At 41.0% G+C, this 65,000-nt stretch overlaps 3 protein-coding genes across 10 annotated transcripts in view; 2 read left to right on the top strand and 1 right to left on the bottom strand.

Moving 5' to 3' along the window:
• Positions 1-23,451: 23,451 nt before the first annotated feature.
• Positions 23,452-35,393, bottom strand: nfkbiz (nuclear factor of kappa light polypeptide gene enhancer in B-cells inhibitor, zeta). 2 transcript variants are annotated; one of them, XM_042080502.1, is made up of 12 exons: positions 34,848-35,393; positions 34,270-34,352; positions 34,013-34,049; positions 33,811-33,908; positions 32,832-33,211; positions 30,628-30,733; positions 29,998-30,144; positions 28,082-28,145; positions 27,792-27,961; positions 27,511-27,621; positions 26,991-27,158; positions 23,452-25,912 (listed from the first exon to the last, which is right to left on the bottom strand). In XM_042080502.1, the coding sequence occupies exons 1-12, from the start codon at positions 35,116-35,118 to the stop codon at positions 25,859-25,861; spliced, it is 1,689 nt and encodes a 562-aa protein (XP_041936436.1). In that variant the 5' UTR covers positions 35,119-35,393; the 3' UTR covers positions 23,452-25,858. The 2 variants fall into 2 exon arrangements, with proteins under 2 accessions (XP_041936436.1, XP_041936435.1); XM_042080501.1 differs by having other exon boundaries at positions 34,270-34,376; positions 34,848-35,389.
• A 433-nt stretch (positions 35,394-35,826) lies between these two features.
• LOC121698417 (coiled-coil domain-containing protein 81-like) lies at positions 35,827-50,602 on the top strand. 4 transcript variants are annotated; one of them, XM_042080496.1, is made up of 15 exons: positions 35,827-36,057; positions 36,152-36,213; positions 36,293-36,446; positions 36,904-37,163; positions 38,000-38,168; positions 38,840-38,963; positions 39,308-39,413; positions 39,594-39,740; positions 39,853-39,960; positions 41,758-41,927; positions 43,079-43,157; positions 47,891-47,989; positions 48,165-48,394; positions 49,624-49,749; positions 50,382-50,602. In XM_042080496.1, the coding sequence occupies exons 1-15, from the start codon at positions 35,982-35,984 to the stop codon at positions 50,518-50,520; spliced, it is 2,049 nt and encodes a 682-aa protein (XP_041936430.1). In that variant the 5' UTR covers positions 35,827-35,981; the 3' UTR covers positions 50,521-50,602. The 4 variants fall into 4 exon arrangements, with proteins under 4 accessions (XP_041936430.1, XP_041936432.1, XP_041936433.1 ...); XM_042080498.1 differs by having other exon boundaries at positions 47,897-47,989; XM_042080499.1 differs by having other exon boundaries at positions 36,904-37,088.
• A 4,606-nt stretch (positions 50,603-55,208) lies between these two features.
• Positions 55,209-65,000, top strand: part of ppp1r9alb (protein phosphatase 1 regulatory subunit 9A-like B) — a 28,789-nt gene continuing 18,997 nt past the window's right edge. For 2 of the 4 annotated variants that reach the window (XM_042080320.1, XM_042080321.1), the window contains exons 1-2: positions 55,214-56,364; positions 56,631-58,692. In XM_042080320.1, the coding sequence (XP_041936254.1) occupies positions 56,800-58,692 (1,893 nt within the window). In that variant the 5' untranslated portion in view covers positions 55,214-56,364; positions 56,631-56,799. Of the gene's footprint in view, positions 56,365-56,630; positions 58,693-65,000 lie in introns of all 4 variants that reach the window. The other 2 variants (XR_006026743.1, XM_042080322.1) reach the window with 2 other exon arrangements.

Below are 65,000 nucleotides of genomic sequence, written 5' to 3' on the forward strand. Positions count from 1 at the left end.
AGAGTGATGAGAGACTGGGACCAGGAGCTGCCATGCGGAGATTCCTGCTAATGACAGGCAGAGGAATTCCAGTCTATCCCTCAAAGCCATTTCCCCCTGACCGATGTTTGTTGAGCTCTCTTACAAATCATTATGAACTGTAATTGTTTTGGGGTTTTTTTTTGTTGTTTTTTTTTACACTCCATGTTTCAGCAGAGCTGACTAGAAACAAAGTCTGAGAAATCATAATTGTAGAACAGATTCACGATATATATCTTTCAGGTTTAAGGTCATATAAGTACCAGAGCTGAAATTCATTCATGAGAAGTTACAGTCATTATATGTTTCTATATGAAGGTTTCTACAATCAATTTTAGCATGAGGTAGGTAGCCTACATATAAGCATCAGAGCCACATATCCATCTAAGGCTATTATAATCATGAGGTAAGACTGCCCCCTACTGGTAGACTGCACCCAGTGACAGAGTCGATAATAAACAAATAAACACAGCTCAGGGCAATAGGAGAGAGATTTATTTTAAAAGTGTGGTGAAAACACAAACAAAACATTTGCTATATAATAATTTACACAAATGTGCAATGATTAATACAAACTTATGCTACACCTGCTAATACACAGAAAATACATTTTTATTAAATACCAAACATGTACCCTGTGTTTCCTTGTGGTACATATGATGCAATATGACTTTGTAAATGTTCATTTGACATGTAATATGTATGTATAGTCTGTATTCAGGATCAAGAACCCTCCAAAACATATACAATCCTTCATGTATTTTTGCAATGCACTTTTGAGATTCTTCAGGGATTCTACACATGCATAGCTCTCAACCCATGTAGCGTCACGGTTTATTTGGCAAAAAATAAAAATAGCAAGAAGGGAAATACATTCATCAAGGTACAATATGTGATTCTAATCCCACACACTTGTCAAATTCATCTAGGTCATGATCACTGAGTGTTTGCGTTAAAAAAAACAAACCTCCATGGCTCATACACAGTCCCTTTGTAAATAAACAGACCCTGTTGCTGGAACTACGCCATAGACGAACCCAGCCGATAAGCTGGCGCTGCAGGGGCACAAGGAAGAAGGAATGTGATCTGACTGGCTGTTTCACTCAATGATCAACAACATGTTGTGAAACTAAAAGTGACTTTTAAGCCTTATGCACTCTCTGTCAAGTCATCACCTGATTAATGTAATGTTTGGAAGTCCTAAGCCTCATATTTTGTTTATGTGTCAGAAAGAGGCACAGCACAAAGCCAAAAATCAGTCTTAATTACAAAACCATCTGTGGTCTAAAATCTAGCATTTTATTTGATTACAACCCTATGAGCTTTGGCAATAAATTAACTTATTATGAATTATATAAGCCATCATCTCTGCACATAAAACTGAAGTCCACAAGGACCCATTCCCAGGTCTGGAGCTTGTACAAGTCTTGGACTATTTTATTTCCTCATCACATCACCCCACAGGTGCCATACAGGACCCATTTAAAGGGAACACCTAGGCAGCAGCCTAGTGTGCTGGATGGATATGGCAGTTCTCAGGTGTGTGTACTGAGCGGGGCCAGTCTCATTCTGTATAGTGATGCAAAATGTGTGTTTTAACAAAGCACTTCATTAGAACCCTAATTTCCGACTACACACTAAAAATAAACACGAAAGAGCTAATTATGAATTATAATGAAGGAATATCAATGGACATGAAAGGATTATGTAAATACCTTGTTTTTATTATACCACAGTAATGTATGCCACCCTGAGAATAACCTGATGAAATAGGTAATCTTCTGAAACAACATACTAAAGAAATGAAATATACAGAACATTTTCATAACATACATTTTCAACAGAAAATATGGAAAGGTTTTGTTTACATAATAAAGCTCCTCATTAACTTCCCTGCTATGTCTAGTCTGTGCTAAGGCTTTGATTGCTGCCACAAATGTCAATCCCTTTTATTTACGATTCTTCTGTGACTTGCAGTAATCCAACTCTGTCATTCTAGTTCAACAGTTATGGTTATAACATTTGGTACATGCTTTTGTCATTCTAGTTATTATTAACCTCATACATACAGACACCAAAAGGGTGCTGAGAGCGATGGGAAAGGAAAGAATGAGAAAATGAAAAAGTCAAGTGGACAGTGAAAGTCATAAAATATCACAGAGCTCCCTCCTCCCTCTCACACTTCCCAAATGTCCAGTGGGTTGCTCCTCCCTTCTCCTGTTCAGAACCTACCTAGTGGCACGTTGCCCCTCTGCCAGTTGTGTGTGAGACTGTGCTTTACAAGAAAAGGAAAATGTCCATCATTCTTCGGAAAGCTGAGGATTCATTTTCCTGTTCGGTGTGTTTGGATCCTCTGAGGGACCCGGTCACTATTCCCTGTGGACACAGCTTCTGCATGAGCTGCATTGAGGTCGTCTGTAATAAGGAGGAGCAGAAAGGGGAGTTTAACTGTCCACAATGCAGGGAGACGTTTACCCCAAGGCCCCTTCTAAAGAAAAGCACCATACTGGCTGAGCTGGTGAAGAGAATGGAAATGACTGAGATGATCGGGACAGCTTCTTCTGTACCCTCTTCCTCACAGGATGTGATGTGCGACTTGTGCTCCGAGAGGAAACTCAAGGCTGTCCAGTCCTGCCTGGTGTGTCTGGTCTCTCTCTGTGAAATCCACGTCCAGTCTCATTGTGTCCCTGCCTTGAAGCGAGGTTCTGCTCTCGACATGTTCTCGAGGTGTTCTGCCGCAGTGACCAGAAGTGTATCTGTGTGCTGTGTGCGATGGCTGAGCACAAGGCCCATGATACAGTCCCAGCTGAAGAGGAAAGGACCGAGAAAGAGGTACGACCTCAAGCTGCGTACAATTATATACTGTACATGAGCATTTATTTCTACATTTCTGCAGGAGCTCTTAGGGATGCAAAGGAAACTGAAAGTATGTTTACGTTTATGGTTCTTAGCAGACACTTTTGTCAAAAACCACTTACAATGACATCAATAAACATAAAATTCACATTAAAATTAGAAGACACTTTTTTAAGATCCCAGAACTATTGTTAGAATGAAGAGCATTAAATAATTACACCAACGAGGAATCACAGAGGAAAGGAGTCCTAACAGTGACCTCATAGTGTTGATGGAAGGCAGACGCTAATCAGAGGACCACATCAGGCCACAGCGGACGTAGAGGTCATGGAATTAGCATAGCAAGTTAGTGTCCTACAGTATGTGGCCAGAGCGAAGAATGTGAATTTAATTCTGGCTGCTATAGAAGGCCAATGAAGAGTAACAAAGGAGTTGTACAGTATGTTCTTTGATTAAAGACCAGATGTGCCGCTGCATTCTTAATCATCTGTAATGGTATCACTACAAAAGCAGGAAGGCCAGCTAATAATGCTTTGGCAATAAGTTGGTTAGTGAAGATAAGCCAAGCTGGATGTGGATCTGTTGGTGAATAGCTGTATTACATTAATACACAGGATTAGATGTTAAAATCCCTTGTGCCAAAATAATTTTTTAAGATATTGAGCTGAAGGTGTCAATCTTTAATTCAGACTGAAATATCCCTGAGGCATGCAGAAATTCAAGCAGAAAATGGGTGGGACAGTGATAGGCAAGCTGACAGCATAACCAAAGATCCTTGATTACTAGCAAGATAGAGCAACGTAATTCGTTACTATGGGAGCAAAACGGGACAGTTCCGGTCTGCATAAGTGGGAGTGTCACCTTACGTCACTAAATAAACTTTCTCTCTTAAAGGTCTCATCTCATCGTTTTTTCATTAATTTTGCAGTGGTCTGTAGTATTGATGAATGCCCTGTGAGCCAGTTTTGGTGAAAAAAATGCTGTCCTGCGTCTGTTTCATGCTGTTCTAGTTTGGTGGGGAAGGTGGGCGGGGAGGAACGACTGGATTTCGCCTCTAGTCATGAATATTAATGACATGCTAATGAATTCACCTCTGATTGGCTAACAGTACTGTGACGCTTCCTCCAGTGCATCTTCATCCGATTCTGCCTGTGCTATGCTCCATATTCAACTTTACAGTGCTAAAACCTGGCTAAAACTCGAGTCAAAACTGTTGCACAAAATGTCTTTGGAGATACAACTTCATGTGTTTGATCCTAATATTCGAGTAGGAAGAAGAACCGCTTCCTGATCGTTTGTCGGTGAACGTTGGTTTAATAGAATGGTAACAATTGCCTGTCAGCTTAAAATTTCTCCTAAAAGAGGTAAACGTTTGTGACAATCGTCATCTTGCTTTCAAGTAATAAACAGTTGGAAACGTTTTAAAATAAAGACCTATTTCTTTACACAGTCAAAAGTCTTTGCAATCTTCCTAGTAGATATTTTACTTCACAACACAGGTAAGCACCCTAAATGCAGTTCAGCCACTGACCTAGCCTGCTAATGCTATCAGAATAGCTAGATAGTTATGGTTTGAATTCCATGATACTGTCATTGAAAGACCACTTGGTCATAGCCCAATATATATATAGATCTAAATGCAAACACGCCTACCTAGCTATATTTTGCTGGAATTGTACCAGAATGCCTACAGAAGCAGAGAATGTGTGCTGCAAGACTTCTCCGGTAATGAGAACTATGATAGCCTGACATTGGCAGAGGTTAGCCTACTCAAGTTGTTTTCTGTCACGTATGACAGAAAAAGTAGCCTACTATAGGAATCTTATAGTATTTTGGGACTAAATATTACAGTAATCTTATAGGAATACTATAGTATTTGGACATACTATAGGTACTATAAGACTACTATAGAAAAACTATAGCGGTTACAGGATATTATAGTTATTAGTAGTACTACTACAGTATGTCCCAATTATTCCTATAAGATTACTATAATATTTTGCCCCAAATACTATAAGATTCCTATACTACTTTTTCGTAAGGGGATTGCTCATGTGGTTAGAAAAATGGGCAACACCAGTACCCCTGTTTGTATGACCCTGTACCCAGGATTAGAACCAGTCTGCCTTAGCATAATGTACTCCCTTCAAAATGCACTAAACATTCGACTATGATGACTATGGCCCTCTGTGAGACAGAAGATATGAAAGGTAAGATAAACCTTTAGCTTAAAAGGGACAAAAACTGATGAAACTTCTAAAACAAATATACAAAACAGGTCAATTTTCTATAAACAACTTTATTATATTTACATACAGCAGTGGTACTCAAAGTGTGGTCCACAAGCTATCTCAAGTGTTCCACAAGTAGATGTGGTAAAATATAATAGACGAGTTGTTTGCAATATTGAACCAACTTGTATGTAAATCCAAACAGTTCTGCAACACTGATGTAACCTATGCCAGTTTAAATCATATGAATCCTCTGACACCATAAGCAAGGTGCAAAGACAATAAGCAAGGTGGTTCAGTAAGAAGGCCTGTAATATACTGTTGAAGTAGGTCTACTGTTTTTTTTGCTAGGTGGTCCGTGAAACACTGACAAATAGTAATATTGCAGTCTATTAAAATAATGCAAACACAAAACAAGAACATCCAAACTATGCACAGAATTAACAATGTCCTCTTTTTGCCAGACGATGCAGACATCTGGCCTACAGATCCTTTGTAAGATGGTGCTGGGATTATTTAGGGAAAAGTTTGTCTGAGTTGGTCTGAGTTGTTGTTTCGGCTTGTATTGTCCTGGGGATCCGAAGGGACAACACACAAAACACATTCGTTGGCTGTGATGATTTTATTACATTGCTCTTTAATTGCGCTGGGCCATAGGTGGAGCCATCAGGTGTTATTGTGGAGATGTCGCTTTCATCCTCCTCCTCTTGATCAACCCGAGGTCTTCTAGCTGGCCTTGGATGAACAGGCTTGATGGCAGTAGAGGTAGCAGGCCCCCATGCCCATGGTGTATCCGAAGTGCTTGTATCAATACTCATACTTTTCATGAAGTATTCTGTTTGGGTACCTAAAGTAAATAAATGTGTATTACTGTCAAGTTACAAGATACTAATAGTACACAGGACATTCACTATCTCACAAAACTTTACTGGCACAATGGAAACAAAAATATTTTAGTGACTGTGGTAAGGTGTATGATGTACTAAGTAGCATACCCACAAGAAGACATTCGGTAATATCAATTCTATCTGTTATGCAATTCATGGGTTTCATCAGGTCCATTTACACAGGTGTATTAATCAAGCATCATGCAGTCTGCATTCATAATCGAGGTGCTTGATTTTATACACGGGTAGATGACAAATAGCAGAATTCAGACTGTCCATGTGTCACACACTTATAAAAAATGGCAATTGTTAAGAATTGATATGGAAATGTTGTAGGTCTGGTAGGTTCAAGTTCTGTCATATTAAATTTATTGGATTTGTATTTCACTTTTGACTTAAAATAATCATCCAAACATTAAAAAATGTCATATGGTGTGACTGTCCACCATGTGTGCGAACTTCCTAAAAAGAGTGTATATCCATAAAAAGTATAATTACTTTAAAGTTTTACCATGCATATAAAATAATTGGATGTTTTTTACAACCACAGAAAGTTTTGATGTTTATGCATGCTGTCCAACTAAGTTATAATCAAATATATTTTGTCCATAAAATGGTTGTCATATGGCGTGACACTATATTGTATATTTTGACCGGGCATTCATTTGGACATTATTATTGGGAAGAGGACCCTGCTTAATCAGGAAGTAACAATAGAATGTCAGGAGTAATTGGCATGGTCAAGAGGTGAGTTCTGCTTTTTGGATTTTTATATAAAAAGCTTTGAATTGGACATCATCAATCGTGGCCAAATTTTAGTGTCTTATGGTGTGACATCATTTGCCTAAAAAGTAGCTATTTTCCACAAATATTCTTCATGAATTCTTAAAAAGCACTGCTGCCATGTGGTCAGTTGCATGCTAAATAATAGTTAGCTGTATTTAACTGTCTAGAAAATTAGCTTAACTGTCAAAATGTCATATAGTGTGACGCTGCATCATATGGTGTGACAGCTTTTTTCAAGTCACACTATATGACATTTCTGTCACACCCTATGACCAAATTGCATTTTTACATAAAAGTTCTTGTAAAAACATGTTTTAAATTCAGATATTATATGTTTTTTGTTAAATCATTGGGGAAAAAATGTATCTGTACAATTCATATTTCTCATACTTTTTTCTTTTATGTTACCATGCCATGTAAGTTTAAAAAATAAATACTAAACTTTCATCTATTTTGCTGTTACACGCATACACCATTCATACAGTGACTTCAAAATTCATTGTTAATGATTTTATTGTCATTAAAAACCCTGTTTTGTTCTGACACATGGTGGAGTGGTGCAGTTCATCATATGGCGTGACACCATGTCATTTGGTGTGACATTAAATAATGTCACAAAAAAGACTTTATAATTGAAAAATCATTAAAACATCAATAGCACACAAAGGAAATGGTATCTGCAAGAACCTCAAGAATTTTGAGTGAGTTCTTACAAGAAATATTAGAATTAAGCTAAAATATCTGGTTACACTTAGGAGCATTCTCCACCTTGACAAAATAACTTGTTAAATTTTAGGTTTTTCTTCTAAATATTCACAAGGAAATGTTGCATATCAAAGCAAACGTGATTAAAATGTACAGTGACATAAATTAAAGTAGAAAAAAGTATCTAATTTTAATTTTATTTCAAATTATTTTCACGTCACACCATATGCCAATTTTAGGCACTAACATGACAAATTGACATATAAATATATATTTCACTTTTTTTTTTTTATATTAGTCAAGTTTAGAGATACAGCAACACATATAAACACTTTTTAGGGATGATATTTGAAGTTTTTTTAAATTCCTTTTTTCAGGCTTATTTGTCATCCACCCACACCTGTGGAAAGTGACCTGAAGAAACCCATGAATTGACTTTCCAAAACATTGACGAGCACATAAGAACCTGTATTAGCCTACTAGAAAAAGACTTCTAGAAACTAACTAGCACAACAATAAAAGTTAGATCACAAACCTTTGCTTCTAACGTGATGACCTAATGTAGGCTAGAAAGCTGTGTAGCCTGACATGAGGATGTGCTCTGGAAGACATACAAAACACTAAGTAAACAGCAAGTAATCAAACAAAACATCATTGTATGTCAATGTAATAATGGCAAGAAGACATAAATTAGACTGAAGTGTAAATACCTGAGCTCTAGTGATAGCAACTTAGCCTAATAGTGCAGGGGTATTGTGTTTTTGATTTTCCCTGTTTAGACTAGAACAATACCCGTACTTAGTTGAGCATAAAATATTGTTGCTAATATTATTATTTGTGGTTTAACGCTTAGGTTAGAAGATTATAGGTTCAACAAGCTAAATCTCTGGGTAGTGTGGTCAGTTTCTTATGAGTGTAGCTACACCAGGCACGTAACTGAAGCATTCCGTTCGCGTTATGTACTGCAACAATTAGCTTCCAATAGGCCTAATCAATGGAAGTAGCTACACCTGGAGTGTTAGTGGCCTGTAGGCTACGTTCGGGAAAATAGACCATTCCTCTAATGGATTTTACCAGAGCCCTTCCTATTAGGCATTCTCTGATTTTACACGTCGCGAACAGAACACTTCAGTTACGTGCCTGGTGTAGCTTCCTGTAATATAGGCTAGCCTAAGCATAGCTTGTACCCTTTTCATGCATGTTAACGTGAATAATATGAACATGCTATTTTGTAACAGACGTTAGGTGGAAAAGTTTGTTTGTACTTACAGCCTGTGAGCTGGTGGTCGATCGTCATGACGGTACAGAACCAGGTTTTCAGAACATCGATGCAAAACCACTTTCTAAGGCAGTGAGTGTTGTCGAAATGATTGGAACACAGAACTAATGTTGAACTACTTCGGTGGTGGTGTTCCAACGATAAATCCAAACCATTTCTTCCTCAACTCATGTTTCTAAGGCAAGACATGCAACATTGATGTGTTATTGCCAGAAATAAAACAGGCACGATTTTTTTTCTGCCATGTTGGCAACTTGCTGTTAGCTCCTATTAGCTGCAGAGAGACAATCCCCTAGCCGCAAAATCTTCCAGTCTTCCTGTAGGGGGTCACAAGCCAAGGTGGGCGAGGCCATGAATAGTCAGTTTCCCTTCGGCGTCATTGGGAAGGGCTCTTTCTGATTCGCTTGTTTTTCCGTGTATTTTCTTTCATTGGCTAATGCGGCCAATGGGGGTAGAAGATCATTTTCACGTGCAGCATGCATATGCAACTTGGAGTGAGCTATAGTATTTCGAAAGTAACAAGTATTAAACGGTTTCTCAGTGAATGTGACCTTTAATAAGCAATAAGAACAGATAAACATAATTGTGTTCACAGTATTATTGTATATAATCATGTATGATACCAATGACTCATTATTTAGGACATGATAGGAATAATTTAATTAGTCATGTGAACCGAGCTAGCTAGCTAACTAACGCTAGCTTAAAATGCTATACAAGTGGATGGGAGTAGCTATGGCAATACAGCTATGCGCTAACAAGTGACTAGTAGTTAAAGGACTTCGCTTAAACTTAATATACTGTTGCAAATTCACTTGAGTATAAACTATCCACTTTAACTAATGTCAGTAATGTTATTCAGCTAGTTGTCATTTCAAAGAAATTACACTTCTCCGTTTAAAATGTTACCTTAGCTAAGAGGCTAGCTAGCATGCTAACAACCGGACAGTAACTGGCAGCAGCATGGTCTGATATTAAGTTATTTTATTACAAATCCGAACACTAAAAAATTACACTTTTAGGCTTGAAATGATCCCAAACACTTACAGATTATGACAAAATTTTCCAAAAAAAACTCAACAAATCCAGAAAGACATAATGACCAATTTATTGGTAAAATTCCACAAGTCTCCGTTGACATTAGTGCAGCGAGGGTTTACTCTGGTCTGCATAAAGGGGGATTTCCCCCCCTCCCCTTTGCAATAATCGAACGCGGAAATTGTCGAACGTTTGCGCCTCTCGCTCCGCTTTAACCCTCTCTTACGGTGGCCGACAGGTGCAAACGACGTGCAACTTATGGCAACAGATGCAAATCTACAAAACATGTGCAAATAGACAAAACACGTGCAAAAAGACAAAACACAAACAACTTAAGAAAACATTTCATCTTCATTTGACAACACGTGCACATCATTTAGAAAACGCGCTGCAAATTCAGACAACATTTACATTTCAATAACGCACAACGAAATCCACAACACAACGGAAGTGTTACCGGGGGACACTTACAAGTGATGAACACCTCTGAAAGGTGGCGAACGGGTGTGACCATAGACATAATATACATAGACGCCGCATTGGCTGCTGGAAACAAGAAATGCGGCCGCCATCTTGGACCTGTCATACTCCTCATTGCGTTGCAGCAGAAAACACAAGATGACAGCACTGTGCAGCATGTTCCTGCTCAAATCGGCGGACCATACTCGGGGGATTTACTTTTCACAAGTAAGATTTAACATTACCGTACTATTGGTTGTATTTTGTATTTTCGAACAATGTGGCCTGTATCATAGCTACATGTATGACCTTTGCAGCAAAAAAAACCGCGTGAAAATCTGTTCGGTATTCAGTGAGATATGATTAATTAAGTGTGCTGACAGCTCATTGCACCGGCCAAACAGATTACACTGAGTGGAGTGGATGACCGGTCCAAGATGGCGGCTCCAAATCTCGTCAGCGCTAGTAGGGAGCAGCGGTCGATGCGGCGTCTATGTATATTATAGACATAATATACATAGACGCCGCATTGGCTGCTGGAAACGAGAAATGCGGCCGCCATCTTGGACCGGTCATACTCCTCGTTGCGTTGCAGCAGAAGACACAAGATGCCAGTACTGTGCAGCATGTTCCTGCTCAAATCGACGAACCATCGCAAACAGGGCTCGGGGGATTTACTTTTCTCAAGTAAGATTTAACATTACCGTACTAATGGTTGTATTTTGTGAATAGAATATTACCAGAGAGTTGAGAAGGAGCAAGGATCTTTGATATTACTGTATGAGAATCGTAGCCAGCTAGCTAGGCTGTTTACTCGGTGTTCACCTGGCTATGAACTGAGACTTAATAAGTCATATTCCATAACACTGACTTAGATTACAACTGACACAAAAAGGCTATTGTAGAAATAAATCATACTAGATTTGGCTGGCGAATTTTACACAAGTAGCACAGACTGTAGCCTATATTATTGGGCAATCGCTAGCTGCTACTTGTAGCCTAAGCGTGTTGGTAGCTTCACTATTTTCTGAATAAAGTAACTTTTCAATAGCTTAACTTCTTTATTTATCAAGTGGCTTAGCCACACAAGCTACACTTTTCTTGTCATGTGTAATTGGCACAATTTAAAGTAGCTTCCTATGTAGAGAACTAGCCTACTGCTGTGTTTGTGTTAATAATACATTTGACTGGGTGGTAGTATTGTGTAGTGTTTTATTCATAGCAGAGTAACTGATAGTTTAGCTCACTACAATGTCTAAGTAGCTTGCCCAACACTGTATTATTCACATGTCATTTACCCTAACAAGAATAAGATGCCTCTCAAATTCCTTTATTCATTTTATTAATTTATTTATTTTATATCTCCCCAGAACAACTGCCTTGCTCAAGGAGACTGTGAATGAACTGAATAGTCTCCTCACATCCCTGGAACTGAGGAAGGTGCAGCTCTTCATTGCAGTATTGGAGGGCATCTGCTACACTGTGACTGAATATTTGATTTATGAGCTCCACCTTCATCACCTGCATTCACCACTCTGTGTCCCATTTCCCCATCGTCTGGTTGACTCGGTCCTCTTTTAGGGAGTTTATCCAGTTTCACTATGTACTGCTATCTTATTTGCCCACCTGCTGTCTGAAGCACTTTTTTCTTAGCCAAAGTGTACCCAAGCAATTTTAGCAAGGTGGGAACATACAAAATTACATGCACCAGTTATCGAAATCATAGAACCAACTGCATGACAGTAACCTCTGTCTCACTGAGCCTGTGAAGACACTCCCCAATTCTTTACTGATTGCAATGAACGGGGCTGATCTTAGCAGTTTCTAAAATGTTTCTTAATTCTTATTTATTTAATCTCTTCATTGGGGCTGAAAGCTTTCTGTGAACTGTAAATAACAGATGCTGTTGATGAACCCATTGACACTGTACAAGTGACAAGTCACCTTTTTGTCTTGAATTGATGAAGTTACACTTACTATGCCAAACCAATGTCTGTTTTTTAAGGATCAGAAACAAACCTACAAACTTGCACTTTACAATATTTATGGAACTTGTCTAACAAATGCTGTTGATATTGAACCCAGTTACTCCATTTCCTTTACTTATGCCACACCAATGTCTGTTCATCAAACTTTATTTTTGATGGCACTGAACTGAAAATGTTAATGGATTTTTTTCTGTCAATTTAACCCATTAAAACTTGTATCAAACCAGTTTCTGTCTATGCTGTCAAACATGGATTAGTTATGTTCCCAGTGTTTATATTGGATGTCATCACTTTATAATATATCATATATGAGAATATTCTATTACTATTAAGCCCACTATGAATATTAAAATACACACAACCATGTTTCCTGTATACAGCTTTTCTACTGGAAGGTTTACAACTTATTCTGTCAATTTACCCAAGTTTGTCACTAAACCACATAGGCCTACTTGGAATACCCCTCAGATGTCTGAATGGCACTGATCTCACTTAAATGTTTATAGAACCTTTCTGTGAATAATGCTGTTGATGGAACTTTTCTGTCAACTGTGAACTATATTTAACTCATTAAACTTGTATCAAACTAGTTTTGTCTGTGCTGTCAAACATGGATTATGTTCCCAGTTTTGATATCGGACGTCAGGTCACTTTATATCATATATCAGAATATTATATTACTGTTAAACCCACTATGAATATTAAAATACGCTAAATCATGTGTCCTGTATCATAGCTACATGTATGAATTTTGCAGCAAAAAAAACCGAGTGAGAATCTGTTCGGTATTCAGTGAGATATGATTAATTAAGTGCGCTGACAGCTCATCTCACAGGCCAAACAGATTACACTGAGTGGAGTGGATGACCGGTCCAAGATGGCGGCTCCAAATCTCGTCAGCGCTAGTAAGGAGTAGCGGTCGATGCGGCGTCTATGTATATTATGTCTATGGGTGTGACAACAACAGCTCCTGTTTAAAGAAATCTGGCTTGAAATGTAAGTATTTGGGTTTATCTTAACATTTTAATGGCACTTAAAAGTGATGAACACCTCTCCTTTACCAAAGACTTTCTAATGTGGAGACACAGCACTCAAAAGATACTCCATAGAAATGCATGGGGCTAGTTTGTCACGCCAATATGGCCGTTGTCTACACATATCCCACCCCTTCCTCGGCAAAACGTCGACATGTGAATACATTGAGCCAATCATGTGGTGTGATGTGAATACATTGAGCCAATCATATGGTGTGTTGTGAAGACATCGTGCCAATCATGTGTTGTGATCTCGCCGCTGGAGCAAGATTGGTGTCGTGTTCTGCTGAAATGGATGCCCGACGAGTGCCCAAAAAGCGTTTATCAAATGGCCGCCGAGTGGAGGGACTTGCCTAAAAGGACTTTGCCCTTTTAAGAATGTCTAATAAGGGGAGAACTGCCACTCTCGGAAAACTTCCGGTTTCTGAACTGGTTGCAGTTCCTTCTGTGGTTCCACATGAGGGCGCTCGTCCACGAGTGCAGAATGCATGGAGGTCTATGGAGCTGTACCCCTCAAAATCCACTTTTCTTGGGATATAATTTTTTTTCAAGTAATTTGAGTATTGCATTTGAAAGGGGAGGCAAAGAAAATACACTTGGTTGAGTATTATATTTTTTAAAGTCACTTAATTGTTCTAAAAAGCCTTTCAAATTTGTCAATGACGTCATTCATTAGCACAATGCTAGCTTATTATGTGCAACAACGACCCAACCTGTAAGAAATCAAAAGGACATTAGTACTCGTTCATTCAACTTTTGACCTATAACCCATGTTGAAGTTATACAAACTACAATCAAATCTGAGATTTGTCAACGACAATCAGGTGAAAGAGACCAATTTAGCCGTCTAGCTCCATTGACTCCCATTCATTCTGCACTCATGGCGATCGCCCCCAGTGGAACTCTGGTGGAACTGCATCCAAAATTCGGTACAGTGAGACGGGCTCTGCCCTTACTGTCTGTACCATAGACAGTAAAAGAAACACTTCCGTTGTGTTTCTGAATTGCGTTCAGCTCGTTTCTGAAATGTAGATGTTTTCTGAATTTGCAGCGCATTTTCTAAATGATGTGCACGTGTTGTCAAATGAAGATGAAATGTTTTCTTAAGTTGTTTGTGTTTTGTCTTTTTGCACGTGTTTTGTCTATTTGCACATGTTTTGTTGATTTGCATCTGTTGTCATAAATTGCACGTCGTTTGCACCTGTCGGCCACCGTACTCTCTGGCATAACAGTGATAGGCAAGTCCATGGAAGCGAATGATGTCACCTTAGGCAGCAATTAAAATGATTTTGAATATTATATATCACAAACAATACTCTGGCATTACCCAGCATATGAAACCAGATTTTATTTTTATTTTTCTTACTGTAAGTGAAATCCACTTTGATTTAGACTTCATGATGCTATTAAAGTGTCATTAAAACATGTTTTGCTCCTGATTTATGGACACACAGAAACCAAGCAGTTTCAATCACATAAAACATTATCAGTCATACAGAAACTATCTGGACTTTGAGACCTTTTGCTACTGATAGTTAGCCTGGCCCTGCCCACCTAGATCTTCTTTCAGGCAGATCTAGTCTGGAACACCAGAGTTCATAACCATTTCCCTCAGGCAAGAAAAATGTCATATCAGGCCAATCAGCGACGAGAAGGGAAGACGAAACCAAAACAGCTACACCTGCAAACGTTAAAAAATGCAGTTGGAAAAATGCAGAAATTTATTTACAGCAAAGGTTGTCCCCCATATTGTACATTGTTTCCTGACTGTTGATGCCATTTATTGTCAGTTTGTAAAGTTTAGGCGAAGTAGGAATTAACGTTAGGAATCTCTGATCAATGTAATTGGTAAGGCTGGACCAATGATTTCAAAGTTAGTACCCGTTGCGATGCAAGTGTTGGAAACGTTTCCCAATCGAGAGTCACCAGACGCTATTCAATTTGTGAATGATTTTGGATTTTTCCAGGCTAACTCATAGTAGACCTAATCCTTAAGTATAATCGAATAATGTTATCTATCACAGAAACAACTGGGGGCTACAAAGAGAACATTCCAGCAACGGATCCAGGAGAAACATAATGAGCTGCTGAAGCTGAAAGGAGCGATGGCAGTTAACATGGTGAGTAGTGAGTAGTTATAGTGCTGACGTCCACATTTGAAAACAATTCGCACAGTTTCACACAGGAGGATCCCACTTCATATGAAGTGTTCTTATCACATACAGGACAGTGCACCCTTATGATGTAACCCCATACCCAACTTTAGGTATAACCCAATGTGCTTGTTACAACATGTAAAAGTGTGTTATCCATCAAGAATTGATGTATTGAATATACATACCTTGACACTAATAACACAGAATGGGGCCACCATGATTGACCACTTGTAACTCTTAGGTTACGATCGTGTGATAGTTTTGAGTCCCATGATGAGGACCAATGGGTTTGTATGGCCCCAGGGTGACCATGATTTCCTCAAGTAAGAGTTGTTCCTGGATTAACATTCTAATGTTGTTCCTGGAACAACTCTTCAAGCTTCTGGATCAACTTCAGTATGATGGCCCTGAACCAACTTCCGTATGATGGCCCTGGATCGATTTTCGTTAATCTGAGTACCTAGAAGTTTGCATCATGCTGAAGGAACTTCTGGGCCAAAACCTGCACAACCGGAAAACAGCTACTTTCAGAGACGCCCACTGATGTCACTTCCATTGTGTTTATGGGGAAAAGGTCCACTGAAACCAGTGCGAAATGGCTGCAGATACAAACATAATTGAAGCGTGTTTAGAGTCGATTTTTGAAGAAATTGAAGTTGTAACGTAACAACAGTTGCAAAGGCAAACTAAACGCCATTGTTTTGGTTGTTAGTCTAGTCGTTATTTCATGAACCCAGAAATGTTGAGTACCCTAAAGTTTCATTGCAAAAATGTCATCTATAGGCCTAGTGGGTGGAATTCAACTTGGTTGCCTAAAGTTGCACTTTGGGCAATTTGCATAATTAGCATAAATAGGCAATTAAGGCGAGGCAGTACACTGCCCTACAAAGCCAAAAGGCAGTAACTGACCAGAGTGTCAAACTGAGAAAAATGACTTTAAAGTTGTTTGATTTGTCTACACAAATGTATTATAGGTAGAGCAAGGACTAAAAAGCAAGGCTCCTTATTTTAGTACATAATACAAAGGCAGAGTACAGTATCTGACAAATAAGGGTTAAAGGTCAACTTTAAGCAGAAGATTTTTTATATACACACATTTCTTCATCAGGGCAACAAGTCACCAGATTTTCATTGCTCTACCTATAATACATTTGTGTAGACAAAACAAAAAACTTTGAAGTAATTTTTCTCAGTTTGACACTCTGGTCAGTTACTGCCTTTTGCCTTTGTAGGGCAGTATGGTTTTGGGAGTTACTGTGAACACAACCCTCTATTTTTTTGAAAAAACAGTCATTTTGAGTATAGATATTTATCCACATGATAAAGGAAGTCTTTAATATCCCAGAAATGACAATAACTCATTTTTGACCAAAAATGCAGTTACTGCCTTTTGCCTTTGTAGGGCAGTACAGGTGAATAGGGTAAACAATTTAAATAATAGATATCACCATGCAACCTTCTGAGTTGATTACTTATGTTAAGATGAAAAAAAAAAATGTATTGCATATTTTTTATATTTTAATGTTTACATATGCAAATGAGGCCCTATCTCATTAAAAATGCTCTAATTTGCATACACACAAAAGCAGATAGTGTGATAAAGCCAGGCTCAAAATTGTTTTTCCAAGGTAAACACGTATACTTGGGGGGGGGGGGGGGGGGGGGTGAGTTGGTGAAAACCTTTAAGAAACTTGGTAAGGAGGCAGTGTTGACCTATGGACAGACAGATTAAGAAATTAAGTGTGCCATGCAAAACTAGAAAAACACTCCGAAAGTACAGACCTCTGCCAAGCGAAAACATAACTGCCTCCTGGATCCAGACGGTGATCCGGATCACTCCCAAACTTTTTGAGTTATCTTGCGAACAAACAGATGAACAGACACACAGACAAACAAACAAACAAACAGACAAACAAACCCCAATGAAAACATAACCTCCTTGGCGGAGGTAATAACTATATAACAGCATGCACACACACAAACCCACAAGAACTATATACAATATGCAAAATAACTATATCCAGCATGCAAACGTACACAAATGCACAATAACTATATACAAGAACTATATACAACATGCAAAATAACTATATAACAGCATGCACACACACAAACCCACAAGAACTATATACAATGTGCAAAATAACTATATCCAGCATGCCCACATACACAAATGCACAATAACTATATATAAGAACTATATACAACATGCAACGCGCACACACACACTGTAAACTATACAGTATGCACACACACACACACACACACACACACACACACACACACACACACACATATTTAACAACAACCACACAATCCCACTCAATAGCCTTCACCATCTTCATCATTTCTTTCCTCATTCCCTTCAGTCTCATCATCTTCTTGATCTTTATCTGAATGTATTGAGAATGGGTTGCAGCAGCAGACCTCACCCCCTTCACACTTGGAATAGTCAGTGCAACTGAGACTTGCAGCATGGCAGCTGCAGTTTCCTTTGCTGCAGGCTTTCGATGTGCTGCAGCTACAGCTAGTGACATCAAGCAAATTTACTGGAGCCACTGCCTGAATGGCAAGAGCGGGCATGACCGCCCCTTCACTAGCAACCTCCCATCCATATTTTTTGTATTTTTACATTATAATGCAGCTCAAAGCTGTTTTTAAAGTTGAGAAATGTTCAACTTCTAGTAGAAAAATGCCTACGTCACGCTGTTTTTTGACAGCTGACCAATCACAAGCGGATACTTTGCATATTACTAGAAGACACTTGTAGCTGCTTTTTGGAACAATAATGATGGCTGATTTTTCAAAAACTGAACAATTGGACTGCACAACTCTTGTCAAAAAAAGAAGCCTGAAGTCTGAACATACCCTAAGGACACATTTTAATTTAATTTAGTGATCCATTATAGTTATAGCTTTTCTTATAAATATGTTTATTCTGTTTTGGGTACTCTAGCCATAATAATAGCAAAATTAACTCTCAGCTTTCATATCTGTGAGATTTAATTTTAACTTAATCAGTAATCAAGAGCATATTCACATGAGTTAGCAAACTAGAGAGTTCTTAAAGTGTGCGTAGAAGATATAGAATGGGTTTGTGTGTGTTTGCAAAATGTGTGTGTATGTGACTATGTGTGTGTGTGTGTGTGTGTGTTTGTGTGCGTGAGTGAGTAAGAGAGAGAGATTTATCACTTTGACTATATTTTCTCACCCTCATCAGATTCCTGTCAACTGATACTGGATCCAAACACAGCACACATATCCCTCTCTCTATCTGAGGGGAACAGAAAGGCAATGAACAGAGGAATTGTGCAGCAGCCATATCATGTTCACCCAGAGAGATTCGATGGTCACGTCCAGGTGTTGAGTGAACGGGGCCTGACCAGACACTTCTACTGGGAGACTGAATGGAACACGCAGACCAGTTTTGGGGTGGACATAGCTGTGGTGTACAAAAGCATCCTCAGGAAAGGACAAGGTTCTGAATGTAGATTTGGAGGTGGGAATCAGCAGTCCTGGTGTCTGCACTGTTATAAGCAGAGATGCTTTTTCTGGCACAACAGTAAATACACTGAAATCTTTGTAAAGTCCAGCTCCAGGATAGGTGTGTATGTGGATCACAGGGCAGGAACTCTGTCCTTCTACGATGTCTCTGACACAATGACCCTTCTGCACAGAGTCCAGGCCACGTTCACTGAGCCCCTTTACCCTGGATTTGGGACGGAGCCTGGTGCCTCCTTTAAAATCTTACAACATTAAATAATAAGTTTAATTTAATTATATTATATAATCGTTTCACACATTTTCAGTGCACAAACCACAACAGTGTACAGAACACACATACATACACAAGAGGCGAATATTCAGTTTAAAAGATATTTTCTGTACTCTCTAATATCTCTGATCTCTTATCTACAATAATATCTGATGCAATGACCCTTCTCCTAAACCTTGTAGAACTGTGAGGTAAAAATGGACTGTTGGCACAGAATATATTCTAGAATGGCCTTTACACAACATAAATATAAAGGAAGAAATAAAGTAGAAAAAATAAAGGGTGAAGGGAGTCACATTGATATACAAAATTCAAGACATCTCATTCAACGTTGCATTGCTACCAGCATACCTAAAAGTTATAAATCTAAAGTATACTGTATCTATGGTTGGATTAACAATGAAAGAAGTGGTTTGTTTAGGTAATGTTCGCTCTTATTGCTTTTGAATTGCTAGTACACTGGCAACTGGGTGGCTCTCAATAGGATTGCACCAGGCCGGTTCTCTTCTCAAAATGGAAATGTTCTGTGTCAATAAGTAATAGCACTCCATTTGCCTCTTTAAATATCAGGCTGGGAAAGGTCATGCAAAAATTAGGAAATTCATTAAGTCAGTAAACTGAAGTTTGATGTGTGTAAGTATAATAAAAACAAACTGTCATTGTTCTCTTCTAAGGTGTGGTAAAGTTTCCACTACTATATTCAGGAGTAAAAACAACCTAGGGTCTATTTATGGATAATAACGAGTTCAAATAGTTTGAGAATAAAAATATGTTAATTGGAGGAGTTTTAAGCTAGATCATTTATGCATTAAAGGCATCCAATGTAGTTTCAGGTATTTTGGCGACTCTAGAGCACCCCTTAGAGTCGCGAAATATTTCTGTTTTACCTTGCTGTTGTAAATACTTCAAACGGCTTGAGTCCTTACCCCTGTACACTGTCTATGTGCTTTTGTTATGGAGCCAAAGGACTAGCAACTGGCAAAGTCTCCAAAGAGCTATATCTACAGGTATATTTCACAATTCTCGCAAGATGTCTCCGGGTCGACGATAGTCAAATTGCAAGGCTGGTTCTCCGTCTACGGGTAGCTGCCAGCTAATACTCTATGGCTATGCTAGGTGAGCGATTCGCCTATTACAAGTTTGTTCACAATTAAATTGGCTTCAAAGCTGTTATATTAAAGGTGCTCTAAGCGATGCCGCGCCTTTTTTAGGCTATAACATTTTATGTCACTTACTGCAAACATCACCGCTAGCTGTCTGTGTCCTGAATACACTGTAAAAAAACGCGATCTCTGTGGACCCAGGCTCCAAAAACAGCAACAAAAACAACCTGGGAAAACCTAGCCCATAAAAAACATAACAAACTGTTCCAGCAAATCACAGAAGAGATGTGCATTTAGGAGAGTTTCAATTGCACAGGAGCAGCACGGGAGGGAGGGGGAGGAAGTAGCGAGCTAGCTCTCTGTTTTGTTTGAAAGTCAACAGAAGTGACGTACGTTACCCAGCCTCGCTTAGAGCACCTTTAAGGTAAAAAAAACCCCTTTAATATAGCCACTAAATATCAATGGATGCGTGACTTTATCTTTTTGATTTTGTATCCCTAAAGGGGTGTGTGCTTTTCCTACAGGAAACATACACGGAACCCCAAAATGAGGCAGAGTGGCAGAGAGAATGAAAGGGCCAGGATGTTTTAAGCCACAGGTCAATCACCAGTGCAGGAGTTACCATACTGTTCTCAGATCAGTTTCAGACTCAGCCAACCAAGAGGCCTTATGCATTTGTAGAAAAGGGGCCATGCCTGCATGCCTCTTCCATTGCTTGTAGAGGAGGCATGCCGGCAAGTGGTTGGCGGTCATAGACTTCCAATTGCCATGCTGAAAATAATTATTCGATTGGGTTTAAATATGGGGAGTAAGGGGAAGTATAAAACATTGAAATTGTTGTGGTTGGTGAACCAGTCCTGGAAAATAAAAATTAGTCCAGATGTCAACAAATGGGCCGGGTCTGTCCTGTACAACCACATGATGTAGTTCATCCAGAAATGTGATATCTGTGGAGCATTGTTTGGGCCTAGTGTGGCATGGGGATGGAGAACTCTTGGCAGACTAATGTTGTCCAACAAGGTGATATTTTTCCTGTGTTGACCAGTGACATTGGTCTTTGTCCAATGGCAGGCACCTGGTTTTAGCCAAATTGAATCCTGCTTCATCTATGTAAATGTAGTCATGTGGCTGTGCAGCTCCATTAAAGTTCAAGGTCCAATATCTACATTTTCACACACACACACACACATACACACTGCAGTTCACTGAGGAGCAGAGACCTACAGTACCGTAATGCCGTAATGTGATTAGTCATGTGACAAATACAGTACATGGCTACAGTCTGGGATAGAAAGGTGAAGATATTTCTATTGAAGACAGTTAGAGAGATAGATACGGTAGATACTTTATTGATCCCCAGGGGAAATAGTTGAAGCGGTTCCCCTGATTACGTTGTCTCAGTTGAGCCACTTTGCAACATTGGAAAAAGGACTTATCTGACTCAATATGCTACCCAACTCCTGATACAGGCCATGGCCATTTCGCGACCTTATTACTGTAATGCCATTCTGACGGGCCTCCCAGTCTGCACAGTGAAACCCCTTCAGATGCTCCAGAACACAGCGGCACACCTGGGCACTAATGCTTGCAGCTGCACACCTGGGCACTAATGCTTGCAGCGGCACACTTGGGCCCTAATGCATGTCTGGGCATGCAAAAGATAACATGGAAATGGCAAGTTGTTCATTCACCATAAATATACAAACTATAACTTTGGGGATGCAAAGCTGGATCATAGAATTCAAATAGCAGAAACAGATCCAGTAAGTGTCCTATTTAATTGGCCAGAGTGAGGGATTTGAATTGAATCTGGCTGCCACAGGAAGCCAATGGTGTCCTCTTTGGCTGATTAAAGACCAGTTGTGCTGCATCATTCTGAATCAACTGTAATGATCTCACTACAACAATGCATTGTAATAGTTCAGTTTTGTCCATGGGAAAAGGCCAACTCCATTAAAACATCCTTTTACGAAAATGAACTATAAAACGAATGTGTTGAAAACAACACAATTTGCATTGTTTTAACACATCTCTGTGTCCAGATAGGGACATCACAAGTTTGTGTTGTTTCCTTTTTTATTTGTTACACAAAATGTGTTGAAAATAACACAACTTGCATTGAAAACAACTCTGTGTTGTTTGTTTAACACATCTCTGTGTCCAGATAGGGTGTAGTATTTCGGGACAATCTATATCTAAATATAAGAATACTATACGTATTACATACTATACAATACTATACATACGATAGAAGTACTTTAAGACTGTAGGCTACTATAAGAACACTATAGAGAGGTATTATATTATAGAGATTCCAGAACATCGTAGATGTATTAGACGCTACCATAGAAATGTTATAGTGTTACTGTAGTAATTTTTCTGGTGAGTGTTTTCACATCACTGTCACTGCATCTTAAATGACAGCACATGACAGGGGTGTAGTATGGAAATGCATGATCCCCATCTGCTGCCCTGAATGACAGGACAGTAGCTGGCATGACTCCAGAGGTGGAGGTTTGTCTGTTGAACTTGAAAAACAAGTTAACAATACACACCCTCAAATGGCATGTGTGTAGAACATGTAAACAGTTGGAGGTTTCTAGTAGACATATTTGTTGACCAAATCCACAGCAAATATGTGGTTTGTTAAAGACATGGTCAAATACTTATTAAGTGCAAGCGCTTGAGAGTGCGATTTTCAATTTTATTTTTAGTCTTTTTCAAACTCACACCCAAAGAGGGATTTATTTGAGCGTGCCTGTTCCTGTGCCTTTACTTTTGATTTTTGTTTACACACTCTTAAAACGAATGTGTTGCATTGCGTTGTTTTTAACTCATCTCTGTGTCCAGATAGGGACAACACAGTTTGTGTTGTTTCCTTTTTTATTTGTTACACAATATATGTTGAAAATAACTTACTTGCGTTAAAAACAACAACTTGTGTTTTTTTTTTTCTAACACATCCCTGTGTCCAGACAGAGACAACACATTTGTTTTAAGAGTGCATCATTATTGTTATGGTTGTCATTTATCCCGATCAATGACATTAGAATAACGCAAAAGGAGAAGAGCAGGGCTATGTAATAATATTATACTATTGTAACACTATTTTAAAAAGAAAACATATCGTTTTTTTTTTTTCAATGTCTTTATTTAGGTTGCAATCATAAAATCAATACAAGGATACAATATGTAATTGCCTCCACCTCAATTACACCTGGGGTGCGTTTCCCAAAACCATAGTTGCTAACTAAGTTAGTTGTTAGTTGATTTTTATCTAACTAAGTTAGCAACTTTGTTGGTTGCAATGCAATTTCCCATTGCCAACCAAGTTGCTAACAGGTTAGCAACTATGCTTTTGGGAAACGCACCCCTGACCCACACCTCAATTCAGACACAGTGACTGACCACTTTAAGCCCTATAATTATTCAATTGTTATAAATAAGTCCCTTCAGGGCGAAGCCAGACCCCTCCTCTGGCGTGTTGGGGTCCGGTCTCGCTCACTGTCGGGATTTATTTTCCCAACAATGACCGGCATTCTATACATTATCCCTTACATATTACTTTATTAACTAACCATCTGCTTAATAAGAAAAATCTTAAATGACTTACACAGCTCAACATATGTATCTAACAGTGACTGACTTTACATGTTAGTTTGTAGGATTTAACAGAAACATCCCAAGTCAAGTTAAAGGTTCTGCTTTTCTGCTCAAAGTATTTTCTGTTTCCTTCTTATTTTCTGACAGAAATCAAATATTGACCTAAACTACAAAAAAATAAAAGCAGTGAAACAATGAAGCACTCAAACACAGAATAACCATATTTGGTTGCAAACAAACACCAGCTATTTAAATGAATATTTCATAGATAAGATACAATTCTTTTTTTTAATCTAAAAATGACATTCAAAAGTATTTTATATGCTATATTTATATGCTATATTGCTATATACAAGTTAGGACAGTCACAACAGCACTTTTTTCAGGATGAAGAAAAAACAAAGAAAAAATAATGACATCTGTGTCGGTCTGTAACTCGGTGTAAGACCCTTAAAGAGCTCGGAATATTGGAATATCGGAATATTGGTATATTCCTATCCGATTGTGATTTGATGCCTCTAAATGCAATATGCATTTGAGACCAGTTCTGGAGTTGATCTGTACTGAATATGACCTCATTCTTTTAGAAGTGTGAACACAAAGTATCCCAGGCCACGTTGAAGAACTGCCTGATCAGCTGACTGTCTCTTGCATAAAATGATCTCATTAGCACGCCAACAGCCTCATTAACAAACAAAGAAAGCCCCAGCTGTGGCGTAACTGGCTGGGGCACCTGCACCGTATGCCGGAGACCCGGGTTCAATTCCCTCCCCGTGGTCCTTTCTGGATCCCACCCCAACTCTCTCTCCCACACACTTCCTGTCGCTCTCCACTCTCCTGTCTGATTAAACGCATGAAAAGCCCAAAATATATATATATATAAAAAAGTGCTGTTTTTCTATTTTGAAAAACGTCCACAGATCTGCCTCATATTAGCAAATGATTACTGTACAAATATCACACTGTCTCACTGACAGTGTTTCTAAGGAATTAAACCCTAATGAAGGGTTGCCCGAGCCTGTATACCACACCCTTTCATCAGAAGTACACCAATCATATTGGTCAATGGTTTAACTGACCATTGCCATTTCTACAGGCTATGTCTGTAGGCCACAATGTTAAAATGGTCTGTTAATACAGTCATTTTATCTATATTATTTACATGATCTGAACTGTATTGCTCGAAGAAAGATCAAGATTGAGCAGTGTGCTGTGCTGCAAGAAACCCCTTGTTAACTAGCATGCCATTCAGTAGAGTGCCATACCTCTGCCAACGCCCAACAGCAAAAGCAAACGCCAAATTATAATCCACTCCAAAATGGAACAGGTTCTACCTTGGCCCACACACCTTTACACCATGACTCAAGAAAATCAGGCCAGTAATGTTTACCTACCTACCAACAAACAAACAAACAAATGAATACAGCTGAAAACATAACCTTCCTCGTACAGGTCATGATAGAATAATTGTCTGATTAGAAAATATACTGACACCTGTTTGGCGATTTGTTTTGTTTGTTTTTCATGTGCTGCACCAATCAACACCGTTGATATTTAAAGCATTCCATAATTACCATAATTACAACATATTTTGGAACACAAAGCTCATAAACTATAGCCTGCAATACATTATGCAGTTCAGAACTGAGATAAAACAAAAACCTCTGCCAGTATACAATGTAAAAAGGAGATAAGAAATACACACCAGTTGATCACTAACTTTGTCTCAATCTCATTAGCTGTCACTTTTGTTTAGATTTCAATCAAAATGGGCATTTAAAAGAAGACCAGAAACAGTACTCATGTCTCTGTTCGCTACTTAGTAGCAACCAATAATAGGTTTGTTTCATAGAAACAACTTACATCTGCTCCATATTAGCAAATGATTACTGTACAAATATCAGACTGTCTTACTGACAGTGTTTCTAAGAAAATAAACCCTAATGAAGGGTTGTCCGACCCTGTATACCACGCCCTTTCAGGATACAGCGCACCTGCAAGGAAACATAAACACATTCTAAGTAAATGCAAACCAGGGTCACTGCTAGACTACGTAGCTTTACAGATGTAATATCTTCGACATTGTGCCTCAGGACAACAGTTCAAATTACAAATCTAGGCCGACAATGGCCCAACCGCCGACACAGCTCCATACTATGCAGGAACTATTTAAGGAAGCAGTTAGATAGTAATTGTTTATAATGCATGGCCAGTACTGTCACCATATCCTAACCCTATTGAGGTTTTGGAGGAGCAGCTTGACCATGTGGTGCGTAAGAAGTGTCTATCAAGAGCCAATCCAACTTCTGGGAGGTGTCCAGGTGACAAATCTTTACCTTTACAAACTGACAAATTGTGCCTATGGTCTAGGATCTTTATTTCTTGAGGTCACCTAGTACAAAAAACCCCCCAAAACAATCGGTTTTACCTAGCTCAAGTTTCTGCAGCAGCTAACAGTTAGAGCTTCCAGGCAGCTACGGTGCTGCACTCTGGGGGCATGTTTATAAGCCCCCATGATCATGCCCCCAAAGTGTAGCACTGTAGCTGCCTGGCTGATTTAGCTGTTGACTGCAGCAACTCAAGCTAGGTAAAACCGACTGTTTTCGTTTTTTGGTACTGACAGCACTCGGTGGGTGACCTCAAACAATGGAGATGTATGTAAAGAATTACCGGATTTCTCCTGTAAATAAGACACAATTAACCGATTATCAAAGTAGCTAGTAATTAATTTAATAGCAGACAACTAATTGATTTATCAATGAATTGCTTCATCTCTACTATGGTCACCTCCTTGCATTGCTCCTCTGCACAAAAGGTGCTATACAAATAAAGACTGGTTGATGGACTGAACTAGAAAGCCAAAGGTTTGCTAGGCGAATGGAGGAATCTTGCTTTGACAAAAGTGACTACATTTTCTATTCATTTTATATCTCCTCATGTGTGTTTTCATGGAAAAAAGGGACAGGGACATTTCTAAGTGTCCCCAAACAGTAGTGCATATATATTGAGTGCACATAGACAGGCAGACAGATAGACAGACAAGCAGTGTGTTGTGTGTACATCATTGCCCACCTGATCTCCTCTCTCACCCTCTGGTACCAGTTGAGCGGGTTGCTCATTCTCCAGATTCTTGGCACTAGGGTCCGCTCCTCTACGCATCAGCAGCCTCACAGCGTTCACCTGCGCTATGCGACCTTGTAGTGAACTCGCTAGGTGCAGTGCTGTGTTTCCATTATATGCCTTTATGAAGAACAGAAGGAGTGGAACTTAGCAAAACCCATGGGGTCCTAATCTGAATGATGGGAAAAGGGCAAAGTCTTAAGCCTAACTAAAGCTAATTTAATAACTAGACAAAATGTATTTGCTAGTTTAACACTGTGGGCAAGACATTAAAAGGCAAACATCGATGAGCATAATGCTTCCATATGTCACATGACAGCTATATGTCATGCGCGAGAACTTTGCTTGCTGACAGACTTTGCACTTTGTCTGCCAATGAAATGGTTGTTTATACTTATACACTTCTCTGACAACCATTATGATCACACAATAGCTAATCTCATGTCTTTTTTTGTCCACCGCTGTGTCTCACCTTCAGGTTAATGACTGACAGTGACTGTGGCTGGTCAAGAAACAGGCTTAGCAACTCCATATTGGCTTCTTCAGCAGCCATGTGCAGCACTGTGCGTCCACTTTTAAGATCCTAATGGAGGCAAATCACAAAGGCCGTGTTATGTGTAAGTCAGAAGGAATTGGAGTTTGTTTTCTTAAATGGACCCCTGAACACTTATATCACACGACATTGTCATGACAACTTATGACCACTACATATTTATGACCAAAGTAACATGTGGGGGAAACAACAGTTTTCACCTTTGCCCCACAAGAGGCACCCATAGCCATCAGCGTTTGAATACATTCCTTCAACTGCTTTCTGTTTTGCGCTAATCCCATAGATTGCAGGGACATCGGATCGCCACTCCGTTCCAGCTCCTGAACCACAGCATTGTGAGCCAGGACAGCCACGTGTAAAGGAGTCAGGCCTGTGGGAACAGAGTGGATCAGTCACTCGGGTGCTATCAATGCTAATCACACTAACAAACTGCATATATTCACTGTGTAGAATGGGAACCATCATCAACACCCTCCACATCACGACTCACCATTATAATTCATGATTTCTACATGAACCTGCTGGCCATTGGTTTGCGTGGATTTCTGTATGGCCTAGAAAAAAAAAGCCTGGTTTTAAACATATACTGCAACCATGCGACAGTTCACTCATAATACATACATATGCATAATGTTAAAAGTATCCAATGCAGTTTCAGGGTTTTTTTTGCTATTAGGCTCCCCCTGAAGTTGTGGAGTATTTGTATGTTAAACCAGTATGGCAGTCATGGCTAGCACCCTTCCCCTTGACCTGAAAACGCATGTGGATTTGTTTATAAATTTAATCTCCAAAGAGCCATATCAACTGATAATTCGTTATTCTCCGGGTCAGGGGAGAGGAAGCTGCCAGGCTGGTTCTCCGTAGACACGTAGGCTGAGGCTGCGTTAGGTGCGCCATAACAAGTTAGTTCACTATCAAAAATACTTCGAAGCTTTCAATTTACCAACACAGCTTTCTGCTTCATTGGTTTGCTTGCCTTTATAATGGTAACCTAAACTGTTCTACACCACTACTTTGAATGCTAGTACTCTCAATTTTATTCACTCTAAAATACTAATTCATGTAACTAACATATGCTGCTATGTCATTCTTTGCCTGTTTTTCTATCCAGTAGTTATGACCTGAATAGCAGTTAATAATTAAGTGCTGAGTTTGTCAACAAGTTAATAATAAGCAGGCAGGTCTGGAACTCAAATGCTGTGTGTAATGTAATTAGACCTGTTGTGCCTGAAAAGGGGAATGCCCTTCAGCTTGATTCCAGTGCTTTGAGGAAGTGAATATCGAATCAGCAACTGAATCAGTTATGAGGAAGTAATCCAAAGAACCAAAGGACAAGTTGTGATATGCAAACAATTCACACGCTTGTGTCAATATGTAATGGTCTGAAATGAAAAATCTTCTCTGGAACACCATGATAAAACAAGCTATGAAACTAGATAGAAGTAAATAATGCACACAAAACACATATATTCACATACAGTACATGAGAGGAAGAAAGAACTGTACAAATCCAATTGAGTTGACTAATTCCAGGAGATCTTCTACATGTTAGAGGCTATACTTATTTTTCAATACTTTATTTGTAAATCCTCCATTTTCCATTTAGTATTACCTCCTTTTGTGCAAACCATGGAGGAAAGGTGCAGGAGAGGATAAAGGTGGAGGAATGATATACATAACATCTCATCTCACTCAGCGTGCATCACTAGTAAAAGGTTTGATAGCAGAGTGGCATTGCCTCTTGCTGCATTTAATGGGCCTGTCCTTAAATACTCAAAATAATTGAAGATCAGTCAATTTAAGACCAGTCAAAATTCTATGGATGTTTGGAGAAAGCTAAACATGATTCTGTGTTCCCATTACATTTAATGCCACAAACTGTAGCATAGCAGAACAGGTCCAAGTATAAAAAACTGGCCCACTGATAGAGCTCAACCATAAAGTCACACCTGATAAGAACGGGCTAAGACAGAGTCTGGTACGATTAGAAGATATGAGCACAAACATAACGATCAACAAACTGTTGGCTGTTTAATGTCATAACCATGACGACCATGGAACAGATCGGTCAAGATAATGTCAAACATATTTGATTGAATATTGCATCAGCAATGGAAAGAATCCCAAATCTGTTACCCAAACGTACAATTCCAGCTGTGACTGAACATATAGCTATAGCTATTGTTGAGTCCCTCAGACTTCCCATGATTGTCATGGGCGTCCCGTCCTTTCAAAAGTGGGCTAAAAAATCAGGAGGTCTGTTCCAAGCTTAAAGAAGAATGACAGAAGACATTCTAGAATCTTTCAATTCTAACTGAAGTGTTCACAACTAGCCAGTACTGCTCTTGCTGGTAGACATACATACTAAAGTGCAAACAAAGTGTGTGAAAAGACGGTGGGACTTACCTGTATAGTATGCACATGACCCTTTTCTGCACATACATGCAGCGGGGAGCGTCCCCAAGAGTCCCTCGTGTTCACCTGGGCACCCAGACTCAACAGATCCTGAGTAATGAGGTGATGATTTGCTGCCACACTCACTTGAAGTGCACTCTGAAAAACACATTTCAGGTTTAGGGCTGGGAAAGAAAAAGACAGAAGTTGAAGACTTACACATGCAATGAACTTTTAATTCTTATCCTTGCATTGCATGACTCAGTGGGATATGTAAAACAGGTCAGGAGGAATGATCATTGATGAATGTCAGCTTATAGCAATTTCAGAGGCTGAAGAATTGGCTCATCAAATGATGTGGTAACACTGAACAAACATGGGCATGTTTTATGCAACAACTGCTGGTACCATCTTAAAGCTATTTTTTTATAATATTTAGCCATGTGAAGGACAGGTAAGCTGTAAACTGTTGTTCCAACTGACAATCTACAGTACACTATGTGCGATGAAAGAATTCATTATGGTGAAAATAATACATTGAAAATCTATCTTAATTCTAATTCCAATAGAAGTCTGTCAAAATACAAAAAAAAATGCCAAGTGCAGCGGTGTGACAATCTCTGTAGTTGTGCCACATATCACCTGGTTGTTGTGTTCTTTCAAGTCTAGCATGCCGAAATTAGCCATCTTCTTTGCCAACACATAGGCCACAGCCCTCCTACCCTGTGCCACGGCAATGTGGAGGTATCTGTCAAAGACAAAAGAAACCATTGGTCTGACAATTATTGATATAACCAGGCTTTGCTAAAAAAATGCCCGGACCTATGAGCCCTCAGCAAACCTATGAGTTGTCCATAGAGTTCAAAAAGGAGGCCTATACGACAGGTTCTAAAGAAAGGGTTTCAAGAAAACATCAATTTAATGTTTGTAATACCCTACAAATCACTACAGGGTCAAAGTTTAGCTTCCATGGCGCTGAAGTCAGGTGCAATCACCTGCTGAAATGGCATTATAATGCACAAATGTAACAACATGCAAGGGAGGAGTCGAGGAGAATAACTATTTGCATTCATGCACTCATAGGTCAACTTGTGTTGTGCAAAGTCACTGTGGAACAGGTAAAGGTCATTTTCATTTTTGGATGTTTTGTTGAACTTATGTCTTCTGAGCCAATCATACCATAAGGAATTCCGAGTAAAACAGAGGTGCGTTAAAGGTGGTGGCGAACATGTTTCATGTTATCTGAACGGTTAAATCTGAACGATTTGGTGTCAACATTCCATTGTAACAGTAAATGCATTGTTCTCTTCGTCAAGTTCACGTCCAGCTCCACTGTATGTTCAGTGTTGGAAGGGTTACTTTCAAAACGTATTCCGTTACAGAATACAGAATACATGTCCAAAAATGTAATCTGTAACGTATTCCGTTACGTTACTCAATCTGAGTTACGTATTCTGAATACATAGATTACTTCCACATTGAATTGCATTTTATAAGTGTAGGAATGCGGCCATCAAATCCTGCTTTAATAGGCCTACTAAACAGGCCTATTCTGGTGTGTTCTTCTGTTCCAAATGGCTGAAGTGTTAGGCTCACATAAGAGAATGTAAAGTCAACTAAGCTACCTGATACAACTTTAAAATAGCAAGGTGACCACTAAAACTACAGCAGGCAACTAGGCTAATTAAAACAAACAAAATAAATAGGCTACTTTAAAGGAGAATTCCGGTGTGATATTGACCTAAAGTGTATTGAAACATGATACCGAGTGTGAACGTATGTCTCATAGCCCATCTCGGCTTGTCCCCTGCACTCCAAAATCTGGCGCTAGTTAGCCGATGCTACCAACAGCTTTTTCAATAGTGGTGCTTCGGCATCGGGCTAGCCATGCAAATAAATAACTGTTTTACACCCATTTACGAGGCTCAATGTATCTCCACACTTCATTGGTAGACTTCCGAGGGCCCTGACATTTAAAACGAGACATTGAGAACTTTGAAAAAGCATTGGTAGTTTACTTGACGATTTATACAGACAGTATCTTCACGAAGTTTAGCGTTTGCAGCCATCTTGAATTTAGTCACGATAAGTCGAGCAACGAGTAAGAGTGAACAGGTATGATAAGGGATCAGATTCCAAAAATAATTCAGTGGAAATGCATGGATTCCAGTTGCTGCTACTGGAAGAAACTGGAATCCATTTTAGAGTTAACAAACTTATGAAACAGAGAAGTATCGTCATGTAATCCATTGATTTCAACAATGTAACTGTATTCTAAATACCAATTATTTAACTTGTAACTGTATCGGAATACAGTTACCTATTCATAATTTGTATTCTGAATACGTAACGCCAGTACATGTATTCCGTTACTCCCCAACACTGTGTATGTTCGCCAAGAACTACCTCCTCAGACTGAAGTGAAAAACTCAAGGCAAACAGAAACCTGTTTGCAAACATTCCCAAACGTTCGCCTATGTTTTGGAATTTGAACGCACCTGTAGTGATACACAAGGCAACTTTTTAAGCAGGGTTGCTGGGCAGTGTTAGTGAGTATTGCTCTTCTGGCACATTCCCATTGATATTGGACAATATTTCAATATTTCTTTTGAGAAAGATAATCATCAGAGAAAATTTTCATGATAATCCTATAGAGTCCTATAAGGCTCTAAATGAATCTGTTACATGGTTGCCTAGCAACATTGCCCAAAATGTTGCCTCATCTATCATCAACTTAAGGGGAAACACAAACATAAATAGTGGCGTTTTGTAGTATGTTAAATAAATCTCCAATAGATTGTTTGTGTATTTTCTGTGTCCGTCTCAGTCTCCTCAGCTATACTCACGTGTCACCGTCCTCATCCTGTGCGCTTAAATGGTCAATGGTCAGTCCGGCCAGTTTCTCCTCCTCCAGCTGGATCTGCCAGTGGAAGAAAGACATTTGGGTAGACCTCTCCTGGAGTAGTGGCGGGGACCGGGGGATCTCAAACTGGAATGGAGAAGACCAAGTCCTCTCAACACTTTGAGCCTGAGAGCTTGGGGCAAAGAGGGAGTTGTAGGAACTGGCAAAGAGTGGGCTTAGGGTTTTGTTGTCCAGGACGGGAAGGGTGATTGGGGAGGATCCATCCTGGGGCACCCCAGTGTCTGTGAAAAAAGGGGGGCTCTGCGGCATACTGAACATGTGTTCAGACAGGGCTGGGCTCATATCGCCATGTCTCTGCTGGGTCTGGGAAGACAGAAAAGAAAGTTCTTTTTATACTAAGAGGACAGAACAGAAAGAGAATCGAATATTTATTTTATTTATTTTTGTACTCTACACAATGACAAAGTTGAATCTAATCTAATCTTAACAAAATCACGCATGCCACAATTATTGCTACTAATTAGGCTTAGTTGTACCCAGTTATGAATGTAACTTTCCCTGTGCATAGCTGAAATAATTTAGCAAATGAAGTTATTATAGACGTGTGGAAAACTCCCTGCTGGACATAGTGGACCTACAGTACATCACTCCTCAGACTGATGGACTTGTGCACATGTGCCAACTTCCCCATTCCTACAAATGGACGAACATGAAATTCTGCTTACTGTTCACCAAAGATTCTAGAGCGGCTCTGTTCTAGAATCTTTGCTGTTCAATGTGTGTGCCGCCATATTGCTGTGACGTCGACTAGACCAACTCAATCTACATGGATCTTGCCCGAGTGTCCGACTTAAATGGCCGTTCACTATTCTGAGTCGGAGGTTGTTCCCCCCAAACCCCCCCCACGAGTACAAAGGCAAATATGTTTAACCTGGTCAAGACCTATGAAAGGAGTTATTTACCAATATGTTAGTGTGGTTTGTAGATGGTGTTGTACACTGAGTGGGAGCAAGCACGTCAGTGGACGGCCTTCTATTCACCTGCAGCATGGATGTCAAAACTACAAAAGAAAGAGGACATTAGAATGTGTGTAGCCTATGAGAAGCTGTGGCCTACTGTGGAATTATAATACAATGGGAGCTTGATACCAAAATCTTCTCATACCTGGGCACTCTTTTTCAAGTTGTTGTCCCGGTTGTGTCTGTAAGTGAAAATAAACTATTCAATACAACTTGTTAGCCCACCTACAAAATGAAAGATATTGGCTTAGTGGGAAAATGTTCACCTTTTCTGTGAAATGCAGCACATTTGACTTCTCAAAATCATACAGTTTACAGTGAATACAAATTAAATGCCTATCTCTTAACAATGTAACCACAATGGTTGACTAGAAGACTACACGTGGGATGGGGACATTTTACCTGGATGTCTTCACGAAGCCGTTTCTGCATTATTAACTCCTTTACTGTCTTCTTGACACGTACTCCATGGTAATTGACTTGCCCTGTGCCAGACAACGCTGATTTATCTGTTTGTACAAAGTGGAAACCATAGCCTAATCAAGCCTAGAATAATAGCATCATCATGCATTAACTGATAATAATAATAATAATAATAATAATAATAATAATAATAATAAAAACACACATACACACACACAAGTCGTTTGTCATCGTATCTTTTCTTACACCAAGAATACAGTCTATGCTCAAAAATCACCACATCATTATTGTTGTGTGGTCTACTACTTCAAAAATAGATAGATAGATAGATAGATAGATAGATAGATAGATATTTTATTGATCCCCAAGGGGAAATTCAAGTCCAAAGGGAAACTCAAGCCTAGACTGACAGTATCACTGACACTTCTAGGTAACTCTGGTAAATCCCCAATTTCACTCTTCGTTGCTTATTTTCACAAAAGCTATAACTGAATACTATTCCGGGGTGAATCTACACATTAAAATATAATAATTAGTCTTAGTATAATGTATCCTACCTGTGCTTGACGTTTTCTCCGAGTCGAAGACGTTCTTCCAAAGATCAGGAAGAACACGACGGTAATCGTTTTTACTTTCTTCGGGAGAGAAATGCTCATAGATCGAAAAGGTTTTCACACCGGATGGTATAATATTGGTGTCCCTATCAAAGGGACCGGAATATCCGTCAGGGATCATTGTTTCCACTTGTCTTGCGTCCACACTAGGCAAACTATCTTCAAATTGAGCAAAGCTTACTTCCTCAAAGTTCAACACGCCAGGGAATTTCATACTATTAGCATAGGAGACTGAGTCAGACACAGTTGGTGTCAGCCTGCCCTACTAACTGAACGGACTGTGCCTGTACAGTTTAAGGAAATGTTCAACTCTGTGGTGCGTTCGACAACTCGGAACTTGGAATATTACGCAACGTAAGCAGAAATATGAGACTAATACATTTTCTCACTGACACTTTGGTAGCTCAGTGCCTAAATGTGACACGCCTTAATGGCCACAAAGTGAAACACTGTAGACACTATATGTGCACGTCAAGTGATAGCAGGGAAATATGAAGATTAATATCTATCTAGTTTTCCATTTTAAGTATGTTCTCACACTGCTGTCACTATAAAAACAAAAAACCTCAATTTCACCCCTTATGTCTGACTTTGACCTTAAAACCCTTCTATAATTAACTGAATTATTTTGTTTTCTAAGCTGTATCCATATAGGTTATTTGATATGCATTTAATATTGTATAGCCTACTACTGTGATTCTCTTACTTTATTCGTTTTCTATTTGTAGGCTACCTGAGAATTATTCATTATTTAATTATTTTAGCTGTAAATCACTTTTCTAATAGCAAATATAAATATATATGCTATAAATTACCTTGACCTAGGAATTTATTAAGACCTGCAGAAACCCTGGTCTATCAAAGCGGCTATGTGCGTCATAATAGGGTCCACTCTGTTTCCAAGGCATGTGTTAGCTTCTTTTGTCATAGTTACAGAAGGAAACTCCACCACGGGCAAGGTTCGACAACTCTCAAAAAGTTCATTGAGTGGAATCGAAAGGGAACACACTAAAACATGCCGTGAAAAGTTTCACGTTTTCTGTCATTCTTTCTGCAGCAGTAGAATTCCCCCCTAGAATGACGGACATTCTGCTCTCCGTGGTGTCAGAGGCGAAGCATGCCTTCCCAACTCTCTCCCAACTGTCAGAGACTGGTAATTTCGCTCGTGTAGGCCTACTCTCATGGCCATTTTCTGAAGTTCGATGATAAATCAGATTTTTAATGCCCGAAATGTATTTTACTTTTAGATGTGGATGACCTTTGGTCAAATGTGTCCTCTTTCGTCGAGCGTCAGATGTCTTTACAGAAGGTGAGTTATTTTAGTTATTTTTTAACACAGGCTAAGGCCCCCCCCCTTATTGCATATTACACCTCTTTATTTCACTCAGGGAGTCCATATAAATGGGCTGGGCAGATTCACATTTTGTCAACAAAAGATGGATGTGGGAAGTAAGTATGTTCTAATCCAGAGACCAGTCTTTCTTCTATCAGAGAAACTCTCCCAAGCTCATGGCCTTAAGCAAGTGAAACCACAAATCGCAGGTGAGTCATCCTCCAAGAAGTGCAATAGGCCCTGCTATAGTAAATCATTGCTTCATGTGAAACATTCGCTGTTTAGTAATTAAAAACTGTACATAATTTTATTAAGAGGATTGTATTGTCTCAACAATAATGAAATCCTGTTTAAAATACCTTTCATAACATTGGGGATGATGTTTTAATTGCTAATACATTATAGTAGCCTATGTAATGCTACAGAATTGTATAGTTTCTAAACGTGTCAATGTATGTTTTTCATAACAATTTATTTACAGTTAGTGCTATTTGTCATTTATTAAGAGGAAAACCCCTTGAGATGTGACTTCTCGTTTTCGTAGGGAAGCTATTATTTTAACTTGATATCTGCACTGCCTTGACAGATGAAAGGCAGGTTGTCATGACTACTGCAACACACATATGAAATTGCTCACTCATGTTTTATTCCCTTGGTTTTCTCAAGCTGGTGATGTACCAGAGGTGCCACTGAACTTCTCAGCTCTGGCAGCCGAGAGCCCCTTTGAGCGGGACGTGATAGAAGGTTGTATACGTGAGACACTCATGTTGCTACTGCGTGCTGTTGCCTCTCAGCGATCAGTCCTCTTCACCTTCAGGGGGATCGGTGTGCTGGTCTTTCGTAACTCAAAGGTGAAGATGCACTTCTACAAAGACTTTGTCACCAGTATGGATGGCAGTGGAAAAGCGCTGTGGGCCCTAAGCAATGTGAGTCTGCATATTCACATCACTGCACGCTCACTCAGGAGCATAGATGAGTTCTATATAGTCTATGCTCAGGAGTGTCTATCAGATTTAGATCTTGTCATGGGCGGATTATGAACTTTCGGGCCCCTGGGCCCAGATGTATTAAGGGCCCCCCACTTATTGTCGTATATGTGGGGGGGGGGGGGGGTTTGGGGGTCCTCCCCCAGAAAACTTTACATTTGTTTGATGTGATTTTCTGTATTCTGGTGCATTTTGGGGATGGCCTACATCCTGATTTGTTGTTATTGTGGCAATGATTCCATGCAAAGGCTTGGGCTTCAGGGCCCCCTGCCCCCTTGGGCCCCTGGGCCCGGTAGGCCCGTGCAGTAATCCATCACTGGATCTTGTCCGAATGATACTTTTGAAAATGATAAAGATCAGGAGATTTCAACGAGGAATCGGATGCTCTGAAATAATGGGTTTCACATTGTTATTAAATTGATATGAAGGTGTCTCATTTTCATTGTGCACGTCCAAATATCGCTTACTGATCTGCCCTACAGAAGTATTGTTCTAGTTCATAAGTGGAACAGAATTAACAGAGAGGGGACTGGGGATGGAAAGGTAAGAGTGGCTACTCGACCACATGTCAATGTGGTATTAAGCTGTCTGTGCTCATGAGGACAGTGCCTGCCATGTGAGAGCTGTTGTGAGCAAGGGGATGGACACAAACTGGCTGTTCCTCTTTGGTCAGTTATGAAAATGCTAGCCTTTTAGAGCATCCATGACAACTTTCAAAATGTCAGTGGAATGTGTTCAAACATGAGGTGTTATTTCTGTTTGCATTATTTCCCCAGAGACCAGGCACCAGCAACTCACTGTTATCAGAGAAGTTCTATAGCCAGGATAGGCCTGGAACCAGCAATACCATCCACCTCCCACACATCACATCACGGGCAGAAAGTGTGCATGGAAAGACATATAAGCCCTCTAGTGCACTTGACAGTGTTGAGGAACAGGAGAAAGGTGAGAACATCTGGGTTTACTGTGCTTTCACCTTTGGTTGGGGAGGGAATTATCATGGTAATGAGGCGACTGTATTCTGCGTCTGCAAATGACTGAATGGTGGTGAAATAATCTATAGTGCTGTCCATTCTAGCTATGGCCTTGGTATTAGGGCTGCAACTAATGATAATTTTCATATTTGATTAATCTGTTGGTTATTTTCTTGATTAATGTTTTAGTTCTTAGATTGATAAAATCCCAAGATTATGTCCTCAAATATTTAGATATTTAGTTTACTGTCATAGACAGGTAAATAAAGGTTATTTACCTGTATAGAATAATAGAAGGCTATTTATTACACTTTTATCCAAAGCAATTTATAGATGTTAATTAATTGCAGGGCCAGAGTGTCTTGATCAAGGACACAGTGGTGTTAGCTGAGTAATAGTTGATGACAAACCTATTAATTGTTGCACTCCTACTATGCAATGGTATATGCAAGAAACTGAATCGGTCTAATTAGTCCACTTAGCTGAGGGATACTTTGTAAAAGGGGTTATAAGGTTATTGTTGCTTCAGATTGTGTACCATTGTGAGAGAATGCTAGACTCTCAATGACTATTTTGTGGGTCCCTTTCCTGTGTCCTCTGTTCTTTGCCAAATGTAAAATCTTAATACTCTTCATTCATTAGGTGCCTCAGAAATTCAGTGTCAGTCCAAGTCTCGGAAGGGTTCCGCCACGACCAAAGATAATGGTGTGAGCATGATAGACAAGCTGTATACCAAACCCACCAAATCTCCCCAGACTATTGACAGGTGAGACCCAAGTTATGGCCCCGAAACAAATCACATCTGGATAGGGAGATGAGATCAGTTGTTTACTCAATTCCAAAGAAAATACACGATCCTGGGTTTTTGGTGATTTGGAAATGGACGTCAATGGGCTCCTTTCCAGACAGACTTTCAGAGCGAGTATCATAAGATCGTAGTCTATCAAAATAACATCTATGATCATGCAAACATAAAACAGCATATAACAGATGTTGTATTTTAGGCAGTTTTTTCTAGATTCATCCATGTTCACACCCTTAACACATATTTACAGCTCTTAACATATGCATCTGTACATAATATAATACACAACAATCAATCTTTCTTAGGACGACTGAACAGCCAGTACAAACTTCACTGCGAGCAACGAATGTTAGGAATGAAAGAAGTGCTCAATTCAGCCTAACCTGCCAGGACCACAAACGTGCTGGACAGGTCAGCATTATTGTAAAAGTGTATGAAATGCCACAGACAAGGAGTGCAGTTGAACTGTTATATTACTATATCACCTTTTGACTTTTTAATGTAAATCTTGTAAAAAGTAAAAAATAAAAAGTTCCTCTTAAGTCCAGGTCTAGGCCTAGGACCTGGCCCATAATGCTTATGTATTTGCAGGAACTGTGCTACCTGTGCATGCAACGAGCTAAGATTAACAATCCTCTGTACCTGTCAGAAGAGAGGCGGAGAGAGGAGGATGAGGAGGCAAGACTGTTACTCTTACTAGAGAATCACAAAGACCACCAGTACCTTCAGGATGTGCAGGTATCAAATATAGAATTTCCTTCACTTAAAATTGCTAATCACTCATTTATGGAATGCTTTTATCATTGAATTGTGATGAAATTGTCTAATCCTGTCTGCAATCTTTTTTTAGGCTGAGAAGAATCAAATACGTGAGAACCACAAGAAAGTAGCAGCATTTAATTTGGAGGTTGCTGAAGCCCTGAAAAAGAAGAGGTCAACACGCTCCTCCCACTTCCATGTGAGATATCTCTCTATTGCAAACACCAGAAAAGTTCTCAGTATGTGTATGTAGCTCATATGGAAATTGACAGTGAGTGGCTCCTTGAGTGATACACCCAAACATTTCGCTCAACGATGTAGCCTAGTTTTCGAGGGTGTTCATGCATAACCAAAGAGATGGATGAAGAGATCTGGGGCTACATTTTTAATATTACATTACATTACATCACATTTAGCCGACACTTTTGTCCAAAGTGACTTACATATGTCAACTATATTACAAGGGATTACATTGTCCCCAGAGCAGCTAGGGGTTAAGCGCCTTACCGAATTGAACCGACGACATTCAGGCTACTGCATGCTAGCCCGGCTCCTTAACCATTACACTACCACCGCCATTTTTGCAACATTTTGTCATTCCCAGACACGGACAATGACTGGCTGTGACACAAGATTATCCATTATCCATTAGCCATCTGGCGTGGCGATCCAGATATTATTGCATGATGGGCCACCTGTTTCTGACCCCTGACCTATAGTATTTCTATGTGTAATACTATCGAAGGGTAATAATGGAAAATTGCAAAACAAAAATGTGCTAAAATGATTCAATGTTATACTACTTAGGAAACTCCGTTATCCTGGTATTTCAAGGGATCATGCTAACTGTTTTCGCTCAAATAAAGTTTTATGTTCAAATAAAGTAAATGGAGAGAAAGTGAGTGTTGGCTGACTATTAGTTGAAAGTTTAGAAATAGTGTGAACATAAGTTTATAGATTTAATAGCATGGTTCAAACCGAAGACTTTCATTGTAAACACTTAGCCAAATTCCTCCAGGGGGACTGTCCCTGCAATTGGTCTACATCACTTTGGATACTTGTGGTGGCACTTGGCAATGCTAGATGAGAGGGGTAAATGGCTTTCCAGTGAACTTTGGAACTTTATCTAACCTTCAGGCTTGAGTCTTTATTTTTGTTGTTTTTTTGTCTTTGGTTTTAGGATGGTTTGGCACAGTGGCTTTGTCAATGGAGAATAGCCCTTCAGATTATAATGATTCAGTCGATTGTTTTCCTGTGGATGTTTGTACCAGTGTTCATACCATTTCCTTGACTGTTGTCTTTGGATGTTAAGCTTTTGCATAAAAAAGTTAATCTCTAGGACTCAATATACCTGTTCTGAATGATGCGATGACTGTGGTCTGGTGGTTGTAATATTTGTATTTGTATAATTTGAACAGATGAAAAAGTTTTGAAATTGTTCCCAAGTAATTCCGAACCCAGGAGGTGTCATTGCAAAATATTTTTGTATATTGAGAGAATGTGAACTCATTTTACTAAATTGTGGTCTCATTTTACAAGATTGTGTGCCCAATTTAGTAAATCGTGCTCACAATTTAGTAAAACGTGCAGGATTTAAAATTGTACGCTCATTATACAAAAATTAAAATGAGAGCACATTTTAGTGAAATGAGTGCCCTATTTTGTAAAACGTGCACACAATTTACTAACTTGAGACCACACTTCTTAACAGAGGTCTGTTTTTTGTTCTAAGGTATTGGCTGATTGTTTTTTAGATTTTCCCATGATGACAAGCAAAAGGACTGTCTGAAGTCTGAAGGGAGGTCCTAAAATACAGTCACGGATACTGTCACTGTCAATAATGACAGTTCACCAATCTTAAGCCTTTTTAGTCATGACATCAGTTTCTGGAAGCTTTCTGGAGTTTTTGACCCTTGGGAATCGTGATATTTTTAATTAAAGGTCTCTCTCTCTCTCTCTCTCTCTCTCTCCCTCTCTCTCTCTCTCTCTGAAACAGCCTTCATATATCTTTGGAGGGCGCCTAGACACTCCCCCTAATTTGTTGAACCGGCAGAACTATCAGGAGGATATAAGACGCCAAGCATCCTGCCTCGTACAGAATCAGAAACTCAACCAGCAGAGCCAGGACTTAATAGACCATCTACAGCAAGTCCAGCTTTCCAATGAGTGAGTCTGTTGTCTGTTTCATGCAGTCTACCCTGAATGCTAAGACTAAAACTGGTACTTGTGGCACACTTATTTAAAACAAACAAAGTCAATCGTGGAGATAAAATTCGTTAGACAGGCAAAGTTATCAGCAGTTAACAACATGCATGTAAGAGCCTATAGGTGGTACTGTAAGGTGTAACTTGCAGACACTACTCGCGGTCATTGTTAACATTAGTCTATCAATTCATCAACTGTGACATAAAATATTTGCACCCCCCCCCCCCCACAACATACTTTTAACATATGACTAAATACGGGTATCTACAATCACATCATTCAAAACTAAAAGCGTTTGCATGTTGTTTACTGAACACTGCCAATCAAATGCACAACCCAAATAAACAATTACTTGCACCCAGAAGGCGCATGTCAAAACACATGACCTTGAAATCAAAACACTCAGGGTTCAGTTTTGCATTTAGCTATGCACAACAGTGGAGGCCAGTTATCTGCAATGTAATCGAATAAGAGGAGGATTAGGACTAGGATGATAAGGAGGATGAAGTGTAGGAGGTGGAGGAGCAAGGAGAGAGGGATCAAAAGACTGAAGATGAGGAGTGATGAGAGGACGGCTCAGAAGAAGTAGAAGTGCCACCAATGAGAGCTGGGCCAGTTTGGTGTACCATGCAATCAATCATAGCACAACGAGTCTAATTTGGATAACTACACTGTAGCAGACGGTTGTGGGACTTCTACTGAACAACCCCACCAACATGCAGCTTTCCTCTGGGTGATGAAATACGCCTGCAGCCTGTATTTATGCAATGGGATTTTTGTTATTTAGAATACTCAAACTCATTAGTGTTGGACATAACAACTAAACGTAACTGTAGATTACATAGTCTATATTTACAATACACTACAAATGAAAACTTTAGAAATTGTGGTGTAACAATTACAAAACACAAAAAAAAAATTGTGCTGATTGATTAAGATGAACACACCTATGTTTCTGTGCTCTGCTAGTTAAGCAATGTGGTACGAGTGAGAGTGGGATTGGTAAGGATTTAATCATGGTTGATGTTAGTTTCTCCTTTTTCACTGGATTTAGCTTGTACCACTATCATTGGTGTGTGGCAAAATAAAGTATCTTATTTTATCTTTCTTAGGATTGGTCGGCAAAAGACACAATTTCTCAAGGAGAAACATGAAAACTCAGAAAGCTATAAAAAAGCGTTAGACACTCAGGTAAGTGACAGATTATCAGCCATATCTTACACTCAGCACCAGATGGGACGCAAGTATCCAGTGGCGTGTCCATTGTAACTAGGTGGGCAGATGCCACCTAGATCTTTTGTCATCTTTTCATTTTTGAAATAAGACTTATTTATCTTTGAATAATTATGATATATGAGTTATCATTATAATTTCTCATCCAGTGTACACAGTGTTTTAAATAGCAAATATACTTGCACTCATATGGGCACCTGTGGGTGTGTCCAGGCTCATTACTATGTTGAGGCAGCTGAAAGTCCTTGCTCAACTTACTGTACCAAGAAAAAGTCTCTAGCCACAGGCCCATAGCAATGCAATGTGTGTTTATTGGCTGTGCTAATAAACACTGTGTGAGTGTTTATTAGTTTTTGGGAAGTGTTGCTGTTCATTCTTGTTGCTAGATTGTGAAAGTGAATGACTAAATCTGAAACTTTGTATTTTTGTTGTTTGAGAGCTCAAGTCATACGTGGAGACACTCTGTTTGTTACTGTACATGCACACCTGTTTCAGCAATACAGGTTTGGTGGGATCCTGCTGTTGCGTGTTGTTCATGCATGCCAGTATAATCAAAGTCAAAAGTCAAAGTCAGCTTTATTGTCAATTTCTTCACATGTTCCAGACATACAAAGAGATCGAAATTACGTTTCTCACTATCCCACGGTGAAGACAAGACATATTTTACCAATTTAAGTCCACAGACAAACATAACATTCAAGTAAACAAAAAAGTAAGTAAATAAGAGGGCACATATAATAATGAAAAAAATAAGAGCAGCAAAATTTGGTTGAAATTGTGCATAGACAGTCAATAAAATACTAGTGCAAAGTCAGGCCAATAAAAGGCTTGTGTAGTTCTGTTTGACCTAAGTAAGAAAGAAAGTGACATAGTGGTGCAAGTTATGTAAGAGCAGCAGATGTGTTGTGTTTTCAGGACAACAACAACAAGTTGTAAAGTGTACAAGTGTGCAAGTGTGCAAGTGGAGTAGTGCACGCGGCCATTGTGGGTCCAATGTCCAGGATGTTATGTAGCTGAGGGTGGAGGGGGGAGAGGAGGGAGAGAGGGGGGGGGGGGGGGTATAATCTGTTCCTTCCGCAGAGATGCAGTCACTCTACAAATCCATAATTATTTGAGCAATGCACCATGGTGCAAGTTCCCTTGTGCACACAACCATGCTCTGTTCTGAGTATTCCATCTGCACCTGGTGGCCTAGGTGGGCCCAGCAACTGAGCTCACCATCAAAACTGAATGAGGGAGAGATGGCCTAGTCACATCTAGTCTATAAAATCTCACAGATGTATCCAGGGATCCCCAGAAGGCTCCGCTCTGGGTGTGGATAACAGATCTTTCCATTCATTTGACACAACAGGTCTGTGAGCAATGGGAGGGCCCAGGGCTGGGCATATACAGTAGAAGAGGCATGATCTCCACCTTCTACGCTGCTTAAAATGACCATACTCAGACTAGATGTAATTAGATTGAGTGGTGGGAGTGCATGGAGAAGGTTGCTTGGCCATGGATGGGTGTTCAACCCCTGTGGGGCTCCCTGAAAGACTGCCTTCCCCCACGGTTTCAATGCTGCTGTGCTTATCTTGTTGGTTAGCCTGTGGAGACCACAGAATTCTGTAGAATTCGGGCTTTTCGCCAGAGGGAAACGACTCATCTGACGGGGCTGCTGTTCCGGCTTGCACAGAAGGCAGAGGCTGAAAGCCTCTCCCTCTTTCTTGTTCTCTTCTGATCACCTCTGCATCTGACCCACAGCCTTGCCAAAGAGGATTTTGGGATCCGGGGTATCATCCATGAGTTTGGCCTTGTCTTTGGGATATTATCGCTCTTTAGCAAGTTTTATTATTCGTGCTGAACCCTTTCCAGCTAACCTCTTCTCAGACGCCTGTGCACTGACATCATTGATCTGCCAGCTAAGCTATAAAACACAACGCCCAGAACAAATCTGTCTCTTCCCAGCATAAGCAAAGTACAGTAGATGCGTGACGAGGCAGAAGGAAGGTGACACCTCCTTCATAGAACCGAGGCTCTCTATCAGTTGAAATAATTCAACTCCACCCTTAGGATAACATGTACAACCATGTCTTATAATCACAGTAGCACCATGTTTCCACACAAAGAGATTAGCTGGAATGGATTTAGCAGAAACACACACCAAGGTGTGATATCTTAGAGGTGATGTCAACAACTAAGGTTACAACCATAACTAAGATGTTTTCAGGCACTAGAGCCGTAATGTTAAAGGAACACACCAACATTTTGGGGAATTAGCTTATTCGCTCGCTGTCTCCCCCAGAGTTGTTGTTGTGTTCCTTTAAGCTTCATAAGAATCTAAGTGGTATTAGTTAGAGTTGTCTGTTTACCTAGATACCAGTGTAGAGTCCCACATGTAGCTTGAGGCAAGCGATTCAGTGTAGTCTGTCTTTTTCTGTTTTAGCACATTGGCAGCAACATGAATACTTAGGGCTCTATCGTGCACACCAGCGCAATTGACTTTGTATACTCGCGCATTTGTCTTTCCTATTTTGCATTTGTCAGCGCATATTGGAATTTTCCCTCAACAGGTACATGTGTGCCCACGGGGGCGTTTCAGCGAAAAGAGGGGGCGTGTTCCGGCGCAAACGGTCCCTGTTGATATTTTGCAGTTTCAGAAAACAATTCCGCCACAGGCCTGCAGAAATTAATGCTATGCTCACCGATCTACAGACACCCTGTGCACAGATGTGGACAAATATTATCAAAGCCTTGATAATATTTGTCCATTTCCCGGTTTTGTTTTTGCATTGGTCAACTAAAAATTAAGTAGCCTATATAGTACATCTACATGCAATATCTTTACAACAACAACGCCTAATTACGACCTATTAATTTGGACAACTTTATACAGCCCTATAAAGGCTAAAGTTACCTTGTTCCCTCCATCCTTTCGTTGTTTTCAAAAAACGTTTTATATCCATGATGGCTTATTATGTGCTGTTAACCAGCAACCATAGACAGTAAAAGAAAGCAGAAAGTAGCCTTGGCTACAATTTCTGTAGTTGCTGCGTCCATTCATTGTTATTCTCTCTCCTGCTCAAACAAAAGTTGTGCGTGCATTAAGTTGATGATAACGTGTTTACAAACTCTACTTTACATAAAATATTGTAAATAGCCTATTGTCATGCAGTTAATGGGAGACTGTGCAGAGTTTGGAAAGGTCAACTTAGAAACTGTTTCTGTTGCCTGTTGGTAAGGTACAGTCGTAGCTTACACCTGCAGGAGCGCTTGCTTGGGCGCCTGTGTTGCGCAATGCACTTTGTTCCTCTCATCTATACGATGCAGTTCCCATCCCAACCACAACCATACATAATTACAAGGACAAATATTGCTACACAAGGGAAATCAGTGTGGTGTCCGATGTGAAAAAATAAGTATAAATCTAGTGTACACATTTCCACGAATCACAGATGTGTTGATGACATAAATCAGGAAATATTAGAGGACTTAATGAGACGTGATGTTGAACTGCATGCCAATGCCATTTCACCCAAATGCCCCAGCAGCAGCATGGGAGAGGAGAGCTTATCTGACAGATCTGCATTGTCTATACTCTATAGTGAGGTAGATTACATTGCAAAAATATCACCATGCATTCATAACCACGTGATTCAGTGAGAGTAATCCCAAAACATCGGAAAGTGACATTTCTGTATTACATTTTGTCAAGAGGAAAAATCAATAGCAAACTGTTCCCAACTGACTATAGCGCTGTGAACCGTTCCTGGCTGCGCCTGGCAATTCCGCCATCATAATAGCAATCCGCTATGGAACAAGCGTTCCTGTTGTTAAAGGGAATGTGAGATGATGCTCTGATTGGTTTATTGCATGTTACGCCCAAACCACACCCATGATTAATGTAGCTACTTCAGACCACCCCATTTTAGATTTGGTTGGGCGCAACAGTCATGATCCCACCGGTAAAATAGAAACAGCGCCCAAGATCCACCCACAAAGCGATTTGCGCGAAGTCAATTGCGCTAAAGTGCAAGATATAGCCCTTAATGAACCCAGTTTCTATAAAGCATTATACAAACATTCATAAATTATATAACCTCATAATGCTTAACATCCATACAAGTCTATTCAACAATTTATATGGTTTATTTATATTGTCATGAATGGTCATGAATGGTGAATATGGTCATGAATCACATGATCATGCGCCCGACGCAAGGTGGGGCAAAGCGCGACGTAAGGTTTAATCTTATCTTACGCTCAATAAAGTAAGGCATTTTTCGCCAGGATGTTATGTCCAAAACACACCCATGACTGATTAAGAATCAAAAGAACAACCCTTTTGCATCCAGCGCCCAGTATTTGATCACAAAATCATGCCATTAAATTAGTCATTGTAGACTGGCCACGCCTGTAATGGCTATAAAATTCCATCCGTTTCTGATTAAAATACCAAAATAGGGCCCTGTGTCATTGGACAAACCCTTACAGTTTCAAGTAGAAAAGTGCATTATAAAGCACTTTTTTTATCTCTGTAGTATTAGGTAGAGGTGTTTAAAATGACCTCTATTATGCATGGTAAATACACTGTTGTGCATTTAGACAAACAGCAATTCAGAACAGTGTTTGTCTTCTTATCTAAGAGATAAAATGAGGTTTGATATAGACATAGACAAATATGAATAAACCAACTAATGCCATGTTTTCAGGTGCAGGTAGAACAGGTAAACCCAAAGGTACATTTCAAGAAGAGACTTCTGTTCCCACCAATCAAGAAAGACTCTGATCGCACTGAGAGAACAGAACAGGTTCAATTCACACACAAATGAACAATTTATAAAACCTACTGAAAGGGGAAACAAATGTATTTTAGATGAATAAATATATCCAATATTGGTTTGAACAATTGTGGTAATAAGTGTAACTGATTCTGTTTTTGAATGTATTTTTCATGTGTATGTTTGTCTGTCTTTACATGCCTAGGCAGGTGAGTATCACGGAACAGGTATCCCAGCACATATGCCAGACTCAGTTGGTCCGTTGTTTGGGGTGTTGGACAGCAACCCAGAGGATTTGGCTGTGCAGCGTCACATGGCACAGGCAGTCCAACAGGAGCTACTCTGGACAGCCACACATAGGAAACAAGAGGCCATGTTCAACAAACTTATGCAGCTAAAGAGGGAGAGAGAGATGCTTAAGAGAAACCACAAAGAGTAAGTGAGATGGTCTGGGGGTGGGGGGTAAGATGGTGTAGTGTTTAAGGAACTTGGCTTCCAAGGGGAAGGAGGAAATTGTGGATTTGATTCCGTGCTGTCACAGCTGTGCCCCCGAGTAAGGCGCCCAACCCCGGTCCCGTAGACCGCATAAATAAGCGGACAAACTCTTTGTGGCATAACCCATAGGTTTAATAGTAGCAGTTTACCACTCTAGCCTATCTATTTCCTTGAATTCAAGTTTATATCTGTTGAAATGTGTGTCCCCTAGATTGGACATTTTCATTTAAAGATACTGTGTGTAACCTTTACTGGTGAGGTTGCTTGATTGCAGCTAACTGAATACCACTGCATTTCCAATGGTGTGGGTTAAGACAGTGGCCCTGTAGTAGTGGCACAATGTGAAAGGCCCTCTTTACAGGCAATGTTTCAGTTTGTCCTTTATGGGATGCTGTTGAAAGATGGTGTTGCAGGCTCAATAGATGGGCGTCCACTTCCTCTATAGATATACATTAAATGGCTTATTGTAAGATAATGAAAACTATTTAGATTTACAGGGAATAATGCATTATGAAACATAGTTTTGAATACCTAGTATTCTTCTTACTAATACCTTAAATCCTTTACATTTGAACTTACGTTTTCTTTCTTTATTATTCCACCCATATTTGCTGTTTCTTTGCATTTAAAAGGCAATAATTGCCTTTAACAACATTGCTTACTACTACTTCTTGCTTTATCTGAACCAAGAAAAATATCCTGCTACTGTTTAGCTATCACACTTTGCATTTTCTTTGCAGAAATGCATCTCATAATTTCTTGTTGTAAATGTAAATCAGGTTTATAGGTCAAGTATACTTGTGTATACAAGGAATTTGGTCTCTGCATTTGTCCCATCTGTAAATTAGTGAGACACACAGAGAACACACAGTAAGGTGAAGCACACACTAACCCGGAGTAGTTGCTACAGTGGCGCTTGGGGAGTAGTGAGGGGTTAGGTGCCTTGCTCAAGGGCACTTCAGCTGTGGTGTGGGTATGGGAAAGCAGTGCTCAACCACTTCCCCCGCCCACATTTTTCCTACTGGTCGGGGATTGAACCAGCAACCCTTCGGTTCCAAGCCCAAAGCTCTAACCAGTAGGCCACGGCTGCCCCTTGTTGTCTTTTTCCTTACCCTTATGTACCCGCATGTTGGCCTCTCCCTCCCGTATGTCTGTCCCACACTCCACAGGCTAATGGAGGAACACATCTCCCACTACGAGAAACTATGTAACCTGAGAAAGTCTCTAGAGATGACATGGAGTCGCAGTGCTAATCTCAAGCGCCAGAGGGACAAAGAGGAGAGGGAATTCATCAGGTGAATTTCTTTGTGCTGACTATATGAGCAGCACTTATTTGTTCTTTTCTGTGAAAGAGTATATCGGTACTTCCATCTATTTGCTAATAGCATGAGCAAGAGCTTGAGTCAACTCACTTGTTTGTTACTTTTGTTAAACTGTAAACTGTAAAGCGCCTTTGAGTGTCTTGAAAAGCACTATAAATGTATTATTATTAATATTATTATTATTAATGCAATGTCATCACTTTAGTTCATGCACAAGACACTCTGCCTGTTACCACACCCTATGGACAGCACTAGACTGGATTCAGTTTCATTCTACAACAATAAAATGACCCAGTGCTTTGCACCAAAATATGCAATATCTATTTAACAAAAAAGAAAAGTTGCTTGCTGCAAGTATTATATTCCTTGTCGAAAGCCAGGTCTACCATCATGTCAAGCTGTCAATGTCCTGACTATATTTTCTATTCAATGTACATGCTATTTAATGAAAAGTTTTCCTGGGTCATGTAGAATTAAGTGACATGCCGTTTACTTCTTTTTTTGCTTCAGTGCAATTACATTAACCTTAACTTAAACTTCAACTCAATTCAGCTATGTGTGTGTACTCAATAAAGTGACATCTGATCTGGTATGGTTCCTCACAGGTCTGGTAGTAGGCTTCTGATAAGCCAGTGTGAACAATACCGCCGCTGCACCCAGTGTAAGAGGACGCCAGCAAACTCTGGAGAGAGCAACCTCTGGAAAGAGACACATTTCATTCCTGAGTCTCGCCTGATGGTGTAGCATGAAACCCAGCACACAAACATGCAGAAAAAACTTGAAAACCTTAAAAGTGCAGTTGCATTAAATATGCTTTGCATTTCCATAATGTGTTTGCATATTTTTTTTTTGTATAACTGTGTGGTGTACATTTCCCTCCAAATGTTGCAAAACAGAGAATATCCAGCAGGTGTCAGTGTTGTACTTAAAGAGTTCAACACTGGTGGGGTGAACCTGGTTTGTCTGCTGACAGTTACAGGGTGGATGACGGCAGCATTTCTTTGCATAAGGTTTCCATTGGGTCTTTCTTGGCATTTGAGGCTAGAAGCCCGGAGACAATGGCTCTGTACAATATGAAGTTGCAACATTAATAGACCTGCATGTTGCATAAGTATGTGCACAAAGAATTCTATGTTGATCTGGGCACTTTCAAAGTTGGGAGTTTTGACCTGCATTTGACATGATTGCAGGTACAGTCCTGCTGAGAAGGTGCAATGCATAGAAGCAAATTCACATGACAAGGCTGATAGCACCCACATGACATCTCCATGATAGTGTACAGTATGGTGCCCAGTATGACGAAGTTCACTATGGGTGGGCTCCTCAGCTACTGTCCCTCAGTAAGTCCTGAGGAAGCCTCATGCACAGTGTGCTGCATATTAGCAGAAAGAATCTCATGTAGACAGCAACATGAGGCTATAAACAGCTCTCTTGTTGGAGTTGTGCTGAATCCCACTGTCATTCCACTGCTGTCTGAGAGCTGTTGGCTACTGCTCCATGAGAGAGCTCCTTTCAGGAGGTCTCATTAACGGCACAGGCTCTAGGCGTCTTTCTGATCTGCATATGGATGGCATAGGGTTTGCCCGGCGGATAAACAGAAGGAATGCAACGCATGCAACTGACAACCTGGACAATTCACTGGCCCTGTTTCCCAGGATATTGGAACACGTGACCCACAATAAGCTCCAAAAGAAATTAACAGATTTTTGTACCATCTCAAACATCACATCAATACAGTATATTCACCTTAATAGAATACTTGTTGAAAACATATACACTGATCACAGATCTGCCAGGTCAGGGCTAGATCTGAGCCCAAAACAAGCTATTTGCTTTTGTACAACAGTTTGGTCCGGTCAAACTACATATTGATTTCTGATTGGACAAGAGGAATCCCAGGACATCCCCACTTGGACTCTTCTCTGCTAGTTAGTAATTCATTTTAAAAAAAGAGCAGCAATTCACAAGGTCACATTTTTTTGAGTGAGAAAATGGAGTAGGGTGAAGGTTACTGTATGTTTAGTATTATGACATACATACAAGCAAGTAGACTATACAAAACATACTGACTGTCTCCAAAGGCTGTTGGTGGATTCACATGTCAATAATCACTGTCAATCCGCATCATCCCCACACACTGCATATACACTCAGGCTGGTTTCTGCATCTCTGAGAGGAACATTGTGTAAACATTGCCTCTGAGCTGGAAACTCAGGTTGGCAAACCCCACCACTGACAGATGGCCGGCCCCCTTCCTCCATATTTAGGCCTTTCGCAACATCTCCCGTCCCCCGGGAAGGTTACCATTATGCATATTTTATCATGAGAACTTCCTAACACTGGTTGTCTTCATTAGGCATCAGAAGAGCTCCCACTCTCAGAGATTATTTTTAGAGATGGGTTTCTGCTTTTGGACCGCATGAAGGCTTTTCCCAGTTAAAGTCATTCTGTATGCTTTTAGCAGTACAGTAGCAATGATAGTTATTCTTATAATGTTAGAAGTTGAATATAATAGTTATTATACATATTGTTCAACTTAAATATGTGGAATACAGAATGATAAACTAGTGTGTATGCACTGTGTGCAGTCCAATGGTTATGGAACAACAAACACAGCAGAATAAAGAAGATACATAGTGGTAGAAAGTGCACAGGCAGTTTTGATGTCTCAATGAATTATTTGCTACGGACACAATCACATAAACTGACCTCTGCCCCATACATGCGTTTCTATAGTGTGACACAGTTAGCGGTTGTGTCAACCAGGTGAAGGAGAGTAAAGCATAATCCCTTTCATGGCACATAATAAGTACCTAGTCCCTTGAGTATCAGGAAGAACAACTGAGTTTGCCATGTAAGCCACACAGGCTCCTATGTGCTACGCCGTACACACGGTGACAGGATTTATATGTGCAGTGAACAGTGTTTTTGCTCATAGAAACAACACAAAAAAAGCTCCTCTTTGTTCACCCCTACTCTAAAATTCAAGTTGCAGCTGTGCCTCCCATAGACAGTAAAAGAAGTGAGTGCCTCCTTACAAAGGCTTTGATTTAGGTTTTTGTTGTAACAATTGCCATGGCGATAAAGTACCAGTGGCATTCTAGGTCCACTGTAAATCTGCAGTGACAGAGGAATCTACTGTGGAATTTTGGCCAGTGTGAATTACAGTATGCTGTCACGGTGAGTGAGTGGATTCTCTGCTAAACTTAGTCAACTCCCCACCCAGATGCCATCCCAAAGCAATTGTAGCTGTCAAGGTAACTAGGGATTTTCTATGATTTGAGAGGGGCAAGTAAGCACATACTCTCACACAAGAGAATTAAGAGAGATGGGGAATGTAAACCTTCTCAGTGGGTATCTTTGTGTCTGTGCATTTCTATAGATACATCTCTTTGCAACAATAAGTTACTTTATAATTTGTGGTCTTTAAGTTTAAGTGTTACCATATATAAGGATTGAATTAAAATTGCTAACAAACCGTTCACCAGTGGAGCCAAAGCTTAGAGCTCTTAGTGTAATGAGATCTGCTTTCACTAAACAGTCATGTCCTGTCATAGTGTAGTGTGGTTAATGCTCTTGTTCAAAGTGACCAGATAAAAGCACTGCACTTTGCATGAGACTTCAAGAAGACTGAAGAACTATAGGTAAGAAGCCCACCTCACATCATCAATACCAGTCAGCATACACATACACACTGTCGTGGAGATGTTAATTGAGTACTATCGGCCTATGTGCTTGTGTTTCTACAGTAGTCACTGGACAGGGCTGGACTGCAACTGCACACTAACCACCTCACTATAGCTAGAACACACCGCTATCTGTCTGAGATTCTTTGTGCCATCCCTGTGTGCCATTTCTGTCTTGTGTGAGCTGAGTCTGCTTAAAGAGGTCAACTTCACACTCTTGGAGAAGACGAGGCAACTCTGTCAGCTGACACTATGTCCACACAGCGCATACGCTTTAAAAACTGATCCGGGGTCAGTGCTGTGTACAGCAGAGTTCTCATCTGGGCCCTCCAGACTGCTCAACAGATGTCAGCCTAGCCTTCAGTTGGCCTTATTAAGCTTCCTTACAGAGGTGGAGAACAATGCACTTTTTCATCACGTATGGTCTCTTTCTCTCTCTCTCACCCTCCCATCCTCTCTTTATCTCTCTACTTTCTCAGTCTCTTTGATTGGGAGATATTTTTATAAATCTAGGTCCTGGGGCCACCTGGGGAAATGGTTCCATATTCAGGGCAGGAAAAAAAAAATCTCAGGCCGGTCTGAAGGACGCAGCAAATGCCTGGTGCTTCTTCCTAGATCCACCAGCCACAGGGAAAAGCTCCAGCATTGGGAACATCTCAGGGATAACCCCCAGGGACCCGTCATACCTGGGAAATCCCTGGTCACCCAGGAAAGGTGAGGTTTGAGTTTGGAGACTTTTTTACATCATTGGAACCCAGCTCTCTTCACCACCACACATCAATGCAGGTGCAGGTCCAGCAGAGGAGACGAGAGCCAGGTGAGTTAAACTCCAATTCAGACTATTTTTCTAACTTCAAATTTAAATGAACATGATGCCTGTGTAGAGTATGTGGTAGGGGTCTTGTTGCATGTTTAGAAAACCAGAGCATAACCAGACGTGTTCAGTAGTGTGAAAGTGTGAGCTTGGAGGAACATTGTGAATGTGTGATTGGCCTTTTTTGTTGTGCGTCAACAACCCAGATGGCAAGAGGCCAGTGGACCACTGTCGGTTCACTGGGAGCAGATCTGGGGGACCGCTGGGATTTTGTTCACAAATTTAAGGGAGGTCCACAGGCGAGTTACAGACTAACAGACCATTGCATTCAAAACAGTAATTTAGTCCAAATATTATTCACTTATTTAGTCAACTATACATATTTTGTGTGATTTAATCCTTTGAGAGTGGAGCAGAAGTGACATAAAACCGATGGTGCTGGCCAATATGATTTTGCAATCTGAGCAGTATTATGTTCAGCTCCGCTGATGGCGCCTTTAGTAACGACGCGTAGGCAGGGTTTGCCATTTCTTTGCCCTGCCTAGGGTCTCTGTTTATATGCGGGGGTTCGCATTTTAAAGTGACAATGTTCGCCTCGCATTGCTGATTGAGGCACTGTTCAGGGGATTATAAATTGTAATCCACTTCAATATGTGCCGCCTGTAAAATACCATCTGCCGACTCTGCGCTATATCTGGCAAACTGTTCACCATCCACTGAAAGCGATAAGGCAAGGTCTTTGAAACTTTAGTGTTGTGGCACTTCAAAATAAGGCACTTTCCACCTCAAGCCAATAATCTTCAAGCCAGAACACAACCGGAGGGGGGCGCGCATGGCTTTTATGATTAAATAAAGGGGCAGTAGATGTATAAAAGAACCCTCGTATAAGTGTGATAGGTAATGGATGCAAAGCAAACAATGTTTACATCTGAAGAGTATAAACAGTTTAAAATATGTCAGTGGGTAGTAATAAGGCGGAAGACGCTCCGCTGTGTATCTGATTATGAACAGCGGATGACTAACCCCGATCACCCTGCCCCATGGATTGTTTAATTAAAGGAGATTAGATGATATACCCAACGCGTGGACAGTTCTTAGGTAACAGTATCCCGTAACTCGTTGTGCATGCTGTTCTGTTTATTTGACCATGCCTGTAGGCCTAGCTAACTCGATAGAATCGTCCTAATGTATTATTGTAAAAGACATTTGCAATTTGAACCCAACAAATCGTGCTAAGTTGTCAGGTTATTTTACAGCTTCTCTCTTCTAAGTGCCGAGGCCCTGAGCTGGTGACCTACTTGTTTGAGTTGAGGATGAAAGGGAAGGATATGACACATTAGGTCCCCACAACATAAGGCAGGGGAGAGAGAGAGAAGGGGAGCAAACGCAACGCCTGATTTGTTGTCTATGCCTTCGAGAACCAAGACCAGTGTGGTACCAGGAACATAACCTACGATTTGAGGGACTATTTGATAAGGGTCACGATCATAACCATTTACAGAGCAATTAATCATTCCCTGAGCGCAGCCATTTGTCCAACATGGACCGACATGGATCCTGCTTGCCAACTCGTCTCAAGTAGCCAACTTTCCAAAGTCATCTTGCATGTAACACAGGGCCTTCAGTAGCTGACTATAGTCACAACTTTTTCGAATCTGGGCAAGTCATTGAGGCACGATTGACTGTTTACCCAGGCGCTAGCCTAACAGCTGAGGAGATAATTTGCTAGCCGGTGACCAGTCATAGCTGGACTGATTGACTCCCCATGAGGATCTCTGGCACCGGGTGGCATTGAGTGAACGAGCGGAGGAAAAGCTTCACATTATTTTCCCACGAGTTTACAAGAGCTTCCCTGTTCCATGCCAGAACAACCATTGCCTTTTGCGCGCTCCCTTGTCAGCGAGACGTGCCTGGTACAGAGACTGGGGCGCGCGGTAGACGCAAACAACTGGGGCTGAATGGAAAGGGAGTAGGTAGGGAAACTGATGTCGAGTGGATAGCAGCGGAGTGACAACTTTCTCGGTTTGCGATATGGATCGAGGTAGACTGTTTACACGGGCTCAAGCGTTTTATATCATACAGTAAAAGGTAAGAAAACAATGTTACTTTGCTCATCATAGCTGTGAGTCACATACATAGTTCACACACAGTTAAACTAGTAACGTTAACAACTGAGCACGCCGCGTCGCGTCGCTCAGTATCCTACATTAAAGATATTCGTAATTCTTATGTCTTGGCCGAATCGCTGATTATACAGTTCCATCTTTAAAAACTGCAAAATACTGAATATTATTTATATCCCAGTATAGGTTATTTTCAGTTTGTTGCAATCTGACGTTCTGTTTTATCTGTAGGTTATCACAATGAACAATCATTACAGTCCCAAGTTTGAGTAAGGACGACGCACGGAAAGCAGTCGAACTTCCCTACTCAACTCCGCGTCTTTTTGAGATACAACTTTAATCACTTTTGCACGGTTTCATCAACGCGACATTATTTTATTCCATTACCATCCCTGTGAAAATGATCAAGGGTGACAGCAAAGGCGAGCGATCGCTGAGGAGCGCCTCCCCTCATAGAAACGCGTACAAGACGGATTTTCACACCATCAAGTGCTCTTTTGATGGAGCCAAGTCCCAAGCCAACAGGGCCGGTGACCCCATGCCAGAGGCGAGGGGCAGGCCGACGGGCACCCGAGGAAGCAAAATTAAAAACAACATTTTTCTTCAGATGGACGGCCAGCACCACGACGCCGGGGCAGCCCTAACTAAACCCGATTTGTCAAAGCACCTGTCCCACGCAAGAAGACCGCTCAGTAGCAGCTCTCACAAGGGCAGCGTGAGCAGCATTACAAGTCAAGAGTCTGCCGCCTCGGATAAAGCCTCTGTGAACGAGGAGGCGGACATTGACAAAGCAACACTGGCAGTAAAGTTCTCTGTCACCCGCAAGCTTTTTGAGACTGGTCTGAAAGAGCCGGGGTCCACAGAGAGACCTGCCATCCCGGCTAAAGTCACCGCCCGCTTGTCTGTGGACAGTAATGCTTCTGAGGAGGGGAAGACAGTGGGGAGACCGACAAGCCCCAGTCAGAAGCCATCAACCACTAGAGCCTGGGAGGATGAAGGAAGGCAAAGAGAGGAGAGGGAGAGAGAGAAGGGGAAGAGTGAAAGTGACACACCCACCCTCAAGTCCAGCGGGGCCACAAACGCTGGACCCATGTCAAGGCGACTGGAGAGCTTCATGTTGGACAGTGACAGTGACGACTCCAACCACCAGGCTGACATCTCTGCTAACGGCCACCACCAGCTGGCCTCTGTCAGCAGCTGCTATTCGGTGAAAATCAGATCTGTGAGCGCCGACTCACCTAGCGCTCAAGACCCCTCTCAGCAGCATCCCCCCGCCGTCAATGGGAACGGCAAAACAGACAACTATACAAGTTTTCAGTCCACCCCTCCCACCAAACCAACCAGTTTGGAGGTGACCCACACATCAGAGTCATCAGGCAGAGATCCGTCAAGGTCACCTGCTGCAGATCTCGCAGATGTGGGTAGGCATTTGTTGGGGAGGGAGTCCTCCCAAGCTGGGGCACTGAGGGACACAGAGGCCCCTGCAGACCTGCCGGCAGGGAGTGTTGTGCGGGCAGAGCTGGTGGTGCTCCAGAACGAGTCATCGGAGAGCGAGGGGAATGAGGAAGAGCACCTGGAGGATGATGTGTTTGAGGAGGCAGGCCCACGCAAGGTCCCCTTGAATCATCTCCCAGAAGAGGGTATGACTGACAGTAAAAACGTCCAATCGGGAAAGCAGGTGATGCATTCAGGAAGAGGCCCCAGGCTCAGAGAAACGCAGCAGAGGGAGGAGACTGAGGATCTCCAGGAGAGCAGTGTGGAGGATTATAGTAAAACCCAGGAGCAAAACATGCAAAAAGAGGAGGAGGAAAAAGAGGAGGAGGATGAACAGAAGGAGAAAAAGAAAGTAGGGGTTGTTGACAAGAAGGGTGGAGTAGATGGAGAAGTACGGGACGGCGAGGCCATGAAGAAGGATGTGTTGAGACGAGAAGAGATGGACGAGAGGAAGGGGGACCTCGGAGAGAGAGTTTTGGATGGACTCGGCGAGGGACAGGAGGACAGGACGGGCGAGGATGAGGAAGATGACGCCGCGGCCGAGGAAGAGCGACACGGGGAGGAACGCAAGGTGAACGGGTGCGCCGAGATCTGCGGGATCGAGAACGCCGCCTTTGTGGATGACCGGGAGAGAGATCTGGAGAGCCACAGAGAGGAAGATGAGGAAGAGGAGGAGGAGGAGGAGGATGGTGATAAAGGTGGTCAGGTGCCAGAGTCATACGAGGAGCTGCCTGGACTCTCAGATGAGGAGGACCCAACTCTACAGAGGAAGATCAAGTTCTCCACAGCACCAATCAAGGTAATGTTTGGTTAATTTAACTTTTATGAGGCAGTAGTAGGCCATACTGCATTTCATAGGCAGGCTTAATGGAATAGCCATCTTAATTTGATCCATGCCCTTTACAAGAGTGTAGAAGCTTCTGTGTCAGTGTAACATGGAACTGTCCACTCATTTCTGGTTAGTAACACTTGTTTATGGGAAGCAGTAGGCTATGTACCTGACAAGACCTCACATGCTTCTAAAGGTATTTGCCCCTTGAACACCTGTGATGCAACAGCAAGCAATGAGCACATTCTGATTACTCCTTTGTGTGTGTGTGTGTGTGTGTGTGTGTGTGTGTGTGTGCGCGCACGCTTGCCTGAGCTTGAATTCTACAGAAGTATAATTTTCTCTTGTGTAACTCTTGTCAGTGATTCTTTACGGTAAAAAACTAGCCCTTAAGATAAATAATTTTGTCTCATTCAAGTTACCCTCACATAGTAGCCAGCTGTTCTGTCCAGTACTTACCTGCATTAAGCTCCCAATTCTTACTGGATGATACTTAAGTAATGTCGTTTTTTTTATATCTTTTTTGTACATTATAGCATGAACCTCTTTTGAAATACTTTACTGGTGACTAGTACTGAGTCATGTCCATGCCCATACTAAGGTGTGTCTAGAGTCTAGACTATTCTTATTACTTAACTGACTTATCTAGTCCCAAGTATCTTCTCGTATGTAGTGTCTGAAAGATCAGTGGCCCATCTGAACCTGGTTCAAGTGATCACTTACAGCAGTTCCCAAACATTTTCCCCCGTGTACCACCACCTACACCCTGACTCGGCTCACGTACCCCCCGCCATCTGACACATAAAAACGTAACACATTCTATTGACGCATTCCAGGCATCATGTTTAATTGCTGCCCTACATGATAACAAAACAAAATCAAAATGTGCAACTGGTCTATGAGCTCTCACACTAAAAACAGTGTGGAGAACATTATGAAACACAACACAAAGAACAAAGAGAGCATAGGCTTAAGATAAAAAAAAAATAATTTTTAACACCTTTCCGCCATTTTCATCTCGCGTACCCCCTAATGCAGTGTTTCTCAAACTTTTTTTCTGGGGACCCACTTTTTAAAAATGACAGACTATTGCGACCCAACTCGTGACTGTGGTAGTTAACAAACTAGATCAGTGATTCTCAAACTTTTTCTTTCATTCCCCACTTTGATCAAGGGGGCATTCTCGAGCCCCACCTGTCCCTCATCGCTCTAAGAAAGTGGTAGGTCAAGCTTAAAATTGTCAAATTTATTGAAATAATGACAAGTTCTAAATATATCCTCTTCAACAGAGTTAAAATCAGCTGGTGCTGCAGATATAATAATAAATAAATACATAACACACATATTTCTGTTTTCCAGCAACATATTAGGAAGCATAGGCCATTTTACAGTATTGTACAATATATTCAATGAAATACCAACATGCTGCATTAAATGGATCCATAATCCAGTCATACTGAGCACTGCTGGTTGGGAAATATTTTTGAAATAAACTTTGCAGGGATGTGATGTAGGCCTACTGTTTAATACATGGGATCACAAGAGTGGCTCCCAATCAGGCGTTCCAGCGATTTCGCTCAGAAATCTCAAAGGCATAATACTGTCGCGATCGAGGCGCCTTTCCCATACTCAAGTTTTTTTGGTGAATGCCATGGGCGGATTATGAACTTTTGGGCCCCTGGGCCCAGATGTATTAAGGTCCCCCCACTAATTGTCGTATATGTGGGAGGGGGGGTTTGGGGGTCCTCCCCCAGAAAATTTTTAATTTGTTTGATGTGATTTCCTGTATTCTGGTGCATTTTGGGGATTGCCAATACTAAACTCAATCAGATTCATAGCCTACATCCTGATTTGTTGATATTGAGGCAATGATTCCATGCAAAGGCTTGGGCTTCAGGGCCCCCTGACCCCTTGGGCCCCTGGGCCTGGGCCCGGTAGGCCCGTGCAGTAATCCATCCCTGGTGAATGCAGTAATCTTATTTGCTAGGTGAGGTAGGTGCTTGTCTTTGCCTTGTAGCTGGACATTTAACTCAAATGTATCGCTAAGATATATCAAATATATCGCTAAGATAGGCCAGCTTCGTCAAGAAATGTTCATTAGTGAACGTGCTTGCAGATTCAAACATGCGCTCTTCCTCCAAGAAGAGGCGACTCAGAGCTCAAACACGCGCGACAGCACTTTACCTTGGGAAAGCTACCTTGCCTCGCTGTGAAACAGTACAGCCTTTTGGTCAGCTACCATCTCGCCGCAAAGTGCGGAGAATAGACACGCTTTTAAGGGCCGGGTTTTGATGAAATTCACCACTCTCACAACAACGTTCAAAATCTCATGTAGGTCGGGACTAACTAAGCTGCCTTGACACGAGCGCTTCCCTGTGAATAACACCGTGCATCCATTGCGCATCGGGTGCTACCTGGGCCCAGGCTACAGATAAAAAAATAAATAAAAAAACTCCTGTTTTTCACATCAGTTTGCGTCCCACCTGGCATGTCTCCGCGACCCAGGAGTGGGTCGTGACCCACAGTTTGAGAAACGCTGCCCTAGTGGAAGCTCACAGTTTGGGAATCCCTGACTTAGTCATGAGTTCCCTGATGCAGCCCTGGTCACACTGATGTGTGCTGTATGTGATGTGGAGTCTGTGTGATGGCACATTGGGGCACATTGGTAGACATGCCAGACACAGCAGGTGCCTAAGCAGCTCACATGAGGCCTACGGAGCCGTCCTGCTCATTTGATTGCATACAGACAGTTACTCCTTTTCCCTAGTCTCTTTCTCCCCCTCTTTTCTCTTACTCTCTTACACACACACACACACTTCCTGGGCTTAGGATTGGTTGGCATCAAACAGGAAGTGCATTGTCCTGCCGATCACATGACCTGCTCCAAGACCCCCAGAAAGAGGGGCGTGTGAAAGGGAGAAATCCTGGGGAAAGAAAAGCCCCACTGTGTGTGTGTGTGTGTGTGTGCACGCGCATGAAAAGGGAGTGTCTGAGAACTGACTTTGTCCTTATCAACCTCCAAAGGGAACTAAGAAAGATGTGCAAAGAAAACAAAGCCTTCAAGTCCTGCAACAAGTGCACCTGTTTCCCCTAGTACGATCTGATGTTAAACTTTCACAATACTCACAATTATTGGAAATATCTAGTGTGCCTGAGTAGTGTGTGAGTAAATATCTAGTGTGTGCGTGTGCCTGAGTTAAGTGTAGCTGTTCTCTGCTACACGATACTGCTCTTTGTCTTCATGTTTGCACAACAAGGTCATGTAATTTCATGATGGACTCAAGGGATATGAAGGGATGAACTATTGTCCCCAGGATAGCCCTTAGTAATCTCTTGCAGAATTCAGACCACACAAACACACACTCACACACACACACACACACATGGGGGTGTCTTGTCTGCTCTTATATATCACTATACCTAAACATAAACACAGAGAGAGAGACACACACATATAGACCTTCCTATGCACTATGCTGTATCTGAATCGGTCTGTGTGTGTGTGTGTGTGGTTTAGACACAAGCAGAATTTGCTTTGCTCCATGCACTTGTGAACCTTGAAAGGGCATGTTTTCACAGGGTTAATCTACACATGTGTTTTTGTAAGCGCATGCCCCCACCCCACCCCACTGGTTCCCACTGTAGTGATTTGAGATATAAAAGCACAATGCTGTCTTATCATTCCTCCTCAGCAGCATCTGCTTGTCTGTCTGGAGGCCTGATGGCCGCATCCCTCCTTCAGGAATCTGTCCGTTTCCTCGTTTATATTCCGACGGCAGCGTTGTTTTTCTTTCAGCCAGCCATGCTGAGTGTGGCCACATCCTGGTTGTATTTTTAAACAGAGCGCCGGGGTCTTAACACATGGGGTTGGGGTTGGGGGGCTGTGACAGGATCCTGATGCCGCTCACTTCCTGCCTTCATTAGTCCTCTAAAATGATGTCAGTTGCACCTCATGGGGCCACTGTCTGTGAGCCACGTGGAGCCACTCCCCTTCCTCTCTGGGGAGTTTTCAACAACATTTTTTCTGAAAGCTTATCCTGTTAGGATGGAGATCCACCTGTTTGCCATTTGGCTAGTGTTGCTTTTTAAAGTTATAATCCCCTTAGTGATGCCACCCTCTAATCATACACATTCTAATGAATCTAGCACATGGTCAGCCATATAATGAACCATTATGTTCTTGGGAATTAGATGTAATGTGTTTTGTAACGTATGCAGGAAGCTGACCGGAAGACATTACTGAAGCCTTTCTGGTACCATTCATCTCATGCTGATTATCAAAACATGGGATTGACTAATTTAGAAGAAACAGATCAACACCAGAGCAATGCATCAGCACAGCTGTCCAGTATGTCCTCCCGAGGAGAGGACACTCACTGTTGCCTGTAAACAAGAGTCTAGTACTTTCCATCTGAGAAATGCCCTTGGCCAGCTATCCGAGTCCACAATAAGTGTAAATTCAGATTAAGGGCATTGCTCCCTTTCATTTCGGGTCCTTACACAGTTTACAATTTGATACATATCACCAACGTTATTTGAGATTTGGTTTTAATTATTTGATTCCGTAATTGTGCTCAGTTTGGTTTGTCACATTGGTTTTTATACAACTGGATCAGTTTATAGTGACCTGGTTAGGCTGAGGTAAATTTAGACTTTTCTGTATGAATAGAGGTTGCTCATTTGTGTGTCTGTGTGTGTGTGTGTGTGTGTGTGTGTGTGTGTGTGTAAGGGAGAGAGAGAGAGAGGATGGATGGCTAGTTTGAGCCGTGCGGTGGAGAAAAGGGCATTGTTTGGCACCTCAGCTCCGCTCCATGACAACATGCAGGACTTGACAAAAGCAGAGAGCGGGAGTAGGAGAGGGAAGGGAGAAACTGGAGCTTGCGGAGACTGAGAGAACAAGAGCAGAGAGATGGAGGAAAAGAAGTCCTTTGAAAAAGAGACGGATATGAAGACAGAGAGAAGGATATGGATGGAAAAGTGAGAGGCAAAGTGAATTAAAAGAGGGAGCACAAAATGGATGGAAAAAGTAAAATGAGAAAGAGTGGGTGTACAACCTTTTTTAGAGAGAGAGAGAGAGAGAGAGAGAGAGAGAGAGAGAGCAAAAAACCCCACAAGAGATAGTTGGGGGAGGGGGTCCCATTTCGGCTGGGCCGTGATCCCAGATGTCTCTGACTCTGTTCTTCTAAAACCTCCTGTGTTTTTCTGAAGTGAAGTCACTGCTGTACACCAGCCAACTTCACAGTGCATCTTACTACTCACCTAGACCTCACAACAGAGCCTGTTGCTCTTCACCTGAGCTAAAAGAACACCTGGCCCAGGTCAACCTCCCACACACATGTCTTCAACAGCAGGGGGATCCTTAAATGGGGCCCTATAAGAGAGAGTGAGAGTGCTTTAGGAGAGCACAAAAAGAGAGACAAAGGCACCGAGTTCTCCGACTGATTCCTAAAATAAAATCTCGTCTCCAGCGTGGTTTCAGACGCTCAGGGAAGAGAAAAAAAAAAGAGTCTGACCTGATTTCCACACAATGCCAATCGGGGGCCTGGTTTTGCGAGAGGGTTGCGGAGTCTAAGCGCTCATCCGAGAGCAGCGCTGGAGCCCCCTCAGTCACACACACACACAACTAGCTCATTTGGAGGGAGAGGGAGAGGGCCCACTCTAATCCACACACAGTACAGGGGGCACACATACCTGTAAGCACACATGAGCCCTCACTCAGATATGCTTAATAACGGCCTGCTTAGTGGACACATGGCCGAAATGAAGTGTGTGTGTGTGTTGGGGGGGGGTAAACAGAAGAGTATCACAGAGAGAATGTTTGTTGTCAACCAATCCCGGAGACAAACAAAAATGCAAAGCCTAATGTTCCATCCATACCCAGATCCAAACAGGCTTCTTTCGACTAACACTAACCCCAGGCATGTTCAGTCAACCACAGAACAATGGTTGTGTGTTATGTGCATAGCTATGTGTATTGGTTGTGTGATTGTGTTCATAGTTATGAGTGTTGTGTGTGTGTGTGTGTGTGTGTGTGTGTGTGTGTGTGTGTGTGTGTATGGTGTTCATTGTGTACAGGCAAGTTTGTGTCCGCTTTGCGAGAGTTGTGTGTGTTGTCCAGGGCTTGTGTGTGTTGTGTGCAGGGTTGTGTGTTGGTGTTCCTCACTGTGTGTGTGTGTGTGTGTTGTATTCAGGGTTGTGTGTGTTGTACTGGGTTGTGTGTTGTGTGCATGTGTGTGTGTGTGTGTGTGTGTATGTGTATGTTGTCCAGGACTGAGTGT

This window comes from Alosa sapidissima, chromosome 23, assembly GCF_018492685.1.
Source record: "Alosa sapidissima isolate fAloSap1 chromosome 23, fAloSap1.pri, whole genome shotgun sequence".
NCBI classification, from domain to species: Eukaryota; Metazoa; Chordata; class Actinopteri; order Clupeiformes; family Clupeidae; genus Alosa; species Alosa sapidissima.

What these genes read in the sequence shown, in the direction of transcription:
- LOC121698417 (XM_042080496.1), top strand. Translation starts at nt 35,982, where the DNA reads ATGACGGACATTCTGCTCTCCGTGGTGTCAGAGGCGAAGCATGCCTTC. An exon ending in TGTTGAGGAACAGGAGAAAG is followed by an intron (nt 38,169 to 38,839) that starts GTGAGAACATCT and finishes TTCATTCATTAG; the next exon opens with GTGCCTCAGAAATTCAGTGT. An exon ending in TCTCCCCAGACTATTGACAG is followed by an intron (nt 38,964 to 39,307) that starts GTGAGACCCAAG and finishes AATCTTTCTTAG; the next exon opens with GACGACTGAACAGCCAGTAC.
- nfkbiz (XM_042080501.1), bottom strand. Translation starts at nt 35,118, where the DNA reads ATGAAATTCCCTGGCGTGTTGAACTTTGAGGAAGTAAGCTTTGCTCAA. An exon ending in CAGGATGAGGACGGTGACAC is followed by an intron (nt 30,734 to 32,831) that starts GTGAGTATAGCT and finishes TGTCTTTGACAG; the next exon opens with ATACCTCCACATTGCCGTGG. An exon ending in TGAAAGAACACAACAACCAG is followed by an intron (nt 30,145 to 30,627) that starts GTGATATGTGGC and finishes TGTGTTTTTCAG; the next exon opens with AGTGCACTTCAAGTGAGTGT.